This window comes from Nelumbo nucifera, chromosome 1, assembly GCF_055504915.1.
Source record: "Nelumbo nucifera cultivar China Antique chromosome 1, China Antique-T2T, whole genome shotgun sequence".
NCBI lineage: Eukaryota > Viridiplantae > Streptophyta > Magnoliopsida > Proteales > Nelumbonaceae > Nelumbo > Nelumbo nucifera.
In genome coordinates, this window is record NC_142649.1 from 136,841,907 (window position 1) to 136,913,174 (window position 71,268).

Below are 71,268 nucleotides of genomic sequence, written 5' to 3' on the forward strand. Positions count from 1 at the left end.
ACGCATTGGCTGTGAAGCGGGCTGTGGAAGTGGAACCGATGATAACATCTTACATACATCCCACGCCGGTGATAAAATACAGTGGCGATTTTATGTTTTTTGCGGAAACTACGTTAGTACCCCTTTTCTCACGTGTTAATTTGATCATGCGTGTTCTTTTTCTTACTTTATAAGACGCAGCAGCGAAGATAAGCGAATCCGTTTTCAGTCTGGACTGGAATCGAATCCGTCTGTTAATGGACCGCTGTGGCCTTGTTTAGTGTCTAGAACCGAATCCGTTTTAGAGACCAAACCTCATTGTGGCGTGAGAAAAAGGGTGAGAGACGAAACGGGATGGGCTCCTGAAAAATATGCTGTAGGGTGCTTGTGAGACGCGCATGCTAATTCGGAGCTCTCTGTATAATCCCTATTCCTTAATTCCTCCCTACTCCCCCGTAGAGAGAGTGCCCCACAGCCATGAGCCATCCCAAGGGATGGGCTGTGGGGAACATTCTGTGGGGAGCCCATTCGAACTCTATTAAGTCTGTATTGGCTTCTCCATATAGTCCATCTTACGAGTTCAAATCTGAGCCCTATAACATCTCATGGCACATCCCTATGGTGTATTGAAGACATATTCCAGTGATAGTATCAGAATTAATAATATTATCATCGCAAGATGTTATTAATACATGGCATGAATGTGCTGCGAGACATTATGGAGAGCAGATGTGAACTCCCATCTTACATGCACATTTCAGATCCTAATGCATGATTGAAATGTGGGGTACACTCTACGAGAACCAATGCGAATTCTGAGAAAATACATCCCAGTCCTCTTTATTAACCCCAATTCGTTCTGAAACAACTTTTGTTACAATATTATCGTAGCACTGCATTTAAACAACCAGATCAAACCCTTTGATGTAGCACTGCATTTAAACAACAAGATCAAACCCTTTGATGATTCGATACGGCCCCACATTGGGAATATGAGATGAAGGACGTCTTGGTGGGGCCATAGCAATAAATCTAAGGCCTTGGTTTTCAGCATGGTTTTTAAAACACTGGTTAGGGGTCTTGTTATCGGTTCAAACGGTCCAACCGTTCGATCCAAATGATTGGCTTGTTTTGACAAAAAAATAAAAGAAATTTAAAAAATTAGAAAATGGTCAAGACCGTTCGAACGATTAACCAGCCGGTTTAACGGTTTACTGATCAAAATCAATAATTTTGTGGAAAAAAACGGTTTTGGAGAAAAACGGATGACTGGTACCCGGTTTTTCGATCCGGTCCGATTTTGAAAACAGTAGTTTTCAGTTTTAGCTATACGCTACTACAGTGCCGTAGCAAAATTGAACTCCAAACAAATCAATTAAGGCTGCGTTTGGAAAGGGTGCAAATTCCGGTTCAGTACGGATTGGATTTGCGAATATTTGGATACATGGTAAAAAAAACACCTAAAATCGAAGTAAATTGTAAATATGTCAATATTTACATCGATTTTGGGGTGAAAAACTACTTCGATTTTTTCGAAGTAAAAATGGCACAAGAAGTTGATCGAGGGAAATAGGCGAAGGGTTTACCCTCATCATCCACTGGAACTCACGACTATTTTTCCATTATCAGTGTAAGCATTCATCTGATATCTGAGCATCAAGTCGACGACCACTTCTAGGCAACGGAGATCTATTCAAGTGTTCGAGCATCCGAGCATCTGAGATCTGAGTGTCCGTCGTCGGAGATTTGAGGTATAAGAAACGAAGATCTGAGCATCAAGTCGTTGGTGAGGTTTCTTGAAATACCATCTTCTTCTTCTTCTTTCTACTACGCCCGAAACCCCAAAACTTCACTGTTCATTGTCCCTGTCCTCTTGACAGCAGCTGCAGAGGAGCATCGTCCCCCCAAAACTCCACTGTTCATTCTCCACCGAGCATCGCCGACTCATTCTCTCACCCTCTTCCTTTCCCTTCTTTCTGTTCTCTGCGGCGGCTTCGAACGTAACCAGCGGCGGGTTTGAACTCGACGATAGCCCCTCTTCCCTCCCCTCCATCTTCACTCTCTCTCTGTTTTCCTCTCTTTATCGCCCCTAACAACACATCGGACCTTTTCGCCGCTGCAACTCACTGAATAACTTCCGCCCATATCCCCATCTTTTTTTACTTTTTTTCGATTCTAACCGTCATCGATGTTGCCTCTCCTCGTCCTCTCTCTTCTCTGTTATACTCTCCCCCAACATTCCCTGCTAGAAGCCGACCCCCCTGTCCGAGTCTTCTTTGTCGATTGAATAGAATCTTCTTCGCCAAAAATCAAGTAAATGCTGCAGTCCCTAGTCATTACTATTGAATAAAAACAATCGGGGAGGGAAATTACTAGAACCTCTGTTGCAACATCTGCATTAAGGCCTACATCCGCCTACATCCGATTCAGGTTTTTCCCATTGAAGGCAAGTTCTCAGTGGCTGAAATCGTTTGACCCCCTTGTTTCGTCGATCATTTTCAGGCCAACATCCAAGTTCTCAGGTCAATCATTTGTTTAATTGCGGGAGTGGTTGGAACACTAGATAGCAAGACACAGTTGTATTTGCAGTGGTGAGAATGCCAAACATCCACAAAAACTGCATTGCTATTTGCATCTTTCAAAACAAACGAGCTAAGTGCAAAATGGGCGTGTAAATCTTAAACCACTTTGCATTCACATGAATCAGATATTTTTGTTTTGCACTCTACAATTTGCATTTGCACCCCTTCCAAACGCAGCCTAATAAACATATGTAAAATTGAACTGAATGCAAAATTTATATTCAGTGAGATGTATACTGCAAACAAGCATAGCCTAACGTCTGAATGTCATGGTGGCAACAGACAACCAGGTTCCCTTTTACTACGACTTATAGCGTTAAAACAAAAATCAAGGCCTTTCATGTATTGTAGTGGTTCCACCAAGATGCTCTAATTCAAGGTGGGGGTCACAGCAAGACATAAAAAAATGCTTTGATTTCGTTGTTTCAGTGCAGGATTATGACATTGTCATAGCAAATGTGATTTGCAGCAGGTTGATGCATTCAGGAGCTTGGCCTAAGTTAGACTTGGGTTTTTTATGCTATAGAAAGTAGACTTGTTCATGGGCCAGGCTGAGCTTTATCTATGTGTTTTCAGGCCTGAGCTTAGCCAAAAATTTGAAAATATATTTTTTTTCTTTTTTATTCAATAAAATAGTGTTTATTTATATTAAAAGTCCTAAAAACTTAAAAATAATAAAAGATCTCACTATTATTTGAAAAAACAGAAGAGGAACAAAGAAAAAATTACTATATATATATTTTTATTAAATAATATATATTATCAAGTTGGGCTCCGAACCGAACTTTTTTGAAAAAATTCGAGCCTAGCTAAAAAAAGATTGGGCCCAATGTTTTAGGCCCTAGCCCGTGCCCGAGCCCATGGGCCTAAAATCATGTCCAATCCCAATTTAGAATGAATCGAGCCGCACTCGTCCATGAACAGGTCTCATAGACACCATGTATTAATACTTTATTATTAAAATAAGGGTTAAATACTTAAACATACCCTAATTTGATTCGCTGTTAGTGATCTCATTCTTTTAATTCTTGCCGATGTAGGTGTTTGAATATTCATTTTTTGCCGCTGAACTCATTCTTCGGAGAATGAAATTTGAGCCATGGAAAAAATCTGTGGGTGCCCCATCCTTTCTTTCTTTTCGTTCGAGCTCAAGTCCTCTCGAGTTTCAGTTAACCCTCGTCCCTCTCCTCTCTCTGATCGACTCTCTCTCTTTTTCTCACTAAGGTAACGGTGAGATCGATCTCGACCTGTTGAAGTCCTAAAGCCAAGAAACGATCCAAAGAGTTCAAATCCAAGGTAAACTCTCTCTCTCTCTTCGTCTTCTTCTTTTTTTTCATTTCCTTCTCAAGCTGCACATAGAAGATGGATACCTCCTCCTCCTCTTCTTCTTCTTCTTACTCTGTTTTTTCCCTTTTAGGTTGACCACCAATATCATCCCTATAAGCATTAAAAGAAAGCAGCATCGATTAAGGTATTTGATCAATTTTTGTCTCTTCATTATTTTCCTTATTGGTATTTGTGTGTTCGAATTTTTATGAAATTTATACATTTTTTTTAAGTATAAATCGTTGTTGTTATTTTCCTTATTGCTTTGCTGTTAATTTTTTGCCATCGTTTATCTTGATCTTATTGCTTTGCTTTTTTATGTTTGACGTTTTCCATAGTTAATTTGCACTAATACAATTAAGAGTTTCTTCCATCGTGAGCACCTAACCACCCATTTAGAAGTTGGAAAGACAACTCCTGGAACTGGAAGCTTAAGACGTACCCATGGTTTTGGGTTGGCCGCTGAAAACTGCTAATCCACTATTTTGCCATTAAGGGCATACTTAAACAGTTAACGCTTATTTCAAGTGGTTTATCAGTTAAGCAGTCTGCTCTGAGCTGACCGCTGTGCTAGCTTTGTCATTAGGCAGCCACTGAGATTAATTTATGGTTAAAAGGTAGACCGCCCTTTAATATATAGTCTGATATGGTTGAATGAATTTGATCAGATGAAAACTAAGGTAAGCTTCGCAGGTATTCATATTAATTTTGATATTTTATTGTATGAGCCAGGCTTGAGCTCAATTATTCCGAGGGGTATTTGCTAATATGGTTGGTTCGGATTTGTGCCATTTCAGAAAATGGAAATCTTCAAATTAAAATCTGATTTCTCAACCTAGTTTCTGAATTCCTAGAATATAAATATTCATTTGATTATGGAATTGAAGAAATCAATCAATTTCCTTCTTTAATGGTCTGCTTCGCCGATGTTTGGTTAAAAAGCAAGAGAGTTGGTCAACCTAAGCTAATTAAAGAACAAAACATAATATTTTCTTGATATGATTTCAATTTGATAAATTAACGAGATTCTAAATAATCCATTTGTGGACCCAGATATCATGAAATGGCAAATTGGCAATCTGAAAAGAAGTGTTCTAGCGGTGGAAGACAACCTTATTAATTTATTCAATGGATGGTAATAGTCAAGACCCATAGATTTGAAATCACTTTCCCAGTATGAAAGGACATGAAATTACAGATCTGTATTCTTTGTTTTTTTTTTTTTTTGCAAATCAATTAATGCATTGAGAAACAGAAACATGCATGAACTAATGGTTTCTCCTACATAGACATGGGAATAAAAAGTTTAAAACAATACTGGCCATCTGTAGATGGTAACTGATCTGTAGCCACACACATGGCACAACTAAGGCAGACAAAGCTAATATAGAGTTGGGTGAACTGATAGGTATGATAACAATTAGGGCAAACAAAGCTATAGAAATCTAGACTTGGTTGACACAGATTAGATCTGGAGCCCATTGGAATGTGACAGCTTGTGGGCTTGAGCCTTCCTGCAGAAATCATTCCATTCGTACATAGAGCTTTGAATCATTGCTGGAGAGCAGCTGAGACTGTATGTAATACATTAAGAGTTGACGAATTTTGAGTCTTCATGGCTGAAGAAGATTCTTCCATCTTCTGAAGCAATCTGGGCATCCAAAAACATCTGATAGCATCCCGAAACGTCATGTTGTATCTGTTCTTCCTGGTTGATGTTGTACAATCTTAGACCACCTGGAATCACCAAACAAAGAGAACTTCAGGAAGATGGATATAACACAGAGAAATACATTCATGAATCTAAATATGGTGCTAAACATCCACACACAGAGAAATACATTCATGCCATATGGCTGTAACAGATGAGAAATACACCAGAAGAGGAGGAGGGAAGATATATGGAAGTTTTTCTTTATATTTTTTTTACTTTGACAGTCCACTGGATAGTTCGAGTTCAACAGGCCAGTGTCCAACTTGTTCATCACAGCACAACCTTCACATTCTTGTGACTCAAAAGAAGAATGGTATCTGGAACTTGCTTGGTGATTATCTGCCATATCAATTTTCAGCAAACTTGCAATGAAACATAGGATTTTGATAGTGAACATATTAAGTAAATTATGATCAACCTAGATCACTAAGCATACTTGCATCATCCATTTAATGATATAAGAATGCTGAAGTAGAAATAGAGAGATGAGAGATGTACCAGATTCAACATCTTCATATTCTGATGCTTGGGTGCTGTTCAGGCTTATGGTATCCATTGTTTGTGATGGCATTTGAGTAGGATTTGTGAAATAACTGGTAGAAACAGGACTGCCCTTTTGATAAATAGGCAGAGTTTCTTCAGTATCTTTCGTGCGGCCAAAACTTGTTTTGCTTCCCTATAGAATAGAAAAACCTTTAGATAATCGGAACATATAGTCACACATGTTCCTGAAAATATGGAGCAAAGGCATTAGATAATCAGATATTAGAAGATAATGCCATAAATGCTTTAGAAGATATATTTCTAAGCACTAAAATTTAAGGGATAGACCAAAGAATTATTGAATAGGCCAAAACTTGTTTTGCTTCCCTATTGACTATGTTTTCAATGTGGTTTGTTACGCATTAAAGATCCAGAAGAGCTAGGGGTAGACCAAGGAATTCATCTAAATGAGCAGTACTTGGAATGGGCAAATGACCTTTCATTTGTATATCAACGAATTCATCTAAATGAGAACTTGCTTATCTCAAACAGGAATCTGAATGACCATGGTCTTTCCTTTGTTGTATTGAAAGCATATATGTTCATTGGAGAGAAGACAAGGAAATAGACCATTCTGGTTATAGACTGTCCAATCTATTCAAATTCGTTATGATTTAGATTGGTTTCAACCCAAACTTGGTCCATCAAAACCTATATACTTACCTTATTTCCATTGACCAGATATTGGCTTAATCCAACCCAATCCAATATAAATTTTTACTACGGAAGGACCAATCCAATATGTTTTGTTGGTCCATCCAACCCATCTAAATTGATTTTGGATTGGATGGGTCCAATCCAAAACCGGTCCATTGACACCCTTATATTATTATTTTGATTAACGAAAAAATGAATGAGAATGAAATTTGTAACCAAACAGGTTACAAATTTATTCTCATTCTTGCTGTAAAAAAAAAATCATTTTTTGAGAAAAAAGTGTTTGGTTCGTAACAATATTTTCTCATTCTTCCCATTTTTACTCATTTTTTTCCATCTTGGAATTTCATCTGAAGTAAGAATGAGAATTGAACCAAAACATGACCTAAGTTTTCATAAATTGATTTAAACATACTTTAACTTAAAAAAAAAGGACTTAAATATACATTATGGCTCTTGCATCCTTCATTTTCATTTAAATTTTCAAGATATACCCAAGATTTTTCAAACTCATTTATCCTTCTAAATCTTACAACATGGTCAGATTTAGCAATATAGAAGTTTTGTTTTAGATCCAACCAATGACGGAAACAATACAAAATAAGGAAATATGATAACAAACTTGTAAATATGCATTTCCAAAAAAAAAAGAATAGAACTTAAAACACACTCATTTTGCCAACATAAATTAAGTTTTAGTGATTGAAATCCAATTTATCAAATAAATGAGATCACCTCATGTGGAACACAAAAAGGCTCTAAGTGAATCGTTGAAACTCTCTCTCTCTCCCTCCTTGTCCTCTTGTTTCGTTAAGTAAACCAGTCTATTGGCCATCTTTTTTTCTCTTCTCTCCTCCCACCTTCTTTTCTTCCTAAATGACAAAATAGGAATTTTTTAAATGACCTCATATGTGTCTTTTCATTGATGGAAGGTATGTTTAAGCCCTATTACTATAGAAAAAATCACTTTTAGCGGCAATCAAAACAATCTAAAAGTCCTCAAAACTGTTGATAAAAGTTTTAATGGCAGTTTCCAAAGGAGCACTAAAATAGGTGTAGCTAAAAGTTCTAGTAGCAATTTTTTTGACTGTTTGTAAAACTCCAAAAACTACTGCTCATTAGAGACTATTTTTTTAGCGGCAATCAAGAACTACCACTAAAGATTATTTTTCTAAGTGGCAATTGTATGTTTAGTTGCAGTTGCGACTACCAGGTAAATGGACTATAAGTTTGGCACCTTTTTTGGCACTTTCTAATTTTGGTGCATATGTTTTTAGTGCCAGCCATTGTTATCTCCAATATGACGCCAAAAAAGCATGTAGAGGCAGACAGAAATTTTTTAGCAACAGTCCTGACTACCACTAAAGATTCTAATTTTTTTTTACCTACCAAAATAATATGGAATTTTGTCCAAAATCCAAATGCCTGTATTTTTTTATTTTTAAATAAAATTGTAATTTGTTTCAAATAACCTATTTTCTCTTCATTCATCCAAAATGAAACTAGATGCAAAAAAAATTAAAACATCAATTACAAATAAAATATAAACATCCATTTTCCATTCAAAACACGAGTCACAAACACATCTTAATACGAATTTCATCATCCATTCTCAGAAATATGTAGTTTCATTCAGTATACTTGGTTTATGAAAACTTCCTCTACTTCTCCCAAAATCTAACGGAGATTAGTTCCTGCACAAAATCGTAAATAAACCTGAATCAAAACCATAAATAAGAAAATATCAATTATGCAAACAAATTAGAAAAGTATTAGAATTCAAGAAACTCAAAGTGTATTGTTAACCAAGGCTTGTATAGTCATTCACAAAGACCATAAGTCAATTGTTATATATTGGCACCCGGCCCTTAACCCCAATCTAGATTAGATTATCAGCTTAGCTATGGGTTTAGTCCAATCCAAACAAATTGGAATTTGTAGAGAACACTGATGTGGGCCCCACAGCTACGGTCCCACTGTGTTCATAGGATAGAAGATGTTCTAGTCTGCCTAGGGTTAGCTATTGGTCATTTAGTTGTTTCAGTTGTTATTTATTTTAATCTTATTTTTTGTTGTATTTGTTATGTAAAGACTAAGGGTAGATCTGTCATTTCCTTGTAATGAGCATAACCTATAAATATTAATTAAAGTGGCGGCGGCAGTACATTAAGCTTCTGCTCCTCCTTTCAACTTTTGTGTTCTACTGTTTCTCCTCCCTCTTCCTCTTCTTTTCTCTTACATTTCTTCTTATTTTCGATACAGAAATCCATTAGGGTTCAAGACTGATAACAGTCCTGAACTTCTACTTGGTATTAGAGCTAGGATTTCTCATGTGAGTCTAGTCCAGCCGACCACATGAGAACCATCTAAGGCTGGAAGCTGAGAAAGCAGAGTTCATTGACTGGTTCTTGGAGATCTCCAGAGGATTAGCGATTGTTTGAAGAAGTGCCACAGTTGCAGCGAGTTGGTGATCAGGAAGAATCAGAGAAGGCTAGGGTTCGGGTAACCTTGGTAGGCAGCGAACTACATCCTATTGTAAGTCTTTTATTTTCTAAGAGAAGTAATATCAGAGAAGATAGGTTGGACCTATCCAGCAAGGGTGGCCGAACCACTCTAGGGTTTTATCTCTCTATTCTCTAGGGTTTTGTCTTATCCCTGCGGCAAACCCTAGTATTGGACTAAACCTTGTGATCGTATCCCTGCGGCAAACCCTAATAGTTCTCCTCAACATTGATCAGTTTTAGGGTTTCATATTAACCCTAATACAAACCTTATCCGTATGGTACTGTCTGGAGTGTACGGCTTTTAGGACTGATTAAAACTTCAAATTGGCTTCAGTATATCAGATTGTTCTTCAACTGTTTCTCAGTTTTCTTTTGAGGTTTCGAATACTTCTAAAGGGGTGAAAACAGTTCGGACTGTTGCTGTTGTGTGTGGCTATTGATTTCAGATCAGTTTTATACATGTTTCATGCACATCTACTATGAGTACAGATTGGTTCTATACTAATTTTGTGATTGTAGTTGGTAGTCCTAGTGCTGGTTTTGACTGTAGTAACCCTAATTTTGAAACTTCTGGTTCTTGACCGAAATGGAGTTTAAGAATCCGGCAGAAGGCAATTTTGGGAACAGCAGTTATGGTGGTGGTTCTGAGACAGGTTTTTAGATTACAACCGTAAAGTTTGATGGATCAAACTATTTGGAATGGGCCCAATCAGCCATGATGGCTATTAGGGGAAGGGACAAAGTAAGGTATCTCTTAGGAGATGTGGCAGAACCTTCCAAGGGAGACCCTATGTATACCAAGTGGGTCCAAGAAAACTACTTGGTTATGACATGGATCTGTAATTCTATGCAGCCCCATATCAGCCGAAATTACTTATGGGCAAAGACAGCCAAGGAGATATGGAATGTGATGAAAGAGACTTACTCCCAACCCCTTAATGTTGCTAGAGCATATGAATTGAAATGTGAGGTGAATTCCCTTAAACAAGGAGAGAAACCGGTGTCGGTCTACTTCTCTACCTTGAAGTCCCTGTGGCATGAGATTAATCACTTAGAGACTCTTGAGTGGGAGAGTCCCAAAGATGTTCAGATACATAGAAAGCACTTCGAGACAAACAGAGTGTTTGAGTTCCTGGTAGGACTGAATTCAGAATATGATATTATGAGGCAGCAGATTTTGACCATAAATAGTGTGACCCTCTCTCAGGCATACTCCTTAGTGCACAGTGAAGAGACTAGGAGGAAAGTCATGATGCAATCTCAGCCGCTTACACCTGCCTTGGTAGCTGTCAAACCCAAAACAGAGGGTGATTCAGAGAGGGACAGAAAGAAGGAAGATAAAAGGGATGTGGTGTGTGAGCATTGCAAGAAACCTAAACACACAAAAGAAACATGTTGGAAGCTGCATCCACATTTGGTCCCGGCAAAGTTGAGAAATAAAAGTGTAATGCTCATGTGGCTATGACTACTGATTCAACATCCTCATCTGGCACAAGAGGCACACCATTAGAGACCTTAGCTGCAGTTTGGGCTGCTCTAATACAATTGGAGAAGGAAGTTGGCAGTTCAACTCAGTTACCGCATTCATCATCAGCCCCGGCCACATCGGCTTTTGCACACTCAGGTACTCGAGCCTCAGCCTACCATGCCTCAACCTACCATGCCTCCGCTCCAGGTACTACTGAACCTTGTTGGGTAATAGATTCAGGTGGATCCGACCATATGATTAGCTTGCCCTCTTTGTTTACTACTTATTACTTATCTTCTGGTAGGGATAAAGTATCTATAGCTGATGGCTCTTTTGTCCCTATTTTTGGCAAGGGTGACATCAAACTATCGGATACTATATCCTTGTCCTCTGTCTTGCATGTTCCTAAACTGGATACTAACCTCCTTTCCGTTAGTAGTATTACCAAACATTTGAATTGCTCAGTAACTTTCTTTCCTGATCGATGTGTTTTTCAGGACCTGGAGACGAAGAAGGTGATTGGGACTGGCCGTGAGACGAATGGGATCTATCTGCTCGGGGAGAGTTCTCATCGGGAAGAGTCAGTGGATAAGAAGTTACTTGTTTCTCAGGTTGTGAGTCCGGTTATGCTTTAGCATAACCGATTGGGTCATTTATCTTTTCGGTCCTTGAAGAGTCAGTTTCCTACTTTGTTTGAGTCCGTTGAGTCATCTCAATTGAAGTGTGAAAGTTGTGAATTTGCTAAACATTGTAGAAACTCTTATTCATTGAGTAATAAAAGGAGTAATCGTCCTTTTGATCTTGTGCATACGGATGTTTGGGGGCCATATCACATTCCTTCTATGGGTGGGTACAAATATTTTTTGTTATTTGTTGATGACCATACCCGGTTTTCTTGGGTTTATCTTATGCGTTCACGAGATGAGGTTCCTACCCTGACCCAAAACTTCCACCAAATGATCCTAACCCAGTTTGATGTCAGGATCAAAGTGCTTAGATCTGATAATGCAAATGAATACTTTGCTAAGCCATTAGCATCGTACCTCCTTAATCATGGGGTTATCCACCAGAGAACTTGCCCTCATACACCTCAGCAGAATGGGGTTGCAGAAAGGAAGAATAGGCACATCTTGGAGGTGGTTAGAAGTATTATGTTTACCTCCAATGTCCCTATTCGCTTCTGGGGTGATGCTATCCTTACGGCGGTATATCTTATTAATCGGATTCCTTCTCGGGTTCTTGATATGAAACCTCATTTTTCCCTTCTATACCTCAATGAGGAGTTGTTCACTATTCCCCTCAAGACATTTGGTTGTACCTGTTTTGTTCAGCTTCTCGGTCCCCATCACTCCAAGTTTGAACCCAAGGCCTCCAAATGCATTTTTCTTGATTATGCATAAACTCAAAAGGGTTATTGTTGTTATGATCATGTCTCAGGGAAGAAGTTTGTATCCATGGATGTCACTTTCTTTGAGAAGACACCCTACTATTCTCGGGTCTCTCCTCAGGGGGAGAGTAGTGAGCATGGAGATTTGGGTTCTTTTCTTCAGGGGGAGTGCAGTGAGGACAGGGTTAATACTTTTGGGGTTGTTCCCTTACCTATTCTAGTTGGTGATGAGGGCTGTAGTAGCGAGGGTGGTCAGAGGGATCGGGAGTTGAGAGTCTATCACAGGCGATGCAGGCAGGTTGATCACAGTCATCAGCAGTCCCGACCAGCTCCAACCTCTTCTGTGGCTCCAAGTCCAGATATTACAGTCCTAGGGCCCACAGAGACTCCTTCCATTGTTTCTACCTCACCCTCTGCAGATGACCTTGACCTTCCCATTGCCCTCCGTAAAGGAAAACGGCATTGCACCACATCTACAACCCACTGCATCTCCCAATTTTTGTCCTATGATCACCTATCTCCCTCCTACAGGTCCTATCTCACCTCCGTTGCTGATGTCCCTATTCCGAGAACAGTGCAAGAAGCCCTATCAGTCCCGGAGTGGAAAGGTGCAATGCAAGTTGAAATGGATGCCTTATTGAAAAATAATACCTGGGAGCTAGTTGACTTGCCCAAAGGAAAGAAACCAGTTGGATGCAGGTGGGTATTTACTGTGAAGCACAATGCGGATGGTTCCATTGAGAGGTACAAAGCTCGGCTAGTTGCAAGAGGGTTCACTCAGACTTATGGTATAGATTACTTGGAGACATTTGCCCTGGTAGCCAAGATGACCACCATTCGGGTTCTATTATCTCTTGTAGCAAGCTACACTTGGCCTTTGTACCAAATGGATGTTAAGAATGCCTTCCTGAATGGGGACTTGCAGGAAGAGGTTTACATGCAGTTGCCTCCTGGATTCTATGATACAGAGGCAGGTAAGAAGGTCTACCGGCTCAATAAGGCATTGTATGGTTTGAAGCAACCACCTAGAGCTTGGTTCGACAGATTCAGACTAGCCCTTGGAAAGTTCGGTTATGTACAGGCCCAGTCAGATCATACACTGTTCATCAAGAGGGTGGAGTCGTCACTGACACTACTTGCAGTATATGTTGATGATATTGTGGTGACAGGAAATGACAACCATGAGATTGAGTCCCTCAAACAGCTCCTTCATCAAGAGTTTGAGGTGAAAGATCTGGGTACACTACGGTATTTTTTGAGTATTGAGGTTGCTAGATCTAAACAGGGGATCTTTGTCTCTCAGAGGAAATATGTTTTAGATCTCTTGGCTGAAACTGGAAAGTTGGGTGTTAAACCTGCATATACACCCATTGAACAGAACCATAGGATTAGTGCAGAGAGTGGGGAGCTGCTTGAAGACAAAGTTATGTTCCAGCGGTTAGTGGGAAAGCTCTTATATCTATGCCTCACCCGGCCAAATATCAGTTATGCCGTTAGTGTTGTCACTCAGTACATGCATTATCCTAGAACCACGCACCTTCTAGCAGCAGAAAGAATACTAGCATACTTGAAGAGATGCCCGGGTAGAGGTATACTGTTCAAGAACAATGACCACATGAAGATGGAAGTCTATACGGATGCCGATTAGGCTGGGAGTGTTGATGACAGAAGGTCTACCTCTGGATATTGTGCTCTTGTGGGAGGTAACCTGGTCTCTTGGAGGAGTAAGAAACAGAGTGTTGTCTCCCGATCCAGTGTTGAAGCTGAGTACAGGTCAATGGCTAATGGAGTGGCTGAAATTCTTTGGCTGAGATCACTACTTGAGGAGTTGGATATTGAGTATGAGAAGCCCCTGATGCTGTATTGTGATAATCAAGCGGCTATTAATATAGCACACAACCCAATGCAGCATGACAGGACTAAACATATTGAAGTTGATCGACACTTTGTACGAGAGAGGGTCTCATCACAAGAAGTGTGTCTCCCATACATCACCTCCAACATGCAGCTGGCAGATATCCTCACCAAAGTTGTACCACAGAAGAAGGTAGAGGCAGATCTATCCAAGTTGGGAATGATAAACATTTATTCCCAACTTGAGGGGGAGTGTAGAGAACACTGATGTGGGCCCCACAACTACGGTCCCACTGTGTTCATAGGGTAGAAGATGTTCTAGTCTACCTAGGGTTAGATATTGGTCATTTAGTTGTTTCAGTTGTTATTTATTTCAGTCTTATTTTTTGCTATATCTGTTATGTAAAGACTAAGGGCAGATCTGTCATTTCCTTGTAATGAGCATAACCTATTGGTCATTTAGTTGTTTCAGTTGTTATTTATTTCAGTCTTATTTTTTGCTATATCTGTTATGTAAAGACTAAGGGCAGATCTGTCATTTCCTTGTAATGAGCATAACCTATAAATATTAATTAAAGTGGCGGCGGCAGTACATTAAGCTTCTGCTCCTCCTTTCAACTCTTGTGTTCTACTGCTTCTCTTCCCTCTTCCTCTTCTTTCCTCTTACCTTTCTTCTTATTTTCGATCCTGAAATCCATTAGGGTTCAAGACTGATAACAGTTCTCTACTGAATTTATATTATTTCTCTGATTGATTGAAAGACTTGATTCATAAATACTATGTTCTAAATTTCTTGTTAACTAGAAAAAATAAATATTGAATGTTTTATTACATGTATTATACTCTCCCTCTCTCTCTCCAATTGAAGCGGTTGTTCTATCTAAAAAATGAGCAATCACACTAATGGTTCATTGAGTATCTTGATAGTGGTTGTTTCCCAAGAAAACTATTATTGGCTCATCTTACCATGCATTAGGTGATGCTTAGTAAAAAAATCTTCAGTCTTAACTTTTCTGAGATTACCTCCTAGTTTTGTAGGTAGAGTTGAGGTAAGGTTACCTCAAGGTCCTTAACCCTAACCTAAAAACATAATAATATATTAATTCGTAATAGATAGTTATAACAATATTGATTTATTATTATTAAATAATATGAGTTATATTATTATTATACATATTATTATTTAAATAAATATTAGTATTAAATAGATGACAATAATGAGGGCATTAATGTCATTTCATCATGTCTAAAATGCATCTAATTCTGGTAAGACATGGTAAGCATAATCTCAAATGTCCTTTACCTCAGAAAAACAAATTTGTTAGAGGTTAGATGTCTTAAAAGTGTTATCAAATGCTACCTAAGTTAAAGTTACGTGTGTTAGCTCTTGTTTTATATTTCTTTGTTTTCCTATTCCATTGTGAACTTTTTATTTCTGATAATTCAAGTTTTGATTCTTTATTGATACTCTATTTTTTTTCTTCTTTATTTGTTTTTTTCTATAATATTCTCTTCTCTCTTATTTGTGTTATGATATAAGGGGATTGGAGTGGGGATTTGTTGGTTCTGAACTTCTTATTCTTTACAAAATGGATATTGATATAGATTTTTGTGAAAGTTGGGATTGCTATTTGATATTGTTGACTCTCTCTCTCTCTCTCCTAATGTTCTAATGTTTGGTTAAGTCTGAATAGTTAATCACTAAACCTATTAACGGGTCGGGCTTTGTCTGGTATCAATAGAATACATTTAGGCACGAGCCTGACCATCAGGCCTAGGTCTTGAGCCCAAGCCCTCAAGCCCAACCCTCATTTTATTCAATAAAAAGTGTTTTATTTATATTAAAAACCCTTTAAACTCAAAAATAATAAAACATCTCACTAGTACTTGAAAAAAGACAAGAGGAACAAAGAAAAATATTGTATATATACTTTTTATTAAATAAAATATGTTATATATAGTATCAAGTCGGGCTTAGGTTCAAGTCGGGCTTTTTTGAGAAAGCTTGAGCTTGGCCCAAAAAAAGGTCGGGCTCGGTGTTTTAGGCCCAAGCTCGAGCTAGTGGGCCTAAAATTATGACCAAGCTTGACTTAGAATGGACCAAGCTTCTATGAGTCACCAAACTTGTTATCCAAATTAGACACTACTAGAGCTTACTCTTGATAATGGGGAAAAAGTCATGCATAAACATAGAAATCTCAAAGGCATCTTAACCAATTTTTTTTATTATAAATTTTTGTGATAGCATAATTGCCATATTGTTACGCATGGCGGAGCCAAAGGGGGACCCAAGGTAGCCATGGCCCCCTCATGGTCCATAAATCTCCACACTTAATACATTTTTCATGCAACTTTCCTCCCTCCCCTCACATCCCACCCAAATGGTTGCCCTCCCCCCTATGGCCCATCCATAAGTTTTGCCCCCTCCCCCCTCATAAAAAATTCATGGCTCTGCCTCTATTGTTACGTTTCTCTTTCTAAGTTGGATGAGGAATTATTTTCTCCTAACCATAAGTTGGATGAGGAATTGTTACACTAACCAATTTTTTTATTATAAATTTTTGTGATAGCATAATTGCCATATTGTTATGCAAGGGCGAAGCCAAAGGGGGACCAAGGGAGCCATGGCCCCCCCATGGTCCATAAATCCCCACACTTAATACATTTTTCCATGTAACTTTCCCCCTCCCCTCACATCCCACCCAAATGGTTGGCCCCCCTATGGCCCATCCATAAGTTTTGCCCCCCCCCCCCTCCATAAAAAATTCATGTCTCTGCCCCCATTGTTATGTTTCTCTTTCTAAGTTGGATGAGGAATTATTTTCTCTTAACCAACGATGTAAATGTGTTTTAAACTAAGCTTATATTTTTTTTGGTGGAAAATTCATTCATGTAAAACTCAATCAATGGGTTTAAAATTTTAGTGGACCATTGGAGCTTTTTTGATGTGATAATCAATGTAACATTTACATCGATTATCAATGGAAAAGTCAACCGATGGAAAGGTTTAAACCCTACACTAAAAACAAACGGGTGAAAATACAAATTGGGTGTGGAGTTTTACACCGGTTCGTATTTACACTAAAAACAAGCATCTGCAAGTGCGAACCGAAGATGGAGTTTTATGTTGATTTGCATTTACATCGAAAATATTGTAAAAGTTTTTTTGGAATTGTAATAGGTTTAAGCTCTTTAAGTATGCTTGTCTTGTTTTTAGCTATTGTGAAATGCAATTCGATGGAATTTCTTTTTTTGGGATTAAAATATATAGGTCTCATTCGCTTTTCGAGAAGTTACTTACTCGAGTAAATGCATTTACACGAATAAGTGTTTCCTAGGAAATACTTACCTAGGTAAGTGCATTAACCCATGTTCTTTTATTTCCCAAGTAAATTAGACAAAGATTGTTTTAGCCAAAAGCCATTGTTAAAAGGGGCAATTTTGTCCCATCCAAGTAGTGGCAGCTTTCCCCCTAAGGCCACGTTTGTTTATCGATAAATAAGCTTAGGAAAGTTGGTTGGTGGGTATCTTTTTCCCATTAACCAACTTTTCAATGTTCTTTTTGTTGGAGTAGAGTTAGAATCCATCAAATGGATGGCCAAACCATGAAAGATGGCTGACCAAAACTCAAAAATTTTTTTAACCCTTTCGGGAACTGATTTCCCGGTAAAACTTGAAATGTAAAATTTCAAGATCATTCTTGCATTGAGCTGAACCAAATTTGAAACCAAGGAAAAGGGAGATTATACTTGATATAGAGACCACAAATCATAGCTCCCAAGGTAGTTCACACCCAATATCAGTCCTAAACCGGCTTCCAACTAAGGATGGCACAATATACAAAGATCTGCTTCACTAACACTTGATTTCAGCAAATCTGCTATTCAACTTGCTTAGATCGAGTAGGGTAAGAAAAACGCAAAAGAAAACTGATCTAAATCAATTCTTGAAAGCCTAGGTCATTATAGGGTTTATTTGGAGACAAGAGAGAACAAGAGAGAGAGGTGTTAAAGCCTAGTTCGTCGTCTTCTCTTTTTGAAGTATTCTCTTTTTGAACAAAAGAGAGATCTAAATCTCTTAATGAAGTACTCTCCTAATCTAATTAGGAGATTATCCAGATCTGGATTGGATCTAGACTCTTTTAACAATTAAATATTATCCTCTTAAGAGGATAGGTTTTCCATACACAATACCAAACCCAGATTCGACCCAAAGCACATGACAACTTAAGTTATCATGTGACTACTTAGGTGTTGAATGGCCACTTTAGGCCTGATATTGTATGGCGTGAGACCCCATAAAGGTCTCACTTAAGTCCATAAGAGTCCAGCCCCACCTCTGAAAGAGAGTAAGACAAATTCACTATTTAGAGTAGTGAACCCCCAAGTCAATCAGCATGGGCTCAATTTGGGCCCAATATTTACACCTAAATGATAATTGGATTCGGCCACCCTATGAAGATCTAAGAATAATGGACTTAAGTGAGATAGGTAATCAGCCCTGCAATGGTCTCTTATACTTAACATTTTAGCCCATAATGATCAAAACACTGCCTGACAGAGAATGACCCATCCCCTAGCTGCAAGGTGCAGTTCCACTCTCCACTTATATGGGTCTCAGGATTAAAACCTTTTACAAACATTTTTTCATAAAATAGTAGTATATAATATATAAATACATTTTGTAAAACCAGATTTCAAGCATAGGTGAAATCCATTGCCGGCAGTTTAGGTTTCCATTAAAGAGAGTGTAAACTCTAATATTCACTTTGATCGACAAAGGGGTCGGTTCTATTACTATGATCATCCATTTAGGTGAAAGACAACTCAGTCCAACACGTAGTGCAGTATCATAATCAAGTTTGGGGTAATGTATAACTTTTTAGTTTTGCCTATCTATCTCTAATGTCTAAGGCATTACTGAAAATTGGTTTGGGTCCAATGTTTCTAATAAACACCCATTGGTTGTGCTTGGGGTCTAATCCTAGCAGATGAGACAAGTTGTTCCAATTGCATGGTAGCACACTAATGTTAGGTTTGTTAGGATAAACTCCTTAAGTCAATCCAATGGTTGAGAACATTATAAACTAGCATAAGTCTCTTAAGTTTCTAGCTTAAGGGGTAATACACAAAAGCACACTAATATGAACATGAAACATTAATGTACTCTATTCATTTACAAATAAATGTTTATGTACATCAATTTGATTTGAACTAAGGGCATACATTGCCTAACACTTTTTATGTTTACTAACGGGCCCCATGGTAAAATAAACTCTAGTTCCCTAGGTAAAACTTATCCATATCCCAGGTGGGTAAGTAACTTTCCCACTTGGGGTAAAATTTTATAAAACATGAGAAAATTTTGCCCATTTTTGTATTAGCTTTTAATGGGTAAAAATGTCATTCTATTACTTGGGAATCTTAAAAATCAAAAGAACATGGCTAAGGGGCCTAAGTGGGAAAGTTATTTACCCACCTGGGAGATGGGCATCACTTACCTACATAGAGATTAACAAGAAAAAATAAATTTTCCATAGACCCCACATAAATTAAGAAAAAAGAACGTGTGTATCTTGGTCAATGGGAACCAAAATCCCATTTACCAATTTCCCCCTATCAAAATCCAAGAAAAGAATGGGCCCATAATGATAATGGAGGGCAACTTTTTAGGAGTGTTTGTTCTCCAAATGTTTCAAAAAGTGGAAGTTGAAGATAGAATTAGCAATTTACTAGATAGCATTTGTTGTCACATCATCTTCTTCCTCCCACAGAAAAATGACTTCGGATTTGCTCCTCACAGAGCACGCCTCACACCAACCTCAAAGCATGTTTTAACCGTGCATTGGGGACATCTCCCCATGAATAAAAGAAATGTTGTTGCCATCCGTGTTTTATCAAAAAGGTGGAAGTGCGCATGTGGGCTCTTAGTCCCAATCTAGATTTTCATTACTCTATATATGAGGCAGGAGGATTTCATTGACTTTGTCGATGGTTCACTAGCTTTTCGTGATAGATGGGATATAAAGAAACTCCGTCTATCCGTATCATTTGAGCTCAATGAAAGCCAATATGAATAGTATCACCTCATGGATCAATTTTGCTTTAAGGTGCACAGTTCAGGAGCTTGTCCTTGATATATTAGGGAAGGAGTTTGCCAACTACATTCCAGATTCCAGTCTTTTTGCTAGTAACTCTTTATCCATTTTGAAAAAGTCAAAGTAATATTTTCTAGTTAGATTGCCTTTCAGAGTGACTTTAAATCAACTGATGGGAAGTTTACACCTTGAAGAGCTTGTGTTTTGGCACTCATAGGTAGGGGTGTCAATCGATCGGTTTTGGATTGGATCCAATTCGATCCAAACCTTATTAAATCGGATTTGGATGGTCCATTATAATTATTGGGTTGGGCCAATCCAAAATAAATTGGTCCATATTCTTATTGGTTTAAATTGGACCTAAACCAAATTCCCAATAATCTGATCATGAGGCCAAACCCTTGTCCAATTTAAAACCGATCAAAACTAAAGCCGACATAAAATCACTTTTATGAAAGTACTTTTATGAAAACACTTTTACAAAAGCACTTTTATAAAAGTAATTTTATGAAAAGTACTTTTGTGAAAGCATTTTTATAAAAGCACTTTTACGAAAGTACTTTTATGAAATCACTTTTGTAAAAGTACTTTTATGCGAAAGCACTTTTATGAAATCTTTTTTACAAAAGAACTTTTATAGAAGTACTTTTTTAGAAGCACTTTTATGAAAGCACTTAGAAAGTAATTTTATAAAAGCACTTCTATGAAAGTACTTTTATAAAAGTACTTTTATGAAAGCACTTCTATGAAAGTACTTTTACAAAAGCACTTATATATAAGTACTTTTATAAAAACACTTTTACGAAGTACTTTCACAAAAACACTTTTATCAAAGTACTTTTACGAGAGCATTTTTATTAAAGTACTTTTATGAAAACACTTTTACAAAAGTGCTTTTTCAATGCCAAAAGGGTATATTTTTCATTTTAATATATTTTTGTAATTTTTTATATGTTTTGTTTTTTATATATTTTTTTATATTTCATTCTATTTAGATTGGATCCAATCTGGTCCATTTACATTTTAATAGGTTGGATTGAATTTGGTTTGTAGTGGATTTGGACTAGATTAGGTCCAGTCCATTTGTAATTAATTGAACTCAGATCGGACAAGTCAACACCTCTTCCAAAAGAAGACTTTTCTTCTTGTAGACTTGAGCATGGAAAAATGTCAACGTCAACTAATAAACTTCAAGATACTAAATATTTCTTCGCAAACACTTAAAAAGCTTGACAATAGATGATTGTAGTGGTCTAAGTAAGTGCAAACTCAAACTATCTGCTCCAAATCTCATTCGGTTCAAGTATGTGGGGTTACAACTTACATGGTCAAAGACTACTACTTTCTAGAGAACTTTAGCCGATGCATTCATTTCACTCAAAGCATTTGGCTATTTAACTGAGCAAGTGCCATCTAGGGGTGTCAATCGACCGGTTTTGGTTTAGATCCAATCCGATCCAAACCTTATTAAATCGGATTTGGACGGTCCACTATAATTATTGGATTGGGCCAATCCAAAATAAATTGTTCCATATTCTTATTGATTTGAATTAGACCTAAACGAAATTTCCAATAATCCGATCACAAGGCCAAATCCTTGTCCAATTTGAAATCATTCAAAACTGAAAACTACATAAAATCACTTTTTATGAAAGTACTTTTACGAAAATATTTTTATAAAAGCCCTTTTATGAAAAGTATTTTTACGAAAGCACTTTTATAAAAATACTTTTACAAAAGCATTTTTACAAAAGTACTTTTATGAAAACACTTTTATAGTAGTTTTATAAAAGTGTTTTTACAAAATCACTTTAATAAAAGCATTTTTATGAAAGTACTTTTACGAAAGCACTTTTATAAAAGCACTTTTGTAAAAGTACTATTACACAAGCACTTTTATAAAATCACTTTTACAAAAAATACTTTTACGAAAATGCCTTTTATGAAATAACTTTTATAGAAGTACTTTTATAAAAGCACTTTTAGAAAATCACTTTTATGAAAGAACTTTTACGAAAGCACTTTTACAAATTATAAAAGCACTTATACGAAAGTACTTTTATAAAATTACTTTTACGAAAGCACTTTTACGAAAGTGTTTTTATAAAAGTACTTTTACAAAAGCACTTCTACAAAAGTACTTTTCTAAAAGTCTATGGAAGTACTTTTTGAAAAGTGTACTTTTATAGTACTTTTACAAAAGCACTTTTTTGAAGTACTTTTCGAAAGTACTTTTATAAACATTTCTACGAAAGTACTTTTATAAAAACACTTCTATAAAAGTACTTTTACGAAAGCACTTTTATGAAAGTAATTTTATAAAATTACTTTTACAAAAGTACTTTTATAAGTCTGGAATTACTTTTCGAAAAGTGCTTTTACAAAAGTGCTTTTAAAAAAGTATTTTTACAAAAACACTTTTTCAAAATACTTTCAATAAAGTGCTTTTGTAAAAGCACTTTTATGAAAATATTTTTATCAAAGTACTTTTGCAAAAGTGCTTTTTCAATGCTAAAAGTGCTTTTATATAATTTTTTATATTTCATTCGGTTTGGATTGGATTGCATCCAATCCATTTACATTTTAATGGATTGGATTGGATTTGGCTTGTATTGGATTTGGGCTGAATTGGGTGCAGTCCATTTATAAGTGGACTCACATTGGATTGGATCGGGTTGGACCAAATCCGTCCAATTGACACCTCTAGACTGCTATCATATTCAAGGCTTTGATGCAGTTCTAACATCCCAAGCTGATGCTTACTGTAGCCAGTTGAAAGGGCCCCATTGATCTGTCGTTTCTATGTTGTGGTTGTTGTTCTCAACAATAAAACGCAGGTTTTCTTTTTCCTTGGAAAAAGAATCGGATTTCAATCGTAAGAAAATTAAATGATAGGTAAAAGGCATTTTTGTCCTTTTATATGATATTTAACATTCATTAACAGTTTCGGACCAACTTGACACTTTTTACAAGTTTGGATGCTACAACAACACATTTGGAAGTTCGGGTACTAACTTAACACTACTCCCATAGTAGGGTACTAATTAAAGTAGAATTTTCCCTTATATAACGTATCAAAGCCTCTCCAAAGTTTTCAAAATCCATAAGCAAAGATTTTTTTTTCTCTTTTTCTTAGGGTGAGTGTCCTTTTTAATTAACTTATAGGGGATTTTTTCCTTTTTCGACAATGGGATAAGATGACAAAAGCAATGTTTTCAACTTATCGTTGATTCAATCGATCAAATTGTTTGAACTGTCACTCAATCAAGATTTTGAGTCCGGTTTAGTCAAGACCCGTCAAACGATAAAAAATCGTTGACTTGGTCAAGAATCGTTTGACCCGGCCAGTTCAATCGTTGACCCGGTCATTGAGTCGCAAGTTGCACACTCAATGTATGCAAACTTTCGGAGGCCATAACTTTGCACTCCGATGTTCGATTAAGGTGATTTTTTTTTTATTTTGAGTAACTTTTCGAGATCCATGCGTCTCAAGGCGCCATGCCCATTATTTTTGCAAAAAAACCCTTTTTTGGCCTTAAATTATAATTTTAATATTTTTTATAAATAAAAAATTAAAAATTGAGTTAAAAAATATAAATTAAATATAAAAATACATATAACATATCTAAAATATATTATTTATTAATAAAATACACATTTATATATTTATACATATATATATGTATAAATATATATATATATATATATATATGATGTGGCACGACCTAAACCGTTCTATCAGTCGAACCGATGACCCGCGACCCCGAGGTAAAAACGGTTTGGCCTCCGGGTCGGTTTTTAAAACATTGAACAAAAGTATTTCTCGTGAAAAGCAATAGAGGTATTTTTTATTAAGTTTTAATAGAAAATGGGGAAAAATAAAAAGAATCTAGTGGGATATTTTAATAATTTAACGCCTTTTATCATCTCAACTCTAGGGTATTTGTTGCAATGTAAAAGTTGAGAGGGGTCTTTGTCGCAAATGAAACAATCTCCTCGAATTGAATTGGTTTCTTACTCCTGTCGGCCCTGTCCTGAAGAGCCTGCGCAGAGCGTACGTCCTAAACGGGTTGAATTCTGCATCGTGTGTTTCCGTACTTTTTCCTAATCCTTTCCTCTGGGTCTCTATTACGGCACCGTACCGTCGGTACGTACGCCTCTGCTATCCATTTCTGCTGGGAAAACAATCATGGAGTTCACTCTCGACTTCAATTGACCAACGACACTACTTGCTCCATCACGTCTTTCTCACCAATTGCTAATACGGTAATACCCTTTCTCATTACGTACTATTATAAAATCCCACGGTATTAACTCGCCAAAAAGAATTGTTAAAGATTTCTGTTGCTTGAAGTTAGAATTTAGGTCAATACTTTACTGGTTTGCTTCAGGAATAAGGAATTTATATTGGAGTTGTGGTTGTTCATTAATATAGTGTTGCTTTAGTTGTTCAAGTTTTATTTCTACATATATTTCCGCCACCATATGTTGTGGTTATGAACGATGGTTGAGTATTTGTTATTTTTGTTTAATGCATGAAGTAGATGATAGTACTTGCTTACTTCCGCCACCATTCATTACAACAAGAGTCCTGAAACTGGAAAATACTTCCGAATTCTGTCTTTCCTTAAGTAACCAACATGCCTGGTAGTACTTGCTTACTTTGAATCTCTTGCAGTTGATCTTTATCTCTATTTTAGACTTGTCAAAGTATGAATCAGACAACGTTCCAAACATTACTGAGGGTATGTTAGCCATAAATAAGAAATTACAAGGATTAATCCCTAGAGGTGAAGGGATGAAATTCTTTTCCATGGAGCCAGAGGATAAGCATCAAATTGTTAAGCTAAAGTAAAGTCAAGTATTCAGAAGAATAAACCAAGAAATTTCTCCACGTATGACCAAAATCCAAGAAACCAGAACCAAGAAAAAGTAATAACTACTTGAAATACAAAGAAAACAAAATCAGGATACCTGCCTCAAAAAATCCAGGGTGATGCCAAAGAAGATAGACTGAGAAAGGGAAAAAACACTTTTTGTTCAAAAGGAAACTAAAAGGATAATATCTTACATGAAAAGAGAGTAAAAGAATTTCACCCCATTGAAGGGAAATCTATGAAGACCTATTACTCTTCGTTATGACAGTTTCATTTTTATATCAGGAAAGATAGAGCCATGGATAATGATATCTTTAGGAATGGAGCTTCCCATGCAAAACCTCTCATTTTTTTCCTTCATTCTATCTTCATGTTTTTCTTTTAAAGCAAATAAAGATGGTTTGCACTTCCTGAGCATAACATGTTTTATGGTGCTTTACTGCTAGAAGAGGTTGAGTTTTTTAGGAAAGAAAGAGTAATGGATAATGATATCTTTAGGAATGGAGCTTCTCATGCAAAACCACTCATTTTTTCCTTCATTCTATCTTCATGTTTTCTTTTAAAGCAAATAAAGATGGTTTACACTTCCTGAGCATAACGTGTTTTATGGTGCTATACTGCTAGAAGAGATCGAGTTTTTTAGTATGATTCAAACGTAATTACTCTCCACTGTGCAAAATAAGTAGTGAAGTCTTTCATGGATCTAACTCCTCAACCTGCTAGAAGAGATTGTGTGTGTGTTGTATATGTAAACATATATATGTAGTATGTAGATATCCTAGTCTTGTTAGTAGCCATCTGTTGATGATCCACTAATTAAACTGCTCTCTTTTGCAGATGGAAACATAATCTTAGTTTGAGAGCTTAAGTTGTAAAAATGGCGACAGGAAAACCCTTAAAGAAGCTGATTTCATGTGTCATCCTAGATTTGGATGGTACACTGCTTAATACAGGTGAATTTGTACTCTCTTGTTTACTGTTTCTTTTTAAAGTTTTCCTATTTCCTTTTTAACCATGCCATTCCTATGGAGTCATGTCATACATGTTTGGGGGCCTAGAAACAGTCATTTTTAGAATACCTCCTATCTTTTCAATCATACAAGAAAACATGTAAGTTATTCCAATAGGATGTTTTCCATGTGGGACACAGCCAACACATCAAATAGTTTGTGATAATTCCTGTCTGTTTGCTATGGATGCAATACAACCAGGGAGGATGGGAAGAGGGCCATTACGTAATGATATTTTGTCCATCCAGAACTTTGGGAGAGATAAAGTGGCCACTCTGAGACTTGAATCTGCATTTTTCATGCTTATCAGCCCATGATTTTACTGTTACACCCAATGACCCCTTTATTCTCATCCTATGATCCTCAGTTCAAATATTTCTTTGTATTTACTTACCTAACAGTATGCAACTCTGTTTGTTTTATATGTTATAATCTCCTCTGGTAGTAGTATCATTATCTTTATTTATTTGGTTTTACAATTTCACTTATACTCAGCTAAATGGCAGATGGCATAGTGAGCAAAGTGTTGAAAGTATTTTTGGTTAAGTATGGCAAACAGTGGGATGGGAGAGAAGCTCATAAAATGCTAGGAAAGACACCTTTGGATGCTGCAGCTGCTGTTGTGGAAGACTATGGGCTACCTTGCACACCAGAAGAACTTATTACAGAAATTAATCCATTGTTCTCTGATCAGTAATCACTTCATGAACTTTATTTTTAGCTTGCCATGCATAGACATCTGGCACTTTCTTGACAAGTTCCCTTTGAAACTGTTGAAGTTTGACCTGCCATAGAATTCTGTCTTGTTCGTTGACTGTAGAGTAAAGTAGACAGCAAGAAGTAGGAGAGGAAAGAAGAAAAGAGAGAAAGGCTGGTTCGAATTAGGGAAAAAAGTTAATCCCTTGATTCGGCCAGACCTATTATTATATTATTGACTTATTGGAAAAGACTTGAGTGCCCTTCTTTAAGTAAGAGGCACTCGAACTAACATAACCGTACACATCAGCATTCTCAACAAGTACAAAGACTGAAATACCCCTTCACTAACACCACTAACACTCCCCCTCAAGCTGGTGAGTATATATCATATAATCCCAGCTTGTTACATATGTAGTCCACTCTCCCCCGACTCAAGCCTTTTGTAAACAAGTCTGCCCACTGGTTTCCCGTACTAACATATGCAGTTTCTATCACCCCATTCAGCACCTTCTCTCTCACAAAATGACAGTCAACTTCGATGTGCTTGGTTCTTTCATGAAACACTGGATTGGAAGAGATATGAACCGCTGCCTGATTGTCACAGTAGAGCTTCATTGGAGTACTGATGTCATATCCTATCTCCTATAGAAGGTTCCTCAGCCACACTAGTTTACAAGCAGTATGTGCCATGGCCCTATATTCCGCTTCTGCACTGCTTCTTGCCACAACTGTTTGCTTCTTACTTTTCCATGTTACCAGGTTACCCCCCAGAAAGGTGCAATAGCCTGTGGTAGATCGTCTATCAGACATAGAACCTGCCCAATCAGCATCGGTGTATCCTTCTACTACCAGTTTTCCACCACTTCTGTACAGCAAACCACGACCAGGAGCTCCTTTCAGATACCTCACAATCCTTAGCACTGCATTCCAATGTGGGACCAAAGGTTTCTGCATGAACTAACTCACCACACTAACCGCAAATGAAATATCTGGCCGAGTAATGGTTAGATAGTTTAGTTTGCCTACAAGTCGTTGGTATCTGCCAGGCTCTTCAAACACTTCACCTATATCACTGCTCAGCCTCGTATTTGTTTCCATAGGTGTCTCAGCCGGTTTAGTACCCAACAATCTTGTTTCTTCCAGTAAATCAAGCACATATTTCCTCTGGCACAAATTAATGCCATGCTTAGATCTTGCTACCTCTATGCCCAAAAAGTATTTCAACTTGCCAAGGTCCTTTGTCTGAAAGTGTTCCTGTAGGAATGCCTTCAATCTGTCAATGCCCATTTTATCATTCCCAGTCACAACGATATCATCCACATACACCACCAATATTATTTTACCTGCCGAAGAGTCAAGACTGAAGATAGAGTGATCAACTTGGCACTGTTTCATACCAAACTTCTTGACCACCTCACTGAACCTACCAAACCATGCTCGAGGGGACTGTTTAAGTCCATAAATAGCCTTCTTAAGTCTGCATACCTTACCATCCTCCCCCTGAGCAACAAACCCGGGTGGTTGCTCCATGTAGACCTCGAGCAAATCACCATGCAAAAAGGCATTTTTGATATCGAGCTGATGGAGAGGCCAATCAGACATAGCTGCAAGAGAGATGACGACATGAACTGACCCTATCTTAGCAACCGGGGAGAACGTCTCCGTGTAGTCAATGCCATAGGTTTGGGAGTACCCTTTGGCAACCAGCCGCGCCTTCAGGCGCTCAACACGACCATCTGGCAAGTACTTAACACTATACACCCACTTACAACCGACAGCCTGCTTCCCAGGAGGAAGAGCGGTGAGATCCCAAGTGTGATTATGATGCAAAGCAGAGAGCTCTTCTTCCATAGCACGGCACCACTCTGGAGAGGTAAGGGCTTCCTGGACATCCTTAGGAACAACCACGGAGGATAACAAAGATATGAACTGGCGATGGGAAGCGGAGAGGTGGGTAAGTGAAACAAAATTGGAAATAGGGTGAAGGGTGCAAGTACGCTTACCTTTCCGTAAGGCAATAGGAAGATCTAGGTCGGAGGCTGGTGTCGAAGCTGGAGCTGGATCTGTCGACGGTGATGAAGCTGGAGGAGCTGTAGCCGGTACACATGGGCGATGTGTATACACGTGACGGATGGGTGGACGGTCAACCAATGGTGGCACCGGAGGCAAGGACGTAGGCATGACTGGAACCAGAGGAGGTGGATCAGCCACAGGAAGAGGAAGAGGAGGTGGTGATGTGGGGGAAGCAGCAGCACCGGACCCCACGAAGAACGGAGTAGACTCAAAGAATGTAACATCAGCACATACCAAGGAACGACGAGAACTAGGATGATAACACTTGTACCCTTTCTGAGTTCGGGAATAACCAAGGAAGATACACTTCATGGAACGTGCATCTAACTTGTCAGTCCCGGGACTCAGATTATGAACGAAGCAGACACACCCAAATACCCGAGGAGAAAGCGGAAACGGAGACATGTTGGGGAATAAGACACTAAAAGGAGAACGACCATCAAGGATAGACGTGGGCATCCGATTAATTAAGAAACAAGAGGTGAGCATTGCATCGCTCCAAAAAGTTTTGGGAACATTCATGTGGTGCATGAGGGAGCGTGCCGTTTCTACAAGATGGCGGTTCTTTCTCTCAGCAACCCCATTTTGTTGCGGAGTATAGGTACATGAAGTTTGGTGTATAATGCCATGTTGGTCCAAGTATTCTCGAAAAGATGAAGACAAGTATTCATGACCATTATCAGAACGGAAAATTTTGATGTGAACACCAAATTGATTGCGGATCTCAGCATAAAATTTTTGGAAGATGGAAAATAATTCACTTCTTTCTTTCATTAAATAGAGCCACGTCATTCTTGAACAGTCATCAACAAAAATAACAAAATATCGGTATCCATTATATGACATCACTTTATAAGGACCCCAAACATCTGAATGAATTAAAGAAAAAAGACTCGACACACGGTTATCGACCCTAGAACGAAAGGGAACACGATGGTGTTTCCCAAATTGACAAGACTCACAATCTAAAACAGAAAGTTGACTCAATGAAGGGACTAAGGACTGCAACACTTTCAGCGAAGGATGACCAAATCTACAGTGCCACTGGAGAGGAGAAATGGATGACTGAAGAGCCGTTGACGTTCGTCCACCACCATCAAGATAATACAGTCCATCGGCTTCATGCCCTCCACCAATCTTCATCCCCGTCTTGAGATCCTGAAAAACACACATAGAAGGGTAAAAAGTGATGGAGCACTTAAGTGACTTGGTCAGCTTACTAACAGACATAAGATTAAATGGAAGCTTAGGTACATATAAAACAGAGGATAGGGATACAGGGTCTAGGTCAACATTACCAACACCACAAATAGATGACGTGGAGCCATTAGCAAGGGTAACAGATTGTGATGTTGAGCAATGAGTGAGAGATGAAAACACACCTGGAGTTCCCATCATGTGATCGGAGGCTCCAGAGTCAATAATCCAGGGGTTGGGTGTGGATGCCAAACAAGCCATACCTGAGTGTGCAAAGGAAGCTGTGTTCTGCTGCGACTTGGATTGAACAAACCTCTCATACTCATCACGAGGAACACTCACCATCTCCTTGCCTGGACCATCTGAGGGAGTAGAAGGCATCGGGTCAGCTGACCGTTTCTCCTGTGTAGGGCTGAAACTGGTGTCACTAGTCATGGCATGGTTGGCCCACGTCGAGGGAGGACCATGTAAGTCATAGCAGTAGTTAATGGTATGTCCATCCAAACCACAGTGAGTACACTTCCGTGGACCCGAGCCACGTCCTCTACCACGAGCTCCCCCTGAATCTCTGCCTCCAGTACGACCACCATCACGGATATGTGTAGATCCACCACTACCACTCCTGCCAGGCTGGGTTCCTCGAGTCCCACTTCTGCCACCTCGGCCTCTTGACACTGCAAATGCTGATTTATCGGAGACATTAGAGTCCATAGATCCAATGGAAGCCCTCCGAAGACGAGCAAACACCTCCTCTAAAGATGGAAGAGCAGATCCCCCTAGTATCTGAGCTCGTACTGGTTCATACTCAGACTTCAGCCCCACCAGAAACCGTGTTACATCAAGCTGCTCTCGCTGTTGCTGTTGAACTTTGACATCTGAAGTGAGAGGATGATAGACATTTAACTCATTACGGATATTCCTCACATTGGCATAGTACTCCTCAAGGCTCTGATTTCCCTGTTGCAGATTGAAGTATTCCTGATACAGTTGATATACCCTAGTGGTATTATCCTGACCTGAATACAGTTTCTTGGCATGATCCCACACCTCTTTGGCTGTGTCAAGAAACATGAAGTTCACACTGATTTTGGGTTCCATACTGTTCCACAACCATGTAATGATCTGTGCATCTTCCTGTTCCCAGTCTTCATACTCTTGAGAATTTAGCGGGGGGTTTCTCCTCTCTTATATGCTTCACTTTCTTCTTCGCCTTCAGAAAAACCTCTACAGACTTGGTCCAAGGGACATAATTCTCTCCATTCAGTTTAATGGAGGTCATTTGGACATTCAGGTAGTCAGTAGATATCATGACACTAGGTTTACTATCACTGTTATCTGCCATTGCCGAACTCCCTTAATTCTGAGCACTGAATTAGGAGCACTACACACTGCACACTACACACAGACACTTCACCGAAATCTGCACACTGATTTCAACAGCTGAGAACTGCAACACCACAAACCCTACTCACCGAAATCTGTACACTGATTTCAGCAGTATTAAATGTTGAAAACTACAACACCACAACCCCTACTCACCGAGGTCTACACACTGATTTCAGCGATATCAAAAGCTGAAAACCACACTTGTAACACCACCAACATTAATCCACAACTATAGGAAGCTTCACCATTAAGTAGACACTATTGCCATTCGAATCACACACAAACCAGAATAAACCCTAGCATAAACCCTAGCATACTGCAATCTGAAAACCCATCATGCGAACTGTACTACACCTCTCATGTATTCCATAACAAAAAAAATATATAAAAAAAACTTTACCTCATCGCCTGAAGGCCAACCATACGAAGGGCTGAGACACCACTGCACCACACGTACCAGCCCTAACTAGGGCTTAGAAACCACAGCAACCAATCACCAACGACACAATCGGAGGCATAGAGACCTCCTAGGGAAGAGGGCGATCACTCCTTTTCAGCCCTTTTTCCCAGTCTCCAACTCACAACTGAGAACCCCAAGTGAAACCCTAATTCGAATGCGCAGAAGGCAGAATTCTAGCAAGTCTGATTTGGTGAACCTAGCTCTGATACCATGTTGAAGTTTGACCTGCCATAGAATTCTGTCTTGTTCGTTGACTGTAGAGTAAAGTAGACAGCAAGAAGTAGGAGAGGAAAGAAGAAAAGAGAGAAGAGAGAAAAGAGAGAAAGGCTGGTTCGAATTAGGGAAAAAAGTTAATCCCTTGATTCGGCCAGACCTATTATTATATTATTGACTTATTGGAAAAGACTTGAGTGCCCTTCTTTAAGTAAGAGGCACTCGAACTAACATAACAGTACACATCAGCATTCTCAACAAGTACAAAGACTGAAATACCCCTTCACTAACACCACTAACAGAAACCTAAGTTTGGATATTCTATTTTTTCATTTTGAAGCATATACATAACTAATAGATATCGGAAAGTAGGTTAATAGATGAATTTATGCCAATATTTAGCCCCTAACAGAAGGAAACGTTATTACAGATAAAAGGGAACAGCAACAAGGAAAGGATTAGGTAAAGAGAATAATCAGTTCAGCAAGTCATCATGTCAAAACAGTAGAGATCCAACAATCCCTTCTTTTTGCAAGGAAAGAAACCTATTTATTGCATAACTTCAGAACCTATGTTACAGGGTCCGTCAATGGGTCTTGGCTTCATTATGTGTTTAGGAGCCCAGTCTGGCTGAGTCCTAAATCTTTGAGAATTGGCATACATTGAACAATAAATTTATAATTTCAAGTCAGAAAGCAAGCTATTTTTAAGGATCTAAATGCTTTCCATCATTGATAATCTATAAAGGAATTGTTAGCAAGAAAGGAATAAAACAATGAATATTAAGCATTATAATTAACAACTCAATGTAAAAGTGGGTTAGAAGTTTTTAGTGCATAAGGTTAATGTCCACTCAACTAACTTCTAAATATAGTCTTTTTTTTTCTACCAAATCAAGTTATGATTGATATTGGGTGCATGTTCAGAAGAAGTAGAATGTGTTCAATCTGTCAGTACTCAGAACCAAAAAGGTGAAAGAGTTTGGTGGGTCAGAAAGATGATTCCATATGCACTACTTTGTCATTCTTTGTTGACATGGGTACTTTGGGTGCATGTTCAGAAGAAGTTATGATTGATATTGGGTGCATGTTCAGAAGAAGTAGAATGTGTTCAATCTGTCAGCACTCAGAACCAAAAAGGTGAAAGAGTTTGGTGGATCAGAAAGATGATTCCATATGCACTGCTTTGTCATGCTCTGTTGACATGGGTACTTTGGGGTTTGGGTTAAATGAAGGGCCTGAGTGCAAACCTCAGTAAAGGGAGAGTAGATTATCCAACTTAAGATAAACTTGTAGGTTTTCTTTTAGGCATGAGACCTACTCATCAATGTTATCAAAACCTTATAATTTACAAAGTGGTTCACAATTTGAATCATGAATCCCAAGGGTTTCAATTTGAATCTTATGTCTGAATACAATTCATGCTATTCAAATCAATTCTGAAAGGAGAATCGTTTTAATCCACTTACTAAAAAATGATTTATTAAGATTATTTAAACCTTCTAGAAACAATATTCAGTTTATTTTCCATCATATGTAGGTTAAAGAGCCATTGTTTGTGGATTATTTGACTTTCAAGTAAAACTTGATTATATCATCTTAGGCTTCTACTAAATTATATTGTTTTAGGTACCTATATGGTAGATATGGATTAAAAATAGGGAAAATTCACTTATATATATAGTTTTTTTAGTTTATGTATTTTTAACTTTTTTACAAGTTTGCAATTAACAGAAATAATTTTGTCATCTACAATACAAGTCATGATTTGATTTGAATAAACTTTCTCTATGATTTATGACACAGCTACCCATGAGATCCTTCATAATATATGATACTTTTCAATGGACTTTGCCTATTCTGGAGGCCAAGAAATAGCATTAGTGTTGTTAAGTTCAGCAGTAAATTGTTGTCAAATCCAAGATAAAAAGAAAGCCCATTACCCAATGTTGGTCCCAGCTATCTGGGGTCTTGGGAGGGGTAGACTGGATACAGCCCTAACCTTTGGCATATTTTTCCCAAAGTGGTTACTCGCAGACTTGAACATGCATTGTCAAATCCAAGATCTTAAACACAATTTTGGCTTCTGTTTGAATTACTTTCTTTCATGGGATCCAAATTATTTGACTGGTTCTACCACTCTTATATTTTAAATTTTGCTATCAAAACCTGAAGACTCAGGTTTTCCTAGTGAGCAACATAAAAATTAAGTTTTCATCCATCATTTTTTAACTGAGAATGAGGTTTTGACCATCAGAACAAACTTGCTCTCAGTATTTTTGTTAAACTCCAAATATCAGGCATTATTATGCCCAATTCATGCTCTTTCACCTCTCCTCTTAGTAATGGTCCTACATTTTATTACAGCCTTTTCCCCCTTCCTCTCTCCATTTGTGTGTTTCTGCATGTGGTTGTGTGCCTTTATGTGTCTGCTTTTCCTTTATCTCATATATCATTTGGATGGTCATCCAAGAACAAGGTATGTGGGAATCCAGCTTGAATTTGCTTCCCTCTCATGGTAACTAACATGAACTGCCAAAATTTGAGCATTCCAACTTGTAATAATATATATTGTTGCTTCAGTATTCCAACCTGTCTGAAAGTATTCCTTCAATATCTTGTGCATTCTTAAATTGAGAGGCATGTTATTTTATATCCAATTAACTACTTTGTGTATCATATGTTTAGATTCTAATGGCAATGCATAGCAACATGGGGAACAATAATTGAAAAAACAGAAACAAATATCTTTCTGACACTTTTTGGTTCTTGATTATCTATACAATATACTGAGTAATTCAACAAATAAATGTTTCAAGAAAAGATCTGTACAATCTAAAGGACTGGATTTTCTGTTGATTGACAACAAACAAGAATCAAAATGGTCACTTTGAAATAGCTGCCACTATGCTCTGTTTCATTTATCTTTTCCTTTATGGACATACGGCTTTGAATTTTTGTTTGTATTTTTGTTGTATACTTAGTCTTCTCCAAGTGATCCAAAAACAAAAAATCAAAAAAAAAAAAAAAAACAAAACAAAACAAAAACAAAAACAAAAGTCTTCTCCAAGTGTATCCCTTAACCTGAAATGATTCACAGGTTACCTTTTTAGTACTGCATTTTCTGTTTGCAGATGGTGCAAAATCAAACCTCTTCCAGGGGCCAATCGGATAATTAAACATTTGAAGGTTAATGGTGTGGTGATGGCATTGGCTTCAAACTCCCCAAGGGAAAGCATAGAATTGAAAATATCTCATCAACCAGGTATAATACCATTAAAATTCAAAAGAATTTAGTTCTTGAGTTCTCATGTGTGATAAGTTAGTGGTTATAGTTTTCAAGGTGCCAAGGCGAAGCTAGGTGACAGGGGGGCGCCTTGTCACCTAGTTGCCTAGGTGGCGCCTTGGTGATGGATTTTTTAAGTAAAAAACATATGTCCTAGGGTAGCTTCCTAGGTTCCATAACCATATTTCCTTAATAATTATCCATAATTTTCATAAGAAAAGTATATGCTTCATGTTAAAGTTTAGAAAAACAACATATTCACGAGAAGACAAAAAATAAAGAAAAGAAAACTCAAAAAGCATAGGGGCTGAACCCCTATTTTTGTTATAGGAATAGAAGAAAAGAAAAGGTGGAGAAAATGTGTTTATTAGACAACATTTTAAGTTCTTCCTTACTTAGTGGTAGTGGTGGCAATTGGGCGGGTTGGGTTGGGTTTGGTTTGGGTTGAGTTTCAACCCAACCCATTTAACCCGCCAACGCATTAATGACTCAATTATGTAAAATTAACACTTTAACCCAATCCAACCCGTCAAAACCCATTAATCTTATATTTATGTACTTAAAACCAAAAACTAACTCCTTCCTAATAAATAAGTTGGTCATAGCTTGGTGGTAATAGTAGTTGTTATTTACACAAGTGGTGAAGGTTCAAATCACATTACGTGCATTATTTTTACACAAGCAGCAAAACTATTTAACTATGTTCGGGCTTCGGATTTGATGAACCAATTAGATTCAAACCGGTCAGACCAACTTGAACTATCTAATTGGATTGTCTTTGAGCTAATTACATCAAGAGTGGTTGAACCGTTTAGATTTGGACCAGTCCGGTCGGACCAAATCCCGACTGAACCGGTTCAGACCGGACCCAAACAGACCAGATTCTGTCCAGTCGGGATCACAGCGACCGAACCGGTTCAGCTTGGTCGGGCCAGACCCTGATTAGACTGGTTCACTTCGGTTAGACCGGACCGATCCGGATTCGAGTCCGTCCCAGGTCAGAGGCTCCAAAGGATCTAGGTCAGCTAGCATTGTTGACCCGGGCCGGATTCGGGTCAGGTTGTATGGATACGATCCGAACCGGGCAAAGAAAGTGGAGTGGTTTAGGGTATGGACTTCACTCGGTCCGACCCGCTTTGGATTTGGGTCGACCCAGATAAGCTTGTGTTGGGTCGGGCTGGGCTATGTGAATAATGGTTGGACTGGACGACCCAAACCAGGCAAAGCAAGCAATACCGAGCCATCCTGTTTGAGGTCTATTTCAAATTTGATTTGACCCGGGTCGGTATATGTTGGATCGGGTCAGACTGCATTAAACTGATCCGGACTTGGGTGAAATTGATTTGGATTTATGTTGGGTGAAGTGTGTTGATTCAAGACAAAACTAAATTTAGTCAACAATTAATAGAAAATTAATGCATTAATCATAAATTATTTAATTCAAATGAAGAAAATAAAAAAAAAGGCTAAAGAATTAATACTTATGTTTGTAATGGTTAACCCAACAGTTATCCACAACCCAACCCAACCCAACCCATTTAAATGGGTGGGTTGGGTGATGGGTTGATCACACAACCCGCCAAGTAAATGGGTGGGTTGGGCGGGTTAGATTTTGGGTGGGTTGGGCAGGTTCAGCGGGTTGGGTGAAAAATTGCCACCCCTACTTAGTGGTTCAGGTTTTGAAGTCTTTGAGGATTCAATACAGCATTTAGCAATGTTTGTGTTGATTAAACACTAACAAATAATATAATAATAAAAACAAATTAGTATGTAAACATACATACTAAGATGCAAATTAGTATGTCTTTGAGGGTTCAATACAGCATTTGTCTTATCATTGACCTTTTGTTATTCTTCATTTATAGGTTGGAAAGAATCCTTTTCTGCCATCGTTAGTGGTGACGAAGTGAGAATGGGGAAACCATCTCCCGAAATGTAAGATGAAAAGGTTTATTTCTATATATAATTTTCCTATTGAATAACATTGTCTGTTAATATTACTTAATTTATTTTCTTTTCCTTTTTCATGTAAAAGATTCCTTGAAGCTGCTAAAAGGTTGAATGTTGAACCTTCCAGTTGCTTGGTAATTGAAGATTCACTGTAAGTGATGTAATGGTTTTTATGATGAAATATTTTTGGTACAAGCATCCTGGTTAATACTTTCAAGGGATCAAATATTTCTTACTTTCTTAATTATCAAAAATAAAAGGTTTCTTACCTTTTTGACTGAAATATTCCTCACAATTCTTGTACTTTCTTTAGATCCAGAAATACCAATTTCTAATTAAAATTGCATTCTTTTGTCAAAAGCTGATGTTATAATAATTATTCACTGGGACTCTTGAATCATGGCCACTTGGTTAGGGATTATTCTTGATGGCAGCTATTTTCCAATGCATTTAAATTACATGCAAGTATTTTTCCAAAAGAAGCATATTGTAGGGCATTATGAGGACTGCAAATGGTATCTATTTATCCAATCCAATCTAAATAAGGCAATCCAAATTCAATCCATTTATAATTGGATGACCAAATGTGAATATACTCCAATTCAATCTGATAATATTTAAACATTTACATTTATTCTTTTATCTACATAGAATTAACATGTATCTATTAGTAAAGTAATAAAGTTGGTTTGAATGTTGTAAGTCATTTTCTATTCATTATACAGAATATGAAATTCTTTTTTTTAGCTTATTTTCTGATCATTTTTAATTTAACTTTTTGATATTCCACATCCAAATCCAATCTAAGTGCAGTCTAAATCCTATGGATAAGATTCTATACAAATCAAATTTGGATCTAAATATATCCTATTTGATTCGATCTGTTTTCAGCATTAGACATCATAAGAAAATTTACAAGCTTCAATATGCATTTCAGACTCGCTTCCTAGTGAAATGAACCTCCTGAAATTTTGTTGTTTATTGAGCACTTATGATTAAATCCCAAGAAAGAAACCCTGGAATTTAGTGGTTTTTAAATATTTGAGTGTGGAGAGATCTAAGAAGGGATCATTTTTACCCTAAAGTTAGGTTGATTTTGAATGGCATTTACATCTCATCTCTCAAAAAGAGATTGAGCCTTTGAGCATTTTCAACAGTGTGACTGTGGTCCTATCTTTAGGAGTAAATATTGGAGCATGTGGTTTCTTCCATCATGGAACCCTGGAAATTAAATAGCATGCAAGGAAATAAAGATATTAGGTATTTCCAGACCGTTCTTCTATCTTGATTAAGGGATCCTCATATGATTTAGTCAATTGGATATTTGAACTAAATAGAGGTGGTAACTGAAAGGACACATAAGCTAGCCTAATCAAGTTGATTGGACTTTTTCTTTACATGGACTCCTCTATTTCTACCACATCAGGAAATCATTTGGCTAGCTTTGCTTCAATTACCTCGAGTTGGTCAAATTCTATGTTGCTGTATCTTTCTGTATAAGGTTTTATCTTCTGTTGAATTATAAACACTCAAGTTTTTTTTCTTTTGATTTATTAAGTAATCAAGTCTTTCATCACTACATAAGTCCACCTTAGCCTCCCATCCCATGCCCTTTAATCTCCAACTGCACAATATCTCTAGACATGAAAACCTGTACTCAATTCAGATAAATCCTTCTCGAGTGTGGACTTCAGTCCCCGTTCCTATCCCCATCCCCAATCGGGTATTCCTATTAATCCCATCTCCACCCTGTCCCCACTAAGGCAATCTCCATCCCCAACCCCGCTTAGTTGGGGAGGCTGGGTACTCAGTGGAGATGGGAAAAATTGCCATCCCTACCCCCGGCCCCGGGTTGTGTAGTCCCATAGAGCAATATGATTTAAGCCCAATAAACCCTAACATCTTTTTCCGTGCATACCAGGCTCACTAGTGTGTTATAAAGCGATGGAGTTATAAAGTATTTCATGATGCTTCAATTGATAGCAGCAAGATCCATATTTTCATGTGATTTGATCCTCAGTACTATCCTGGTTACAATAGATCTATGTAGTATGAGTGAATGTGTCATTTATAATAGAATGTATTTATTATATGAGATGTTTATCCGGTGGTAGTATAGTTAAAACAGACTTCTACCTCTCTTGTTTTCAAGTACTTTGTCCTACCATTAGCAGATATCTTTCTGATTATCAGAATGCTACAACCCTTTTCAGACCTGGTGTTATGGCTGGTAAGGCTGCTGGAATGGAAGTGGTTGCTGTTCCATCCCTTCCAAAACAATCCCATCTTTATACTTCTGCCGATGAGGTGATCAACTCTCTGGTCGATCTACAACCAGAGAAGTGGAGCCTGCCACCATTTCAAGATTGTATTCCCCCTAGTAACTTTATTACCTTTTTATTTTTTTTCTTGATCATAACTTCATAAGATTCTTCTCAAGTACAAGTATCGTTATCAAAGGCACCAACTGGAATTTTCAGGGGTTGAGAGTACTTTACCAATTGAAGCTTGGTATATTGGAGGTCCTGTCATTAAGGGATTTGGTCGTGGCTCAAAGGTGCTTGGAATACCTACAGGTGGGTGAATTACCTTATTGCAATTCGCTAACTGATTTACAAAACCTAATTAATTATCACTGATTTCCAAGTATTATTTCTAGTAATGGTATCACATTTGCATATTCGTTTGATTTTTAAATTCTTCAAATTAGTTTGTTCTCAGAAAATATAAACACATGGACCATATTGTCTTCCAGATGCAATAAATCTGTTTATCACTTGCGTTTCATAGCTGGAATTTATAAATTTATTTCATTCTTTCAGCTAACCTGTCCACTGAAGGCTATTCAGAAGTTCTATCAGAACACCCATCAGGTGTATATTTTGGTTGGGCTGGACTATCAACGCGGGGCATCTACAAGATGGTCATGAGTATTGGTTGGAACCCATACTTCAATAACACTGAGAAGACTATAGTGAGTACAAAACAGAACTGATCATTGCTTTAGGGAGTCATCCATTTTCCTAAATTATATACTCATCATGGCAGGAACCATGGTTGCTTCATGACTTTGATGAGGATTTCTATGGAGAGGAGTTACATCTTGTTATTGTTGGATATATACGACCAGAGGTAAAATAAAAATGCTTTGTTCGTTGAGTAGTTAGATTTATAATTTCAGTGCATGTCTTGTAACATATTAATGACATTGTCTCTGGGTTGAAATGTACCAGGCTAATTTCCCTTCCCTAGAGAGCCTGATAGAAAAGATTCACGAAGACAGGAAGATCGCAGAAAAGGCTCTTGATCTTCCCTTATATGTTGGCTACAGGAATGATCAGTACTTGAGGACCTCTTAATACTCATGGCTACAGTAAGGTTTCATACATCATAAGCACTTACTGAAATAATTGATGAAAAACTTTTTCTAGCGCCTTCGGAGTTCTCTATTTTTAATTTTCAATAAGGAGATGTTGCCATTACCGAAACAAACGTAAGGATGCTTCATATTCTGTTTTCTTTGTGCATTGGAATGATAAGAACTCTTGGTAGAGACTCAATGAAGCTTCTAAAATCAATAAATCATGGTTGTTCAATAACGTTCCCCGGGTTTGATGTCTGATCTTATTCTTCATGAATAAAAAACGACATTTGAGTCGGAACCGCAGAAGTTAAGACTGAAGAATGGAAAGAAACTGGACTGCCACGTTAACAAATACTGCTATAAGCATTGCAATTCAGCAAGTTGCCTGATCAGTGATCAGCCCAGGCAGCCTCAGCCGCTCATAACCAGGCAAAGTGGAAGGTCGAATAATCCACTGTTTGATCTAATGGAAGAAACTGCCTTCACTTCTTATTACTCATAGTTATCATACATACGATTTTAAACTATATAATTTCCGATTTTTTTATGGTAAAGATTTCTGATTGTTCTTTCCTATAGTGAATAATTTTCATTAATGATCAGAAAATATAAGCAATAGATCAGCACTCAAAAGAATAAAATCTAAACCCTAAGTTTTTATGGTTTGCTACTTAATGCAAAATAAGCCCTAAGTTTTTATAACCTAAGAGCTAAAAACTTTCTTTTACTAATCCAATTGTTAAAAGACTCGAAACTACGATACCAGATAAGCGAATTTTATAATTATAAAAACTAAGAAAAGTATTTATTGAAACCTCCACTGAAGTTTTGAGTTTGAACTATTGCTAAAATCTCCCCCTAAAGTTTAGTAATTACAATCATCTCCCCTAAGTTTTTTAATTTTTTTGACACAATTGCAAGTAGACCCCTCTATTGGAATCTGCCAAAAAGAGAGAGGCTAGGCTGATCCTACAGAAAAAAAATAATACATTTACCTTTGATTTTTTTGGTAATATTTACCTTTGATTGATATGAACAAAAAATTTGAAAAATAAATCAAGTTAGAAAAGAGATTAGAAAAAATTGGTCAAAGTAACTTCATAAGTTTTTATCAACTGTTGGTAGCTCAATTGGTAGGTTCTCTGACTCGTCGGAGTAGAGACCTAGGATCAAATCCCGCTGCCACCAGGGGGGGTTAAGGGAACGGGGATGGGCTATCCCTTGTTGTGTAGCCCCATGAAGCGAAAAAAAAAAACTGCACAAGTTTTTGAGAATTTTAACAAAAGGGTACATCAGAATGTTTAGGGGAGGTATAGGTAATTGCAATTATCAAACTTCAGTGGTTTGTTGCACTTGCCACCCTTACTATTTCTGACATTTAACTAATTCTACCCATCATTGATAGAAATAAATTTTTTAAAACCCAATATTATTCTTCACCACATTGTAAGAGGAGTAATCATCACTTGTGAGCGGGACTGTTATGTTGGTTCTCAAATATAGTATTTCTATCTGGAGGTGTCTTCGATGATAGTAGAGCCAACGACTTCAAATCTTCTTTCTATGCGGCAAAGCCGAGAATGCATACGACCGAGAGAGACAAGAAAAAGGGGAGAAAGAGACAAGAGAAATGGGAGAAAGAGAGAAAAGAGAAGAAAGAGAATGAAAGAAATAGAACGAGAGCATCTTTCTCCGCCGCTGCGGCAAAACCCTAACCCTAGGAGATGGGTTGTACGATTAGAATGCAACATAAGGGTACACATAAGAGTATTGGATCAGTGTTCAAGTCCCACACCCACCATCAGAAGCGACCGGCTAGATTTAGAAGCCTTAACTTCAGCAAGCGCAATGGATGCCTCAAGGGTGTCGTCACCGAGATTGTTCATGACCCAGGTCGTGGTGCACCACTTGCTTGGGTAACATTCTTCCATTCTTTCCGCTACAAGCATCAGAAGGAGCTTTTCATCGCTGCAGAGGGCATGTAAATCAGCCAGTTCGTCTATTGCCCTAAGAAGGCTAATCTACTGGCGGGTAACATTCTTCCACTTAGGGGTGTCAATTGGATTGGATTTCGTCCAATCCAATCCAGTCCAATGTGATTCCATTATAAATGGATCAGGTCCAGTCCAATCCAATCCAATGAATGTTTTGGACTAATTTGGACTAGTCCAATTCAATGCCTTAACTGCCCAATCTATTCAAATTCATTTTGATTTAGATTGGTTTCAACTCAAATCCGGTCTATTGACACATATATTCTTATTTTATATCAATGGAGATATTGGCTTAATCCAATTCAATCTAATATAAATTTGTTACAGACAGACCAGGTCCAATTCAATCTAATAAATATTTTGGATCAGATTAGTCCAATCCAATATGTCTTATTGGTCCGTCCAATCTGTTTAAATTGATTTTAGACTGGATGGGGTCCAATCCAAAACCAGTCCATTGACACCCTTACTTCCACTCCGATCAATCCCTGAGAGAGTTGTTGTTTGTCAACGTTGAGCACCATGCCAGTGACGGCGGGTCTTTGCTAGGACTTACGCGATTGTTATCGACCATAACCCCTAATGAGGGCGGATTTGGCCCTCCAGTGACATTGTGACACCTGACACCTTGTGACAACTAGGTGCAGCCTCGTGACAACTAAGCAGCTTGCCACTTACAAGCAGCTCGCCACTCATAGGCAGCTTGCCACATACAGCACTCACAGGCAGCTCGCCACCATGCAACACTCACAAGCAGCTCGCCCCAAGCAGCTCGCCACCATGTAGCACTCACAGGCAGCTCGCCACTAGGCAACTCGCCACCATGCAACACTCACAGGCAGCTCAACACCTAGTCAGCCCGGCACCTCACATGCAGCTCGACACCTCACAGGCAGCTCGCCACTTACAGGCAGCTCACCATCATATAGCCTAACAACTTAGACAACTCGGCACTGCATAGGCAGCTCGCCACCAAGCAGCTCGCCACAAGCAGCTTGCCTTGTAACAACTATATTACCTCACCCACTCCTCGATTTAGGCAGAAATGGGCGACCTTACTAGTTGGTGGCTTTATCCCCACCTAACACGAAAGCAGGTCCCATCACAGCGGGAATCCAAGAACTGCTCCACCAAACCCACAAGGACTCCAGTATATAAAGACCTCACCCCTTAGGGGCGAAGGTAGGCAAAAAAGGAAAGATGAAAAATGAGGGGTGATCTCTGCTCTCTAGCTCTCTCATTCTCTAATATCATTTTCAGCTCATGACTATGTGTTGACTTAGCCATCAGAGTGACCTCGCCGGGTAAACACCCCCGGGTTCTCTAATTCAGTTCATGCAAGTCCCTCAGTTCCCACCGTCTACAAAGATGAGTAGATCATCTCCAGCAGGAAGTAGTTGGTTCAGTTTCCGTCGTTGCTGGTAATCAGATCACCTCCTGCAGGGAGCAGCTGGGTTGCGCTATGCTGGGGAAGTCCACTTCAGCCTCTAAGTCATCGGCCACTTGGGAGCAGACGAGGTGATGAGGTACTTAGCCAAAAAAAATGATACGTGACCGGAAATGGTTACATCAATTGGCGCTGTCTGTGGGATCGCTACAAAAAGCTAAGTTCTCATCCTACAAAAAGCTAAGTCCTCTTCTCCCAGAAAGCTAAGCCCTCACTTTTTAGAAACTAAAGCTCTCGCTTTATAATTTCCATTTTTATGAACTCAAAGAAAATGAAGCTCTTGCATTATGAGGCAGATGCAGCGCAATCATAGCTCTAAGGCGCCCACCTGGCGGCCTGGCGTGACCTGCGCACGGCCTGCCAGCTTGGCACGGGTGCCGACCTAGCAGCCTGGCTCAAGTGCGAACTGACGAATTGATAAAAGACTTCCTCGGCACTAGCATAAGACCCAGCCGCCTCTTCGGCATGGGAAAAGTTTAGGAGTGGACTACGAGTCGCTCCCCGAAGCCTAAGGGCCACAACACTGCATAAGACCCATTCGCCTCTTTGGCATGGGCAAAGTTCAAGAGTGTACTATGAGTCGCTCCCCAAAGCCTAAGGGCTACAATACTATTGCATAAGACCCAGTCGCCTCTTCGGCATGGGCAAAGTCCAAGAGTGGACTACGAGTCGCTCCCAAAGCCTAAGAGGTACAATACTGTACAAGACCCAACCGCCTTGTTGGCATGGGCAAAGGAGAGTGGACTACAAGTCGCTCCCAGAGTCTAAGGGCTAAAGTACTGAACTGGCAGAGACCTCGGCGCCTTACGGGCAGCTTGCTTCCAAGCAGCTCCCAGAGCCTAAGAAACTGAATTGGCGCTTACAAGCTCGTCGAATTACGGGTCAAAAGGAGAAATCTACTCCCTTTTTCAAGTTACTTTCAGCTTGGGAGTGGGGGGCAAATGATGAGGGCAGATTTGGCCCTCCAGTGACATTGTGACACCTGCCACCTCGTAACAACTAGGCAGCTCGCCACTAGGCAGCTCGCAACCATGCAACACTCACAAGCAGCTCTCGACTAGGCAGCTCGCCACCATGCAACACTCACAGGCAGCTCGCCACCATGCAGCACTCACAAGCAGCTCACCACTAGGCAGCTCGCCACCATGCAGTACTCACAAGAAGCTCACCACTAGGCATCTTGCCACCATGCAGCACTCACAGGCAGCTCGCCACTAGGAAGCTCGCCACCACGCAGCACTCACAAGAAGCTCGCCACTAGGCAGCTCGCCACCATGCAGCACTCACAGGCAGTTCGCCACTAGGTAGCTCGCCACCATGCAGCACTCACAGGCAGCTCGGCACCTGGTCAACCCGGCACCTCACAAGCAGCTCGCCACTTATAGGCAACTCGCCACAGGAAGCTCACCATCATATAGCTTGGCAACTTAGACAACTCGGCACTGCACAGGTAGCTCACCACTAGGCAGCTCGCCACCAAGCAGCTCACCACAAGCAGCTCGCCTGCTAATCAGACCGACCACCACATGATAATTCCAAGGAGCTCACCACTGTACCCCACATTTTACAGGATTGTGACTTGTAACGGCTATATTAGCTCACCCAATCCCTGATTTAGGCGGAAATGGGCCACCTTACCGGTTGGTGGCTTTATCCCCACCTAACACGAAAGTAGGTCCCATCACAACGGGAATCCAGGAACTGCTCCACCAAACCCACGAGGACTCCAGTATATATAGACCTCACCCCCCAGGGGCGAAGGTAGGCAAAAAAAGAAAGATGAAAAATGAGGGGTGATCTCTGCTCTCTAGCTCTCTCATTCTCTAATATCATTTTCAGCTCACGATTACGTGCTGACTAAGCCATTGGAGTGACCTCGCCGGATAAACACCCCGGGTTCTTTGATTCAGTTCATGCAAGTCCCTCCGTTCCTGCTGTCTACAAAGATGAGCAAATCATCTCCAGCAAGAAGTAGCCGGTTCTGTTTCCGTCGTTGTTGGTAGCCAGATCACCTCCTGCAGGGAGCAGCTGGGTTGCGCTACGCTGGGGAGGTCCACTTTAGCCTCTGAGTCATCAGCCACTTGGGAGCAGACGAGGTGACGAGGTACTTAGCCAAAAAAATGGAACGTGACCGGAAACGGTTACATCAACCCCGATAATGGTACTATCGAGATCAAGTACTGTTCTGTGATACCCCTCCTGGACAAAAGGTTGATCTCATTGCTGCTAGGAGGACTATTCGTATGAGGACAAGCCACTCAACCATTGCGAAAAAAAAGCAAGCTTAGGGAAGTTATATGTTTGGTTTCCTTTTTACTTTTTTTGTAGTTTGTCTTATTTCAAACATCATTGTTTCGTAAGGGGATGTTTGGAACCGTGGCCGTTTTTCAAAAAAATGGTGTTACGTCGGATTCACATAGGCGTTTCAACAAATGCCTATGTATCTCATTATTTGGTTCAGCCGATTATTAAAAAACCGGGCATGCCTCGAAAATTGGGACCCCACCGATGGTGTTATGTCGGATCCACATCGGTGAACCGTTCCTCCAATGGTTGACTGATATGTATCCTGTGTAGTGCTTACCTGTCAGCACATACATGAAAAACGGTGATGAAAATCACCTTACCAAATAGCATAGTGTTGCTCACTACATACATGGCATAAGCGTTTTTTTTTGTGAAAAATAGGTCTTGAAAGCATAAGCATTTTTTCTTGAAAATCGATCCCAAAAAGGCCCACACTTCCAAACTAGGCCTGTTCATGGGCCGACCCGGCTTGGCCCGGCACCCGGACGGGCTTGAACATGCAAATGAGCTCGTGGGCTTAACCTACGAGCCGGGCTCGGGAATTGCCAAAATAGCCCGGCCCAGCCTGACCTATAGACTAAACTTAAAAAACCCTAAGCCGAACCTCTCTTCTCTTTCACCTCTTTCATCTCTTTCCCCTTAGCCAAATCTCTCTTCTCTTCACATCCTCCTCAGTCCTCACACTCTCAGGCAGCCACACAATCGGCGAGGTGGTGAACATTCACCGGCACAACAACTCCGGCGATGAGTCCTCTCCTTCTCTCTTGTTCCTCTTCTCACTTCTCTTTCAAATCTCAGACACCGGCGAGGCGATGAATATAGGCACCGGCGATGAGTTCTCTCTCTCTCTAAGACGTGAACTGACACACTTTTCACTATTAAGATCGCAGCTCATTGCGAACTCAACTCCAACGAACACAGACACTGGTGGTGAGTAAAAGCCCGGGCTCGGGCTCAGGCTTTGGGCTTTTTATTAGGGCCGGGCTCGGGCCCAAGTTGTAGGCCCGTTGGTCGGGCCGGGCTCGGGCTCAGGCCTAACAAATTTCTATTCATGAAGAGTAAAAGCCCGGCCTGAGCCCGGCCCATGAACAGGTCTATTCCAAACACCATGCTAGTTTACTTGGGGACAGTGTAATCAGAGTGAAGACATGATGAAATTTTGTTTTGATTTTAGGAGTGAGATTTACTCAATTAGAATGGTATGGACGGACACAGAAAAATGTTTGTACTACAATCTCTGTGGTTGTGGATGGACCAATCGCTTTTACTACCGGATGGCGGAGGAATGTGGGAAAAATTCTCAAGCAAGATTCTGTTGAAATTGCTGCAACAAAGAAGGGATTCTTTTTTTTTTGGCTTCATGGGGCTACACAACAGGGGTAGCCCATCCCCTTTCCCTCAACCCCCTCAACCCCTGGTGGCAGCGGGATTTGATCCCAAGTCTCTACTCCGACGAGTCAGAGAACCTACCAACTGAGAAAGAAGGGATTCTACTCTGATGGAAAACAGAGACGGAGGCAGAAAACGAAAACGGAGACAAAGATGGAAAACAAAAACAGAGGCAAACAGAAACGGAAATGGAGGCAAAAAATAATGGAAGGTAAATTTGTCATTTCATTTTTTCCGTTGAATTAATTGATGGCGCAAGACAATAACGAGAGTAAGGGTTGTGCAAGATAATAATAGTTAAACAATAAGGCTGTGTTTGGAAAGGACGCAAATAATTGTGAATGCAAATATGTAGAGTGTAAAACAGTTCATATAAATTGCAAAATTGGGTTAGCTTTGCACTAACAAATTTACCTTCTTACCAAACAGACTTTTAGCTTAATGGATGCAAACATGAATTCCAATAAAATATATGTTTTTTTTTTTTTTTTTTTTTTTTTTTTTTTTTTTTTTTTTTATCAAAAGCCCACTTGAATGCAAATTTACTTCTTTTTAATTGATGTACTTTTATATCTTATTATCAATGTAAATATGCATTTGTCAATGCATAAATGTAATGTTGCCAAACATAGGCAAAAGTGAACCAGAGTGCAAATTTACCTAGAATCGGGATTTACACTCCATTTGCATCATTTCCAAATGCAGCCTAAGGGTATACTTAGGCCTCATTTGGCATGTCTTTCCATGTTGTCTTTTGGTTGTTTACAGCCCAGGCAGACCACATTGTGGTCTTTCTTGTTTGGTTCGTAGCGGATCTAGCCGCCAAAAGTCGGTGCATCGAAAAGACACGAGGAACCCATTTTGAGTTGAATTCGAAAAGCTCCAAATGGATCTTTTTGCATATTTCTCGCTTGAACTAGAGTGCAAATTTACCTAGAACCGGGATTTACACTCCATTTGTATCGTTTCCAAACACAGCCTAAGGGTATACTTAGGCCCGTTTGGCGTGTCTTTTCGCGTCGTCTTTCGGTTGTTTACAAGCCAGGCAGACCACATTGCAATCTTTTTTTTTGTTTGGTTTGTAGCGGATCTAGCTACCAAAAGTCGGTGCACCAAAAAGACACAAGAAACCTAATTTGGACTGAATTCGAAAAGCTCCAAATGGAGCTTTTCGCATATTTCTCGCTTTATTCTCATGCGAAAAGACACGAAAAGACGCATAGGAAGACGCACGGTAGCCAAACTAGTTTCGGGTTGCTCAAATATTCATGCAAAAAACTCAAATGCATCTTTTGACTATTAGAACTTCTAAAAGATCTTCCTAAAAACAAGACACAAGAAACCTATTTTGGACTGAATTTGAAAAGCTCCAAATGGAGCTTTTCGCATATTTCTCGCTTTATTCTCGTGCGAAAAGACATGGAAAGACGCATAGGAAGACATGTGGTAGCCAAACTAGTTTCGGGTTGCTCAAATCTTCATGCAAAAAACTCAATACATCTTTTGACTGTCAGAGCTACTAAACGATCTTCCTAAAAAAACTTGCCAAACGGCCCCTTAATTGAGCTAAATAATAGGAGTAGTTAAAAAACTGTGATAAGTAAGGGTATACTTAGACTAAATAGTAGGAGTAGTTAAAAAACTGATAAGGGAGGTTATTGTAAGGGGAGATTTTAGTAACATGAAACTTCAAAGAGGTTTCAACAATTTACACTAGTAAAAAAATAATGGGTAAATTTCTTAAACTATCCTTCTGGTTTAAGTGATTAAATGCACCCTTTCTGTTTGAAAATCAACTCACGCTATCTCACTGTTTTACTGTTTTTGACAATTGTCTAGCTCTACGTTTATCATTAATATCCGTTAATATTTCATCAAAATCCGTACACACATGACACCACGTGATGTTTAAAAATTTTTAAAACCTAATATTACCCTTATCCCTTTCCTCTCGACCGTCTCCATTAACACTGATCAGCGGGAGCCAACTTTGCTAACAGATCCAACTCTCAAAGGAGGTCTGCTTCATCGTGGTTTCGGGAACTGATCCGAAAAATTACATTAGTCTTTTTCTCTAAAGCCTTCACCTGATCCATACTCAATCACCTTTTCTTCTAGGCGATTGGGCCTTATTCCTCTATACTGTCTTCTCGGCCTTGTATAACAAGTGTTCTTAAAAGATCGTTTGGGCTTTTTAGAAACCTATAGACTAAAAATGATTTTTTTTTTTTATTTGACTATTAAAAGCCTAATAGACCAAAAAGACAGATGCCAAAAAAATTCCAAAAAATACCAAAATGGTCTAGATCTGAGAAGCTTCGAGCCAAGCTTGTCAATTCGGGTTTCTCAGCTTTCCGACATTTTGACAAAAATTCGACTCAGAGTTCAAATTCTCTGCCCCAGCAATTAAACTGAGAAGCATCGAGTTCGAACTCTCAGCTTCTTCCCCTCCTTTCTTCTCGTCGATGTCGCTTTTCTAAAGATTTTTCACCCCTGTTCTCCGGCCATCACAGCTGATATTCACCACATTTTCACTCGGGTTTTCGGCAGTTTCTCACTGTCTTTTAGAGATGTTTCTCGTCGCTGTCCATCATTGATTCCAGTAAATCCCTTCTCGTTGTCCTTCGGTCTTCAATGCCCAAGCCTCAACAGCCTTTGCCTCCGATGCATATTCGATATATTTGACAAGAACAGTGACGGCACAATCACTGTCCATGAGCTCTGCCAAGCTCTTGACCTTCTCGGCCTGGACACTAACCCCTCTGAGTTAGACTCCATCGTGCATGGCTTCATAAAGCTAGGCAATACAGGGTTGGAATATGATGACTTCGAAGCGTTGCACCAGTCATTGGGGGAAACGTATCACTGGGTGGACCAAGCAGAGGACCAAAGGGTGTGTGTCGCAGATCATTTGTCACAGGAGGAGTCGGACTTGACAGAGGCATTTAAGGTGTTTGACGAGGACGGAGATGGGTTTATATCAGCGAGGGAGTTGCAGGTGGTGCTGGGGAAGTTGGGATTGCCAGAGGGAAGGGAGATCAGTAGAGTTGAGCAGATGATCTCTTCTGTTGATCGAAATCATGATGGACGTGTTGACTTTTACGAGTTCAAGGCTATGATGCAAAATGTCTTGGTCCGCAGCTCTTGATTTCTTTCTTTAATTATTCTCTCGAGAGAATTATATTATTTGGGATAGAAATGAATGGATTGTTGAGTTCAATAGACATGGCCAAATGGGTGGTGCTTCTTTTTTTTGGCAGACTTGATTACAATGTCCATCAGGCCCAAAAAATCAGAAATCTCTCTCTCTCTCTTTATAACTGTTGTATTTGAAAATTTTTATTTGAGAGTTGAGACACAGAGCCCTGTCATAGTGCTGTTGCATTATATATCCTTACATCCTTAGTCCTGGTAATTTTGTTTGTAGTTTAAATTCCATCTAATCTAATATAAACCCAGAAGTATTTGATTCTATTTTAACAAGTAAAGGCTTTCACAAGTGTGTTTGAATGATGTGCATAGGGAAATATATGAATAGGGCCTATTTTAATATTGTGCAAAAGTAAATATAAAGTGGGACCTGCAAGTACTATTTGTGTAACCGAATCCCAGCACAGCACAAGCGTGTTTGTCAAACGGTTTTTGGTCTTTCTAACTTTTGAAAAAATCATTAAAAAATAGACTTGCCAAATGCAGATCTAACAAAGACAATACTAACTCTCTCAATGTTATATCTAACAAAGACAATACTAACTCTCTCAATGTTATATCTGCTGCTCCGTTTCTCTCCTTTCTTCCTTGCTTCTTCAATTCAGGGGAGAGGAGTTCGAAAGCCAATAATTGTCTATAGGACGTCATGTAACCGTTTTTGGTCACGTACCATTTTTTGTGATATATAAATTTTTTGGCTAAGTACCTTGTGTTTGACCTGGTGGTGACGTGCCTTGGTGATGAGCTACTTGGTGGCGAACTCCCTGGGGGAGAACTACTTGGTGACGAACTGCCTGGTGATGCTCCCTGGTGGCGAACTGCCTGGTAGTACTCCCTGGTGGCGAACTGCTTGGTGGCGAACTACCTGGTAGCGAACTGCCTAGGGGCGAACTGCCTGGTGGCGAACTGCTTGGGGGTGAACTACCTGGTGGCGAACTGCCCGGCAGTGCACCCTGGTGGTGAACTGCCTGGTGGCGAACTGCCCGGCAATGCACCATGGTGGCGAACTGCCTGGTGGCGAACTGCCCAGTGGCGAACTGCCTAGGGGTGAACTGCCTGGTGGCGAACTGCCCGGTGGCAAACTGCCTGGTAGTGCTCCCTGGTGGCGAACTGCCTGATGGCGAACTACCTGGTGGCGAACTGCCTGGGGGCGAACTGCCTGGTAGTGCTCCCTGGTGGCGAACTGCCCGGCAATGCTCCCTGGTGGCGAACTGCCTAGTGGCGAACTGCCTGGTAGTGCTCCCTGGTGGCGAACTGCCTGGTGACGAACTGCCTGATGGCGAACTCGTCACTTGACTTGCTCCTAGGCGGTCTGCAACTCAGAGGATGGTGGAGCTCCCTCGTGCAGCGCAACCCGACTACCCTCCGCGTGAGGTGATTTTCTCTCCTTTGTAGACGGCGGGAGCTGAGGGACCTGCGGGAACTGAATCAGAGGACCCGGGGGTATTTTCCCGGCGGGGACTCTCCGATGCCTAAGTTAGCATTCTGATTACAGAGGGCTTGGAGAGAAATGAGAGAGCTAGAGAGCAAGGGTTACCATACTTTTTTCTCCTCCTTTGGCTTTGGGGGTCGGAGTCCTTATATAGTGGTGCCCTCGCGGGTTAGGTGGGTGAAAAAGCCTTCAAATGGTAAGACGTCATATCCCGTCAGAACCGGGGTACGGTGATGAACTCCTCGAGGTTGTCAGGCTGGCGCTTGTGCCAGGCGGCCAGGTCGGCGCCTGTCAGTCGGCGGGTCGGTGTCCGGGCCAGGTTGCCAGGCCGGCGCCTGTGTCTGTCGGCAGGTCGGTGTCTGGGCCAGGTTGCCAGGTCGGCGCCTGTGTCAGTCAGTGGGTCGGTGTCCGGGCCAGGTTGCCAGGCCGGCGCCTGTGTCCGGGTCAGGTTGTCAGGTCGGCGCTTGTGTCCGGGTCAGGTTGTCAGGTCGGCACCTGTGTCCGGGCCAGATTGCCAGGTCGGCGCCTATGTCCGGGCCAGGTTGCCAGGTCGGCGCCTATGGCAGGCTGATCCGGCCAGGTCGCGCAGGCCGCGCGCAGGTCGCGTGCAGGCCGCGCAGGTCACTCGCAGGCCTCGCCAGCCACGCCAGGTCGCGCCAGGCCAGCCAGACCGGTGCCCGGGGGGGACCAACTTGGTAAGTTGTTGCCTGGGTGCTTGCCTAGTTGTCACGAGGTGCCACGTGTCGCAATTTCACTAGAGGGCCAAATCTGCCCTCATCAATTGCCCCTCACTCCCGAGCTGAGAGTAACTCAGCGAAGGGAGTAGATTTCTTTTGGCCCGTAAGTTGACGAGCTAGTAAGTTTTGATCCAATTCCTTAGGCTTTGGGAGCTGCCTGTATGTGGCGAGCTGCCAGTAAGACAAGGGGGTCTCCGCCAGTTCAATAGTGTAGCCCTTAGGCTCTGGGGCAACTTATAGTTCACTTTTGCTGATTTTGTTCCTGCTGAGAAAGCGATTGGATATTTAGCAATAGTGTGGCCCGCAGGCTTTGGGAGTGACTCATAGTCTACTCTTTTTTGACTTTTGCTCGTGTCGGAGAGGCGATCGGGCCTTAAGTAGTAATGTGGCCCGTACGCTTTGGGAGTGACTCGTAGTCTACTCTTTTTTGACTTTTGCCCGTGCCGGAGAGGCGACCGGGTCTTAAGCAGTAATGTGGCCCGTAGGCTTTTGGGAGTGACTTGTAGTCTACTCTTTTTTGACTTTTGCCCGTGCCGGAGAGGCGACCGGGTCTTAAGCAGTAATGTGGCCCGTAGGCTTTTGGGAGTGACTCGTAGTCTACTCTTTTTTTATTTTTGCCCGTGCCGGAGAGGCGACCGGGTCTTAAGCAGTAATGTGGCCCGTAGACTTTTGGGAGTGACTCGTAGTCTACTCTTTTTTTATTTTTGCCCGTGCCGGAGAGGCGACCAGGTCTTAAGCAGTAATGTGGCCCGTAGGCTTTTGGGAGTGACTCGTAGTCTACTCTTTTTTTATTTTTGCCCGTGCTGGAGAGGCGACCAGGTCTTAAGCAGTAATGTGGCCCGTAGGCTTTTGGGAGTGACTCGTAGTCTACTCTTTTTTGACTTTGCCCGTGCTAGAGAGGCGACCGGGTCTTAAGCAGTAATGTGGTCCGTAGGCTTTGCCTGTGAGGTGTCAAGCTATGATTGTGCTGCATCAGCTTCGTAATGCCGGTCACCCACACCTATAAGAAGCTACTAGGAGCTCGACCTTCGGGGGCAGCACTACTAACTTTAGGTTGCCAGCTCACATGGGAGCCTTGGAAGGCTCGACCGGTAAGGGCGCCTATGTAGTCTGTTGGCCGTCAACTCCCGCGGAAGCCACGAAGAGCTCATCTTTGTAGGGGGACCTTGCGGAGAGGACTGATGAGGCATTATCTGAATCGAAAGTAAGGTTGGTAGAGCTACTTAGTCTGTTAGCCCCCTGCATAGTTTTTGAGTTCATAAAAAATGTAAACTATAAAGTGATATCTTAAAAAAAGTGAGGACTTAGCTTTGGTAGGATGAGAACTTAGCTTTTGTAGGATGAGAACTTAGCTTTTTGAAGCGTATTCCCATAGACGGCGCCAATTGATGTAACCGTTTTTGGTCACGTACCATTTTTTGTGATGTATAAATTTTTTGGCTAAGTACCTCGTGTTTGACCTGGTGGTGACGTGCCTTGGTGATGAGCTACATGGTGGCGAACTCCCTGGGGGAGAACTACTTGGTGACGAATTGCCTGGTGATGCTCCCTGGTGGCGAACTGCCTGGTGGCGAGCTACCTGGTAGCGAACTGCCTGGGGGCGAACTGCCTGGTAGCGAACTGCCCGGAAGTGCACCCTGGTGGCGAACTGCCTAGTGGCGAACTGCCCGGTGGCGAACTGCCTAGGGGCGAACTGCCTGGTGGTGAACTGCCCGGTGGCGAACTGCCTGGTAGTGCTCCCTGGTGGCGAACTGCCTGGTAGTGCTCCCTGGTGGCGAACTGCTTGATGGCGAACTGCCTGGTGGCAAATTGCCCGGCAGTGCTCCCTGGTGGCGAACTGCCTGGTAGTGCTCCCTGGTGGCGAACTGCCTGGTGACGAACTGCCTGATGGCAAACTGCCTCATGGCGAACTCGTCACTTGACTTGCTCCTAGGTGGTCTGCAACTCAGAGGATGGTGGAGCTCCCTAGTGCAGCGCAACCCGACTACCCTCCGCGTGAGGTGATTTTCTCTCCTTTGTAGACGGCGGGAGCTGAGGGACCTGTGGGAACTAAATCAGAGGACCCGGGGGTATTTTCCCGGCGGGGACTCTCCGATGCCTAAGTTAGCATTCTGATTACAGAGGGCTTGGAGAGAAATGAGAGAGCTAGAGAGCAGGGGTTACCATACTTTTTTCTCCTCCTTTGGCTTTGGGGGTTGGAGTCCTTATATAGTGGTGCCCTCACGGGTTAGGTGGGTGAAAAAGCCTTCAAATGGTAAGACGTCATATCCCGTCAGAATCGGGGTACGGTGATGAACTCCTCGAGGTTGTCAGGCTGGCGCTTGTGCCAGGCGGCCAGGTCGGCGCCTGGGCCAGGTTGTCAGGTCAGCGCCTGTTAGTCGGCGGGTCGGTGTCCGGGCTAGGTTTCTAGGTTTGGGGAGTGTTCCGAGCCGCCACGGGCCAGCTCGGGTCACAGTTTTGCGAGGCTTGGAGCCCAATATAGTTTGTGCTCCTTGTAGGGAGCTCGGGTTCTCAGTAGGGAGCTCGGGTTCTCAGTAGGGAGCTCGGGTTCTTAGTAGGGAGCTCGGCCTCTTGGTAGGGAGCTCGGGCTCATGGTGGGGAGCTCGGGCTCTTAATATGGAGCTCAGACTCCCAGTAGGGAGCTCGGGCTCTTGGTGGGGAGCTCGGGCCCTTAGTGGGGAGCTCGGGCTCCTAGTAGGGTGGTCTAGAGTTCGAGCTCAGTAATGAGCTTGGACTTTGCTTTCGGTGTTTGCTTCGGGCACTTTACTGCCCCGAGTTGCTTGATCAATTGCCCCCCACTCCCTGCGACAAGGATCCCGTCTTGACGCGGGGAGTTTGTAAGGTAGCAGGAGGGTTTTGGTCCGTGCTGAGCGCGCTCTCTTTAATTCGATTTTCAAAAAAAAGGCGCGCGTTTGGGAGACGTGACGGCAGTCGTTCGAGAGTTGCGTTGCAGACGCTTTTATTGTGAGGAGACGTGCGCCGACACCCCGTCAGTTTCGGGAAGACGCGTGCTGACACCTGTCCTCTGACAGGATGTGCGCGACGTCTCGTCAGTTTCGGAAAGACGTGCGCTGATTGGCTTCGGAAGACGTGCGGTTTAGCGTGGCTGTGGGCCGTTGGATTGGCTTCGATCTGGGCCATCGCTTTCCGGCCGCAGTGGATATAAATAGCGCGCGCGGGGGGGGGGGGTGCGTCCTTGCTACTGTTGTACCTCTTGAGCTCGCGCCTAAGTTCCAGCTCGCGTCCAGGCTCTTTAGCTCGCGTCCCAGGTTCCTTGCCTGTTCGAGCTTTCGCGGTCTTCTTCAGTCTTCTTCCCAGGTGAGTGCTTTTGGAATCCCGCTCTATTCTCTGATGTCTAGTTCGGAGGGTTCAGACCGTTCAAGCGGGTCTGATGTAGGTTCTACCAATCGATTTGCGTCCCCTGGTAGTTCAAGTGAGCCTGATGTAGGTCCTGAGGAATGGGTTGAACCTACAGGCCGAGGTGCTTCGGGTAGGTCGGCGTCCACCTCCCGTCGCGGCCGGGTTTTAGATCAGTTTGGTCCTTCGACTATGACGCCTGAGGGACTTCAATCCCTCATAGACTATTACGACTTGCCCGGGGAGCACGCCTACTTCATCCTTACGGGTAGCTTCCCTTGGGAACACGGTCCTGACGAGATCGTGATTTTCCGGGAACAGCTTGCTGCGGGGCTGCGACTGCCCTTTCACCCTCTTCTCATCGAGGTTCTAAACCACTTCGGTGTGACGGTCGGCCAGCTTCACCCGAACTCCATCAGGAACTTAGTGGGGACGATCTCTTTGTTTTGTGACGAGAACTTTCCCTTGGATCTAGAGATTTTCTCCTCCATTTTAATGCTGAAAAAGCAAGCGGGTCCCCTTCCTGGGCGTAGGCGTGCATACTACCTGTCCCCTCGCCCAGGCTTCAAGCTCTTACACAGACTCCCTAATAAGGTCCTGGCGTGGAAGCGGGACTATTTCGGGGTGCGGAGTGCGCTGGGGTGGCCGTTTCAGACCGGCTGGGGGATGGCCGCTCCCGACTCCGGCGTCACACTTGATAAGGAGACGGCGAAGGGCCTCCGGCAATGGGCGCAGCTTGGGCTGGATTGTCAACGGTATCTGACGGAGGCCAAGCTTATTGCTGCGGGCCTGAGTTCGGGTAGGTTCTTTCCCTAGTGATCCTGTCTTGCTCTTCTTTTACGTGTCTTACTGATGCCGAACTCCCTTTCGCAGGTACGATGGACTCTCGGGGGACCCGAGGTGGGCACTTGTTCCAGGGCATGAAGAGGAGAAAACGGGTAGCTAAGCGAGCTCGCGCCGAACCATCCCAGGGTGCGGAGCCCGAGGTGCCGGACTATCCGGCGGAGGAGCCCGAGATGGTTCCTCCTATGCAGGAGCCGGCGGGGGCTCCTTATGCCGAAACCACACATACAGGGGCTCCCGCTTACTCGGAGTCTGCCCATACGCGAGCTGGGCCATCGGGCTCGGAGGCCCCGGGGGACTTCAGGAGCGTGCTATCGCCTGTTCATGCTCTTCAACGGAGTAAGGAGGCGATGTTTCCTGAGGAAGTTGCGGCGTGGACCGAGCTCCCTCTGCACCAAGTGGCCTGCCGTGCTGTTACTCATGCCATGGTGGTAAGTGCTTCCTTCTTTAGAGTTCGGCTTTTATTCTTCTATTCGTTCCTTTGATCCCGTTTTCCTTTGATAGGTGAACTCTTCCATTCACGCCTTGGCGAATCAGGTGGAGAGATGCTCGAGGCAGGCGCGAGCCGCCGAGGAGGCTGCTCGAACTGCCGAGGAGAATGCTCGTGCTGCTAAGGCTGCTGCTCGCCTCGCGCGGTCTAGGTAGGCGAGGTCTTAGAGAGATGCCGAGGCCATGAGGGTGGTGGTGAAGCACATAGCGGAATTAAAGCTGGACCTGGAGCACCAGGTCGAGTATCTTCAGGAGGATATCAGGGAGAGGACTCAGATCTTCTCTCAAGGCATCGAAGACGCGAAGAAGAAAGCTGTCAGTGATTATATTGCTTCGCCGGATTTCGATGATCTGATGGTGGACTCATACAGGAGGGGTTTCAAGCTAAGCCGGTGGATGATCCGGAATACGTACCCCGACCTTGATACAAGCGCCATATCCACTTCGCGCATTACTCAAGAGATGGCTAATGCTGCGGATGCCGAACCGGACTCCGAGGGGGAGGCAGGTCCTTCGGGTGTAGTCGAAGTGGCCTCTGATAATGATGAAGTAGCCCCTGGCTTGTAAAGGCTTTTTTTTTGTTTTTTTTCGAGTGTACACATCTATCTGAAATGAAATGGCTTTTTGTTTAAGTGCTGGTTGTCTTCGAGCTGCGTTCTTTGCCGAACTGACCATTTCGGTCCTTCAGTTCGTTTTCTACCTAGGCTTCGGGGTGCTCGCCTTGGTAGTTTATAGGTAGTATCTTCTTAAGTTGATGACGTTCCATGCTCGGGGTACTTGTTTTCCTTCTAGGGTTCCGAGCTCGTATGCTCCCCCACCGAGTGCCTTCATTACTTTGTAGGGTCCTTCCCAGTTTGGTCCAAGTTTCCCTACGCCGGGTTCGGGCACCATGACCTTACGGAGAACTAGGTCGCCGACGCGGAAGTTCCTCTTCTTTACTCGCACGTTATAATACCGAGCTACCTTTTGTTGGTAGGCCGCAGTTCGGATGTGCGCGAGGTCTCTCACTTCGTCCAGTAGGTCGAGGTTGGTGCGTAACTCGTCCTCGTTTGTTTGTTCGTCGTACGCTTCTAGTCGCAACGTAGGCACTTCAATTTCCGCCGGGATCACCGCCTCGGTGCCATAGGTGAGGTTAAAGGGGGTCTCTCTTGTGGCGGTTTTTTCCGTGGTTCGGTGAGCCCATAGAACACTTGGTAGTTCGTCTGCCCATAAACCTTTGGCTTGGTCTAATCGTGCTTTCAGTCCACGGAGGATGGCTCTGTTCATTACTTCTGTTTGGCCATTTGCCTGCGAGTGTGTGACTGACGTGAAGTTCTGACTAATTCCCATACTTTGGCACCATTCTTGGAACTTGATATCTTCGAACTGTTTGCCGTTGTCGGAGATCAGTACCTGAGGTAGCCCGAAGCGACATACGATGTTCTTCCAAAAGAAGTTTTGTATGTTTCGGGCTGTAACTATTGCCAAGGGTTCATCTTCTATCCACTTTGCGAAGTAATCTACTACCACCACTAGAATTTTCTCCCGCCTGTCGCTGGTGGGAATGGTCCCAGGAGGTCGATGCCCCATTGGGCGAAGGGCCATGGGCTGGTGAGGTATTTGAGGTCGGCAGCGGGCTGATGGTGGATGCTGGCATGCTTCTAACACTTGTCGCATTTTCTGATGAGCTCGATTGCCTCTGTCTTCATCGTTGGCCAGTAGTATCCTTGTCGAAGTGCCTTTTGGGTGAGGGCTCTGCCCCCAGGTGTCCGCCGCACAAGCCTTCATGGGTGTCGCAGAGTACCAGCTCGGCTTCGGCTAGACGCAAGCATCGCAGGTAGGGGAGCGTGTAGGATCGTCGGTACAACCGTTCGTCTATCATGACGTATTTGGCTGCCTGGCGCTGCACCCTCTTGGCTGCGTTGCGGTCCGCGGGGAGGGTTCCGTCTAGCAGGAAGCTCGCGAGTGGATCGATCCAGCTCGGCTCTGCTTCAGTGACGGGAGCGACCTCTTCTGCCCCACCGAGAATGCTGGGCCGAGGTAAGTCCTCTACGTACACGGTTCTCCTAGCGTTGTGGCTCGTGCTAGCTAGCCGGGACAGGGCGTCGGCCTCAGCGTTCTCTGACCTCGGGATTTACTTGATGAAGTGTGACTGGAAGTTGAGCAGAGCCTCCTTTACTTTTGCCAAATATGCAATCATTGTGAGCTCGCGCACTTCGTATTCGCCCGTAACTTGGTTGACTACGAGCCGGGAATCACTGCAGATAACCATGTGCTTTGCTCCAACTTTGTGCGCCAGGTTTAGCCCGGCTATCAGTGCCTCGTACTCCGCCTCGTTGTTGGATGCCGCAAACTCAAAGCATAGTGCGTATTCCAGTTTTGTTCCGCTCGGGCTGCATAGCACTATTCCAGCCCCGCTGCCTTGTTGGTTCGAGGAGTCATCTATGTGAAGGATCCAGAGCTCCTCCTCCCAGTTTGTGCTTGGTTTAACCAGGAGGGATGCCACACTGGCTGCAACTTCACGGGGTTCAGACTCATTTGGTTTGGGAGCTCCGAGTTCGCCCGAACTGGGGATCTCGGGCTCGACCGGCTCCCGGGCTTCGAGGCTAAACGTGCATTCTGTGATAAAATCTGCCAAGGCTTGGGCCTTGATGGCAGTTCTTGGCTTGTACTGGAGATCGTACTCGCTGAGTTCGATGGCCCACTTCGTCAGTCGGTCGGAAACCTCGGGTTTGAGTAGTACTTGTCTCAAAGGTTTGTCGGTTAGGACGATGACGGTGTGAGCTTGGAAGTACGGGCGGAGTTTCCGTGCTGCTATCACCAGTGCGTACGCTAGCTTTTCTATCTGTGGGTACCTTGTCTCTGCTCCCTGCAAGATTTTACTAACATAATATATAGGTCGTTGGACCCGGTCTGTCTCCTTTACTAGTACCGAACTGACCACCTCGTCGCTAGCCGAGAGGTACAGTTCTAAGATTTCGCCTTCCTCGGGCCGAGCTAAGGTTGGCACACTGGCGAGGTAACCTTTTAGCTCGTCAAACGCGAGCTGGCAGTCTTGGGTCCATTCGAACCCTTTGCCTTTGATTGCTTTGAAGAAGGGTAGGCAGCGATCTGCCGACTTGGACATGAAGCGGCTTAGAGCGGCTATGCAGCCGTTTAGCCTCTGAACTTCTTTTACTTTCCGAGGTGGTCTCATATCTAGGATGGCTTTTACCTTGTTCGGGTTGGCCTCGACACCGCGCCGATTGACAACGTAGCCTAGGAATTTGCCCGAGGTGATGCCAAAGACACATTTGTTGGGGTTCAACTTCATGCTAAACTGACGTAGGATTTGGAAGACAGAGTCCAAGTCTTTTATTATTTCTTGTGAAAACCGTGTTTTGACGACCATGTCGTCTACATAGCACTCTATCTTTGTGCCGATCAGGGGCCGAAACAGCCTATTTACAAGTCTTTGGAAGGTTGCCCCGACATTTTTTAACCCGAAGGGCATGACCTTGTAACAGTATAGACCGAACTCGGTTATGAAGCTGGTTTTTTCCTCGTCGGGCTGGTCCATCCGGATTTGGTTGTAGCCTGAGTAGGCATCCAGGAAGCTTAGCAATTTATGTCCCGAGGTCGCGTCCACTAGGCGGTCGATCCTAGGAAGGGGGAAGCAGTCTTTCGGGCAAGCTCGGTTCAGGTCGGTGTAGTCGACGCACATGCGCCACTTGCCGTTCGCCTTTTTCACCAGTACCGGGTTGGCCACCCAGCTCGGGTAATGGACTTCCCTTATGAAGTTTGCCGCGAGGAGCTTCTCGACTTCCTCGTCGACCACTTTCCAGCGCTCTGGGGCTAAGTTCCGTTTCTTTTGTCTAACGGGTCTGACTAAAGGGTCAGTGTTAAGTTTGTGAGTTATAAGACCAGGGTCAATGCCAGGCATATCGGCCGCGGACCATGCAAAAATATCTAAATTTTGGAGTAAAAAACTTACCAGTTCGGTCCGTAGGGGTTCTTTGATGGAAGCACCGATCTGGAGTGCGCGAGCTGGGTCCATAGGCGAGGTTGGGATCACGACTGTTTCTTCTGTGGGCGAGGCTCGTTCTTTGCCTTGTTCCGCGGGCCGCTCTAGATCGAGGTCGCCGGCCGCCTTGGTCTTTCCCTTTAGGGCGGCAACGTAGCACTTGCGGGACTCGAGCTGGTCGCCCCGCGCTACCCCCACACCGAAGTCCGTAGGGAACTTCATGGCCAAATGGTAGGTGGAGACCACCGCCTGCAGAATATGCATGATTGGCCGCCCTATTATGGCATTGTATGGGGAAGGGGTCGCGACCACCAGGAAGTCGTGGTTGAGTCTGACTGCACAAGGCCACGTGCCGACTTCCACAGGCACCGTTATTTTTCCAAGGGGCTGGACTTCCTCTCTGCTGAAGCCCACAAGGGGAGTGCTTGCGGGCCTTAGTTCGCTCCTCGGCAGCTGTAGCCGATCAAACGCCAATTTGAAGAGGATGTCCGCCGAGCTGCCCGAATCTACAAGTACGTGCCTAACCTCGAAGTCGCTGATCCTTAGTTTAATGACAAGAATGTCATCGTGAGGGTAGTGAACTCCTCGTGCGTCATCTTCTGTGAAGAGGATTGGCTCCTCGGTCTTTGGCCTTTTCGGAGGGTTCCGTTCCTCGAGGACCGCTTCGCGAACTGAAGTCCGGGCTGCCGCCGATGTACACCCCGCTACCATCGAACCTCCCACAATTACATGGATGGTTCCCCAAATTGGCCTCTCTGTCGGAGGCTGTCGCTGCATCGGTTCGGCAGGCCTGCTGCTAGTTTCGGGGGCGTCCTTTTCGTGCTCGCCTGGCCGGTCCGCTTTATTGCTATTATTGTTGTGCTGTACAAAGTTTCTTAAGTATCCGCGACAGATGAGCCCCTCTATTTCGTCTCGGAGGTTATTGCACTGCTCGGTACTATGACCATGGTCCCTATGGAAACTACAATATAAATTCTTGTTTCTTTCGTTCGGATTTCTCTTTAGGCAAGGTGGCCATTTCACGTATGGGGCGTCCTTAATCGTCATTAGGATCTCGGTCCGCCTTGTGTTCAGTGGCGTGTAATCCGTCCGAACTGGCAGGGGAGCTCAGAACGACTGGTTCGGTTTCGGGTCCCGGGCCAGGTTTTTTCGGTTGGCTGAGTTAGAGGGCTCGCCATCCCTCTTTCTTTTTTCGTTCCCGCCCTCGGTTCGCTGGTTGATTTCCTCCTCCGTTCTCATGAACTTGTCCGCGAGCTTGAGAAACTCGGCCACGGTCGCGGGCTAGTTGGCTACCATGTGCCATTTGAACTCCTTGTGCGTCACCCCTCTTTTTGCTGCGGCGAGCTGCACCGCGGGGTCTAACCGCGGTATCTGTAAGCATGCTTCATTGAATCGTTTGATGTAGCCCCGTATGGGTTTTCCTTCCCTTTGGATTACCCCGAAGATGCTTTCCTCTACTCTGGGGCACCGTTTGCTGGTGACAAAGTGTGCAGTGAAAACCTGCACGAACTGAGCCCAACACTTTATCGACCCGGGGGCCAGGTTCCTGTACCAAGTGCGGGCTACCCCCTTGAGGGTGGTGGTGAAAGCCACGCACATGCATGATTCGCTGGCTCTGGCGAGGTGCATTTGGGACTGGAAAGCGTCAACGTGGTCGTTGGGGTCGAAGGACCCGTCATACTTGTCTAGAGGCGGGAGCTTGAAATCTCTGGGCAGGGGGACTGCCAGGAGTTCTGACGCGAGGGGGGAAAGAACTGAGAGAATCGGGGCAACTCCTACCTCGTCCGAGCTCGTCTCGCCTTTGCCTTTGAGCTCTGAGTGGGCCTTGTACTGGCGCTGCTGGCCTCCGTGTTGCCGAGCTCGATGGGCCCGGAGTGCTGATAGTCCGCTGCTGCCAGTGCGCCGAATCGGTTTTCCGCGAGTGGGAACTCCGGTTTGGAGCCCCGAGGTGCCGATCTCGCGGGCGAGGTTCCCGACCTGCCTGCGAGCTGCAAGGCGGGGATGACTTTTCTCTCTCTCCGGCCTGGGGATGAGGCCTGACTGTTTGGGGGGATCTGGGGCCTAGAGGCCTTTCCTTGGTGGAGCGTCCATCCTGCGGAGAGGCCAACCTGAGCTCGGCCCCAGGGTGGCGAGGTGGAAGTAATGGTTGGTTCGGTGGCAGTTGGGGGAATTGCTGTTGATAGTGATACTGGGAGAGATTGTGCAACACTTGGTGCTGGTGAAGCTGGTGTTGCTGGAATTGTTGCATCTGGGCTTGCATTGCCCACATGCATTGCATTAGGTCGTCCAACCGATTTTGGCTAGCTGCCAGGGGGACGGCGGTTGGTTCAGTGAAGGTAGTCTCAATGGGGAGAGGGAAGGGGATGTTTGTGGTAGGTAGGTTTATAGGCGCCATTGCTTGTGGCGTAGTCAGATTGGGAATTCCGTCCACCGAGAGGGGGATGGTGAACTGCCCAACACACACCACGGGAACTTGAGGCTGTTCCCCGGTGGTGTTTGTCTCTGTGCCGCGTCCGGCGTGGCTGGAGGAGGCCATGAGTATTTCAAGGAAGAAGAAAGGGGTATGAAAGTTTTGGAGGGAGGCCTTTTGAAGCGTTCCCACAGACGGCGCCAATTAATGATGCACAATCTGGCCGATCTTAGCTGTCAACGATCTTGCCTCTGAACTGAGTAACAGGGACCTGAAACGGAAGGAGAAGAGAAGCTCCGGGGAGAACCCGGCGTAAGGGCTCCGAAGCTCAAGTTAGAATCCTTCAAAGGCAAGATAAACCAGATAGCGCAAAGTTTGCATACCTCGTTTCTGGGGGGTAGGAGCCTTTTATAACCACCTCGTGTACTCACTTCCAGGCCTCTGTCAGATCGGGCATGATTACTTCTGAACTCCTGCCAGTTCGAATGTCATTTCCTCTGGCCGATCAGAACCGCCACTGTTCCTTTGTCGGAGCCGTCTCTGCGGCTAGTAACGACGGTGGCAGGTGGCGGTAGCAGGAGGCCGTTTGAAATGCGGCTGTCAGACGTCAGATCCCAAATTAGTCAGGTGCGTCTTTCCTTGGATACGGACGTTCTTGGCGTCAGGTACGTTTGATCAGCCTGGTGTTTCGGAGGCTAAGTGCTGGAGTGAGCGAGATGTCTTCAGTTCGGTTTGGGGAGTGTTCCGAGCCGCCATGGGCCAGCTCGGGTCACAGTTTTGCGAGGCTTGAGGCCCAATATAGTTTGTGCTCCTTGCAGGGAGCTCGGGTTCTCAGTAAGGAGCTCGGATTCTCAGTAGGGAGCTCGGGCTCTTAGTAGGGAGCTCGGGCTCTTGGTAGAGAGCTCGGGCTCTTGGTGGGGAGCTCGGGCTCTTAATAGGGAGCTCAGACTCCCAGTAGGGAGCTCGGGCTCAGTAATAAGCTTGGACTTTGCTTTCGGTGTTTGCTTCAGGCGCTTTACTGTCCGGAATTGCTTGTTTCTGCCACATGTCGGATAATTGCGAAGTCGGGCCAAATTCCCCTTCATCAGGACGGATTTCTATTTCTTGTGGAGCGAGACTTAAGTCCCTTCCTCTACTCATCTTCCTTCCCCGCGGGCCTTGCAATAGTATTAGCAGGCAAGGGAGAACCAAAGAAAGAAATGAGAGAGGCATTTAAATTCGCCACTGCAACTTACTGTGGCAGTGACTGACCAGAGAGAAATGAGAGAACATAAAGGAGTTTAACTCTCCATGCAAAGGTGCATAACAATCATTTCTGCTCTCGGCTCTCGGCATTTAACTCTCTCAAATCTCAGCGTTTAACTCTCTCAACAGATCCGGCGTTCCATCATTCAACCATCACTGTTGGGGCGAGGGTTGAGGGGAAGATTTGCACTGGGTTTCACGCTTGCTGTCTTTTGGGGTTGAGGGAAAGATTTTGACTGGAGTCACCATGGACTGTTCATAGGTCGAGTTAGATCGGTTTAATAGATTTTTTTTTTTTTTTTTTTTCACGCTTGCTGTCTTTTGGGGTTGAGGGAAAGATTTTGGCTGGAGCCACCATGGTTGGGGTATACAGTAGGATTGTTTCGAGTTGGATCGGTTTAATAGGTTTTTTGGAATCGGTGAACAGTGATGAAAATGTAAATTTTAAAAGGTAACGGACATTTTAGATTTTTCGTCCATGTCGTTACACTAGTAACACTTAGACAATTGTCCAAGGTAGCGTCAGACAGTCAGTTAGTCCACTTAGTGAATTAGCTATTTAAAACTTCGAACCTAACAATCCCATGTAAAACTGTGAAACTTCGAACTGTCAAAAAAGAAACAAAAAAATCAAAATCTCGGGTGAATGAAAATGATAATTGGTTGGTCATAAATTCAGGTGCCACACATATTTTCGGTATGATAGCATGATAAACACTTAAAGCATCTGTATCAGATCAAGACAAAAGCAAGGTTCATGGAAAGGTAAAGAGAACCTGCTCGGTCCTAAGATCCGATATTGTTGTAGCTGGTTTTTTAAATTCTATCCGATCATTGCGTGCATACAATTTTTTATACACACATCCGGTTACCGCCAAACCAGCAAGAGGGACTGAAACAGAGGATCAGAGTAGTTTCTCCAAACAAATTGCTTTAGCAGAAGTAACCTGATCAGATGATTGCAAATCATCAGGTCCATTTATATTAAAATTACATGAAACGCCATGCAAGTCTACAGCCTAAACACGTCTCACGAGGAACATGAAGAAGAAGAGGAAGAAGGAAGAAATGTATCGGATCTGGGACAAAAGCGAGGTTCATGGGAGAGGAGAACCTGCTCCATAGGATGATCGAAGATTTGATATAGCTGGCGTCTGAAAGCAGCCGATCATTGTGCGAAGCTGTTATCAGCAAACACACTCCGTAATCTCGACACTGCTCAAGCTAACCAGCATCTGTTCCTTCTAGATATCAAAACAACAGACGCGATGGATACGGATACAAAAACGAAAACAATGGCGAAAAGTTTGCTAGTAACGGCGACTTGGCTATCGGATGTCGGATCTAACAGATTGAGAGAAAGAGAGCAGCGGGAGACGGGAAACACAAGGGAGCCGAGATACGGAGTGAATATTTACAGAGCAAGAGAAGAAGGATTTAGAAGCAACTTGAAGATTTGGAATGATAAGTAGCCACGTGTTTTCGACAGCTGGAGCTCTTTAATTTGGCTTGTATTCCAGCTGGCAGTAGCAATAAACCACATGTAGCATGTAGGAGTAGGAGTAGGACTGCTAACTGCTAAAGTGCTAAGCGGCAAAGCCCTCTTCCTCTTGGGATTTGAAGTTTTGAACATCGGTGAGACAGTCCTCAATTATGGGCTTGATGTGGGTTTCGGATGGGCTTGGACCCAGCTTGCTACAAAACTGAATCAAGAACTGTATTTCCTGTTAGAGAAGAACTAAAATAAGATGATAGCTTCCGGTACAAGGCAAATATTTCCAGACCCCTCCTTTTCTTCCTTCCTCTGGTTAGGGTTTCGTCTCAGGCTCTCACTATCTCAGCTTTCGTTTTTGCTTTGCACATCTGCAGGTTTATGTGACTTGTGATTATTTCTGTGTTGCAGTGGTTCGTGAAGAGCGATAACCAGTGAATGATGGAAGGGAATACAAAGACAGACTGATAAGCAATTTACCCCACCACATAGTCCTCCATATCCTCTCCTTCCTCGACATGAAGCATGTTGTTCGGACCAGCATTTTGTCCAGAAGATGGAGACACCTTTGGAAATCTCTTCAGTACCTAAACTTTGACCACAACCTATTCTCTTCGATTTCGATCAGACAGCAAAGTAGGAAAAGAGAGCAATCCTTTACGAATTTTGTGTCCAGGGCACTCTTCCTTCGTAACCACAGAACTGACATAGTGAAGTTCAATATCTCCTGTGATGAACATTGTTGTGTTGACAGCCTCACTGCATGGATCCTTGTTGCGATAAGCCATAATATTGAAGAAGTTCAACTTCAAGCTTTTCGTGATATAGATATTCGATTACCCCGTGAGATATACATCTGCAATTCCTTGCAGACGCTGAAGTTGAAGTCTAATTCATTCGGACTTTCTACTCTTACTTTACCCGGTTCAGTGAGTTTACCTCTTCTCAAATACCTATCTTTTGAATCAATTAGTTTCATAAATGAGAAGTCGATAAGCAACTTCCTCTCGGGGTGTCCCGTCCTGGAAAAATTATTCTTTCACTACTGCAATTTCCGTCCTTTGAAGTATCTCCTCGTTAGTTCTCTTTTACTAAAGGAGTTGGTTATAGAAAGTGATGACGATTATGACAGCGAGTGCCACTTCACGATAGATACACCCAACCTAAAGTATTTCAGGTGCGGAAGATCCATAAGAAATGAGTATATTCTACTGGACATGCCTTCTCTGGACAAGGGTAACATTGGAAGGAGAATTATAGATGAGATGGATTTTATATATAATCGCATGGAATCGGACATGGCGATGGCCATGTCGATACTTGGGTCGTTCAGAGAAGAATATGCTCAACGCATGATGAAGATTCTCAGAAGTCTTGGCAAAGCAAAAGATCTATCCTTATCACCATGGGCGGTTGAGGTAATATTTCCTTTTCCTTTTATTTTAATTGAAGTAAAATAACATAGCATGGACTTACTAATCATCATTCCTTGTACTAAAATTCTTTTTTGCTAGGCCATCATTCGTTCCCTTGATTCACCGATGATATCATTAAGTTACGGGTGCAACTTAGGCCCGCTTAGCTCTAACCCAATCTAAGCCCCACCCAAATTGCATTTGCCTGTGCGGGGTGCTTGTAATTTTTTTTCCTCTTGTCTTTTGCAACTTTCAGTATTGGGTTCTTCAGATTGAAGATATTAATATGTATTCGGTTGTTCATCATCAATAAATACCTAGCCAACTAATTCATTTATTGGATTAAAAAAGGCACTTCATACAAGTCATAAATTCAATATGTGAAGGATGAGAATTGAAAGATTGGCTTCCATAGAGAAGTGAAAAGGGTATTTCTTTTATTTCATTTTTTTTTCTTTTTTTTTGGGGGGGGGGAGGGGTGGATTGGCAGGGGAATGAGTATGAGAAAAATGTCTGTTGAACTATTGAACCTTTCTTGTACTTCTATATTTTGCAAATGCTATCATAATTTAATAATGGATATGGAACTTACAGGATTCATGTAGCCAACCCCATATAGTTAGGACAAGGCTCAGATGATGATGATATTTGTGCAAATACTGACATGGTAATATCATCATAAAGAAATTTTCTCAATCATGGAGTCTAAAGTTATTAACATGTTATTAATCATGGTAATATTTAGTTGAATCTATACCATCAAAGTATAATATGACTTTTCAATTATACATAAAGATCTTCTTAACATGTTATTAATTAGAGATGTTAGAAACTGTTAAGCATGTTCAGAGATCCAAATTAGTTCATCAAAATATACTAAAAATTAGAAATTATTAATGTGCTAGATAATTCAGCATACCGCATTCTGTGGTGTATATCTTCAGAATAAGATTGCTAATTGCTCGAGAGATTTCTATTTTGGCAACTTTGTAGTTTGCTCTACACATTATATTCTTGACTTGAGTTAAATGCTTCTTGGTCTCTGTAATATGCAAAAATTGAATGGCACAAAAATGTTCTATAGACTTGAGTATTGGGTTTGTTGGTGAAAAATCTACTGAGAACTAGCTTCAAGTTCTCAAGGGATTCATCTGAACCAGAGAGCACCTGCTTATATATATATATATATAAAATTTTTCGCCTCTTAGTTGCCACATCCTTTTTTTCTATCGGTTAAGTTTGTCTCAGGAACTCCGGCTGTATTAGAACGAGTTCACATTTCATTTTGTAATCTTAGATGCTTGAGGCTGACAACAATGTGTAGCACTGCATCTTTACGTTTACGAACATACTTGCTCGAAAATTCTCCTATTATAGAAGCCCTTGTGATGGAACTAATGGAATTATTTCCTCTACACTTTTGTCTCAGGCTTATTGCTTATTTTATCCATTAATTCACATTTGAGCTATGTCAACTTATGGTCTTTTATATAATTTGACTTTCATTCAGCGAAGTTGCCCATTAGATATAAGGAGCTACATTATGGTAATCTCTGGCATCTGGTACTTTATATATTAGGTTTGATCTTTATTAGGTTAATTAATAGAAGTTCTATTGGGGTACATTGTTTAACTAACATGTTTTGCTTGTTGTATAGGAATCATTTTATTCCAAAAGCGATACAGGAAAACCGGAACCAGAGTTCACATCGTGTCATCTCAAGTCTGTTGAGATCTCAAATTTTCTAGGATGTGAGAATGAACTCCGGTTTTTGAGGTTTTTGTTGAAGAATGCAATGAAGTTGGAAAAAATCATAATCACTTCTTCAAATCTGGCAACTGTTAAACGGAAAAGGAAATGGAGGACTATAAAATCATTTCTGCGTGACTCTCCTAGTATTATGGCTGTCGTCACCTAAATCTTCCATGTACCTATGGAGCTTTTTATGTCTTTGGTCATGGGATTCTTCTGCAACCTTCATGTCTTCAACCTGTTATAGATGTGAGTGTTTTAGTTGTAGTACCTTCAATATGTTATCTGATGATCACCATAAATCTCTGACATACATAGCACTAAAAAAAATGCTGTGGCAAGTTCTCACTTGGTAAAGGGATGGATGAGGCAGAGAGTTTCTGAAATAATCATGTTTTTAGCTTTAATTCAAGAGCTTTAACATTCAACAGATAATGTTTTCTGATAATGCGACTATAATGAGGATTCTTTTTTTCTTCCACTTTGACCCAATGAATTAAAAATTGTTATATTTTGAATGTATGAATCTAATAATAAACAATTTAGCATTTTCGAATTTCGATTGCAAAAAGCATTGCTAGAAATATATTTTGATCTAAGTTCCATTTAATTGGAGGGAGAATAAACGCTGCTATTTAATTTTCCAAATAGATTTGTTTTTGGTAGAAGTTTTCGAAATAGGTTGTAGTTCATCATTTATGAAAGTAGAAGATACCTGTTATCAGTGACATTTATTGGTAAAAATTTGCCAAACAGAAAGGATGGTTTGAGATACATTCTTCCTCTCTGACTGGAATTTTTAAGATATTTGTGCATAAAAAAAGTTGTCAAACTTGAAGGACAAATGGACAATATAGAAACTGACAAGTTTCTGTGTTGGATAGCTGTTGCTTTCTACTATTTGTGGTATGTTAGAATGATTTTGTTTTAATAGCAAACTAAAAGTGTTGTGGATACCGGATGGTGAATCCTACTAATCAAGTAATATATGAAAGGCAACAGTTTTTGGTTAGTAGGGACTCTTTTCAGGTTAGTACTGAACAAGGATAATAGAGCTACTTTTTGCCGCAATGATCAGAGATCACTTGGTTTATAATAAATCTGATGGAGCTGCTGATCAGAAAAAATGTGATGCAGGAAT

General features: G+C 42.0%; 4 protein-coding genes across 18 annotated transcripts in view; 3 read left to right on the top strand and 1 right to left on the bottom strand.

The window, feature by feature from the left end:
• LOC104612284 (protein FAR1-RELATED SEQUENCE 5-like) overlaps positions 1–49 on the bottom strand; it is a 10,187-nt gene extending 10,138 nt beyond the window's left edge. For all 3 annotated transcript variants that reach the window (XM_088894418.1, XM_010279666.3, XM_010279664.3), the window contains exon 1: positions 1–49. This exon is cut by the window's left edge and continues 118 nt beyond it. The gene's annotated coding sequence lies outside the window, so the exon portion shown is untranslated.
• Positions 50–1,385: 1,336 nt separating this feature from the next.
• On the top strand, positions 1,386–40,860 carry FMN/FHY (riboflavin kinase/FMN hydrolase). Of its 11 annotated transcripts, XM_010279660.3 has the most exons (13): positions 3,570–3,857; positions 3,979–4,032; positions 24,050–24,377; positions 25,826–25,941; positions 26,505–26,691; positions 35,160–35,290; positions 37,177–37,246; positions 37,347–37,412; positions 39,475–39,641; positions 39,742–39,837; positions 40,084–40,235; positions 40,310–40,393; positions 40,495–40,860. In XM_010279660.3, the coding sequence occupies exons 4-13, from the start codon at positions 25,866–25,868 to the stop codon at positions 40,618–40,620; spliced, it is 1,155 nt and encodes a 384-aa protein (XP_010277962.1). In that variant the 5' UTR covers positions 3,570–3,857; positions 3,979–4,032; positions 24,050–24,377; positions 25,826–25,865; the 3' UTR covers positions 40,621–40,860. The 11 variants fall into 11 exon arrangements, with proteins under 11 accessions (XP_088750549.1, XP_088750547.1, XP_088750545.1 ...); XM_010279661.3 differs by lacking the exon at positions 24,050–24,377 and having other exon boundaries at positions 3,616–3,857; XM_019200250.2 differs by lacking the exons at positions 3,570–3,857; positions 3,979–4,032 and having other exon boundaries at positions 26,494–26,691.
• Positions 40,861–42,349: 1,489 nt separating this feature from the next.
• LOC104612297 (calcium-binding protein CML42-like) lies at positions 42,350–51,211 on the top strand. The gene is made up of 2 exons (XM_088898242.1): positions 42,350–42,541; positions 50,182–51,211. Exons 1-2 carry the CDS (start codon positions 42,350–42,352, stop codon positions 50,908–50,910), a joined length of 921 nt encoding a protein of 306 aa, XP_088754368.1. The 3' UTR covers positions 50,911–51,211.
• Positions 51,212–67,066: 15,855 nt separating this feature from the next.
• LOC104612282 (F-box/LRR-repeat protein At3g59200-like) lies at positions 67,067–70,175 on the top strand. Of its 3 annotated transcripts, XR_016081456.1 has the most exons (4): positions 67,068–67,274; positions 67,371–68,377; positions 69,804–69,920; positions 70,033–70,172. XR_016081456.1 is itself a non-coding variant. In XM_088896795.1 (3 exons), the coding sequence occupies exons 2-3, from the start codon at positions 67,478–67,480 to the stop codon at positions 68,555–68,557; spliced, it is 984 nt and encodes a 327-aa protein (XP_088752921.1). In that variant the 5' UTR covers positions 67,067–67,274; positions 67,371–67,477; the 3' UTR covers positions 68,558–68,795. The 3 variants fall into 3 exon arrangements, 2 of the variants coding, with proteins under 2 accessions (XP_088752921.1, XP_088752922.1); XM_088896795.1 differs by lacking the exons at positions 69,804–69,920; positions 70,033–70,172 and adding an exon at positions 68,474–68,795 and having other exon boundaries at positions 67,067–67,274; XM_088896796.1 differs by having other exon boundaries at positions 69,804–70,175.
• Positions 70,176–71,268: the final 1,093 nt, after the last annotated feature.

What these genes read in the sequence shown, in the direction of transcription:
- FMN/FHY (XM_088894423.1), top strand. Translation starts at nt 12,228, where the DNA reads ATGGATGTCACTTTCTTTGAGAAGACACCCTACTATTCTCGGGTCTCT.
- LOC104612297 (XM_088898242.1), top strand. Translation starts at nt 42,350, where the DNA reads ATGGGTTGTACGATTAGAATGCAACATAAGGGTACACATAAGAGTATT. An exon ending in GTGGTGCACCACTTGCTTGG is followed by an intron (nt 42,542 to 50,181) that starts GTAACATTCTTC and finishes TAAACTGAGAAG; the next exon opens with CATCGAGTTCGAACTCTCAG.
- LOC104612282 (XM_088896795.1), top strand. Translation starts at nt 67,478, where the DNA reads ATGAAGCATGTTGTTCGGACCAGCATTTTGTCCAGAAGATGGAGACAC. An exon ending in TATCACCATGGGCGGTTGAG is followed by an intron (nt 68,378 to 68,473) that starts GTAATATTTCCT and finishes CTTTTTTGCTAG; the next exon opens with GCCATCATTCGTTCCCTTGA.